The 72,089-nt window shown below is 38.9% G+C and overlaps 2 protein-coding genes across 4 annotated transcripts in view; both read right to left on the reverse strand.

The window, feature by feature from the left end:
• Positions 1–2,722: 2,722 nt before the first annotated feature.
• On the reverse strand, positions 2,723–54,308 carry si:ch1073-396h14.1 (disintegrin and metalloproteinase domain-containing protein 10). 2 transcript variants are annotated; one of them, XM_036587104.1, is made up of 15 exons: positions 54,178–54,308; positions 53,094–53,241; positions 52,866–52,984; positions 49,909–50,064; positions 38,869–38,951; positions 36,335–36,457; positions 33,603–33,695; positions 33,290–33,458; positions 17,202–17,365; positions 12,539–12,710; positions 9,810–9,954; positions 7,714–7,897; positions 7,284–7,383; positions 6,089–6,309; positions 2,723–3,902 (listed from the first exon to the last, which is right to left on the reverse strand). In XM_036587104.1, exons 1-15 carry the CDS (start codon positions 54,251–54,253, stop codon positions 3,789–3,791), a joined length of 2,067 nt encoding a protein of 688 aa, XP_036442997.1. In that variant the 5' UTR covers positions 54,254–54,308; the 3' UTR covers positions 2,723–3,788. The 2 variants fall into 2 exon arrangements, with proteins under 2 accessions (XP_036442997.1, XP_036442998.1); XM_036587105.1 differs by lacking the exons at positions 52,866–52,984; positions 53,094–53,241; positions 54,178–54,308 and adding an exon at positions 49,072–49,132 and having other exon boundaries at positions 49,909–50,061.
• A 7,349-nt stretch (positions 54,309–61,657) lies between these two features.
• safb (scaffold attachment factor B) overlaps positions 61,658–72,089 on the reverse strand; it is a 10,701-nt gene continuing 269 nt past the window's right edge. Inside the window, exons 1-21 of one of the 2 annotated variants that reach the window (XM_036586059.1) lie at positions 72,061–72,089; positions 70,926–71,013; positions 70,759–70,823; positions 70,418–70,636; positions 69,251–69,304; positions 69,061–69,106; positions 67,875–68,322; positions 67,429–67,472; positions 67,148–67,245; positions 66,640–66,789; positions 65,996–66,093; positions 65,825–65,886; positions 65,638–65,717; positions 65,108–65,253; positions 64,238–64,531; positions 63,929–64,063; positions 63,737–63,782; positions 63,343–63,446; positions 62,824–62,879; positions 62,681–62,735; positions 61,658–62,479 (exon numbers count right to left, since the gene is read on the reverse strand). The exon at positions 72,061–72,089 is cut by the window's right edge and continues 269 nt beyond it. In XM_036586059.1, coding sequence (XP_036441952.1) covers positions 62,359–62,479; positions 62,681–62,735; positions 62,824–62,879; positions 63,343–63,446; positions 63,737–63,782; positions 63,929–64,063; positions 64,238–64,531; positions 65,108–65,253; positions 65,638–65,717; positions 65,825–65,886; positions 65,996–66,093; positions 66,640–66,789; positions 67,148–67,245; positions 67,429–67,472; positions 67,875–68,322; positions 69,061–69,106; positions 69,251–69,304; positions 70,418–70,636; positions 70,759–70,823; positions 70,926–71,013; positions 72,061–72,089 — 2,438 coding nt within the window. In that variant the 3' untranslated portion in view covers positions 61,658–62,358. The remainder of the gene's footprint in view (positions 62,480–62,680; positions 62,736–62,823; positions 62,880–63,342; positions 63,447–63,736; positions 63,783–63,928; positions 64,064–64,237; positions 64,532–65,107; positions 65,254–65,637; positions 65,718–65,824; positions 65,887–65,995; positions 66,094–66,639; positions 66,790–67,147; positions 67,246–67,428; positions 67,473–67,874; positions 68,323–69,060; positions 69,107–69,250; positions 69,305–70,417; positions 70,637–70,758; positions 70,824–70,925; positions 71,014–72,060) is intronic. The other variant, XM_036586060.1, reaches the window with a different exon arrangement.

Below are 72,089 nucleotides of genomic sequence, written 5' to 3' on the forward strand. Positions count from 1 at the left end.
GTCCTCTAAGTCTCTCGCCCTCCTTCAGCTTTAGTAGCCTGTTGTTGCTCTAAACTCAGAAGAGTATAAGATTACATGTTGTGAGACCGAAAGAACGACTCCATACAGATAATCCCATTAGAGGATTTGGAGTAGCAGCAGTGATCATAAACCTAATGTGTCCCCACTTCAAAGAAAAAGAACTGACGGGTCTGTATGATCAGCTTCACGCTCCGTTAGCTCAGACAGAGAGGGTATCAGTTTGGGTCAGTACTGTACGCTGGATCTGTGTGATCAGGTCACTTTTTGATGGGTACTGTGGTCATTCTGTCTCAGTTCCAGTCCATAGAACAAACAACGTTTAGCACTTTATGCAGATGGAAAATGACCCTTTTTGTGTGACGTAACTGTGTTGGTTATTATCCAGTACATGTTACGAAGCTGCTGAAACATATTTCGTTGTTTTTTTTTATAAATATGTTGTTTGAAATGAAAGATTAAATTTATTAAATGTTATGTGTATATGTGTATATATGTAAAAAGAAAAGTATAAATAATAAAGAAATCCAATCTTGAACTGTGTATAGCAATAAGTACCGTGAAGTCATTTAACCATTATTATAGACCGGCACAATAAATTCCATAAAACATTACACAGTATTATCAAGCACTGCTGTACAAACACTGAAGCATTAAATGTATGTAAAATCAGTGTCAACATGAAATGAAAAATGAACAGATCCAATAAGAATCTTATGGAATCTTATATTTCAGTTGGAGTTGAATCATTTTTGTAACTCTTGCATGCAAAGAAAAAAACAGTTCTCAGTTGAAAAGTGTGTCTGTGCCAGTGAAACATGAAATGCTGCCCAAACCAACAGCTCAAACCTGTCCAAACCTGCAGCCTCAGGAGGTTATTTACCTGTGAAGTTGACCTATTAAATAATAGCTGTATGTCATGATGACCCTCACAAGGGCAGTATTACAATCTAGAGAGCAAATTCCTGAAACAGATTTTTGCAGCTAATGCAATTTCGTGAGGTTACTTTAGGGGAATTTGTGAGAGATTATCTCCAGTGTTTTCATAATGTGATGAGGCAATTTCTTGACCCTTTTTCCTTTTTTTTCAATTTTTTAGTTTTTTTTTTTCAATTTTTTAGTTTTCATATTGCATCACTCTAATTCTCCATTTACAGTCAACATGCAAGCTAATACAGTCATATATAAAAGTTTGGGCGCCTCAAATAACCTGTTTTGTTGCTTTTCTAAGACAAAATAAGTTAACGTGTCCTCACACACGCTTACAGACACTTCTGCACATTTTAATACACAATTACTGGTTTACTTCCTAAATTTAACAAATTTTACTGGAGGAAAAAGCTAAAATGTGACCTGTGCAAAAGCTGTGGCACATTAAACTCAGCAAGTAAATAGAAAGTGTGCACTAAAAATGACATATTTTTGCCATATTGTTCATTGTAGAGAACTTATTTTCACAAAATGAACAAAACTTCATTTGACGGTGGGTGTTCAAACTTTTGCACACAACTGTATACAGAGATGCACTGAATTAATTTCATTCAAATGTGTACATCTTTTCCACATCAATAAAACATACAACAAAAAAGATGTTTAGATACTAAATCAAAACAATTTTCACTTTACTTACTTTTGGCTATAATTCTGCTGATGTAATGTATTTTATTCATGGTAATTCAATTAAAGTTAAGTTGCATTACTCCCCAAGTGTTTGGATATTTTAAACCGTTAATCATTGGTAAACCTTAATTCTTTAGATTACATCTGAAAAACATTTTTAGCTCAACATCAGACTGATGGCTGACTACTTGTGTGGAGGAAGCCTGGAAATGAATTCCAACCAGACTGCACTTAGAGATCTGTAAAGCACAGAGGTGGAAACATCAAAGTCTGGGGCTGTTTTTCTTACAGTGGTGTTGGTGAGCTTGGGGTCACTGATGGGTTAATGGGATCATGAAGCGTACAAAGGCACTCTGGATGCAAGCCTACAGTCTGCAGTCTGCAAAGAAACTACTCAAACAACAAGGAGCCGTCTTTTGAAAGAAAACTGCCAAAAAGAAAATGACAATCTGAAAAAGGTCTTTTTAAAATAAACACCACTTGGTGATTTACCTGCTCGAACACACCTGGTTCAACTCGTCTGTTAAGTGCCAGGTTTTGTGGGTGTGTTTGAGCAGGAAAACTACCAAACTGTGCTGGACACTGGCCATCCAGGCCTGGAGTTGTTCACCCCTGCTCTAGCGAAATACTGGATTTTTTCAAGGCAGCTGATATTTTTAAATATGGCCATGAAAAGAAACAGTATTATGTAAAAAGGTGTTAAAAGATTTTTTTGTTTGTTTGTTTGTTTTTAATTTATGGTTTGGGCCAAAGATTGAATGGAAAGGAATAAGATTATCTGGCCATAATGGCTATGAAAGCATTTATTATTTGTCTTGTTAAAGACTACGCTCTTAAAAAAGATGGTTCTTTGAGGGTTCTTTAGTAAAGAAAATGGTTCTATATAGAACCATGAACACTCAAAGAAACCTTTGCATGATCATCATGAAAGCGTTCTTCAGATTGATGAAGAATGTGTTGTATATGGTTCTATATAGCACCAAAAAGGGCTCTTTTATTGTAACAATAGAGGGACACTTTTTGGTGCTATACAGAACCCTTTTCAAAAAGGTTCTATATAAAACCATGTACAGCACATTCTCCATCAATCTGAAGAACCATTTCACCATGCAAATAACCCTTTAATCTTGCAAAGGGTTCTTTGAGTGTTCATGGTTCTACATAGAACCACTTTCTTTAGAGAACCCTTGTGAGAGTGTGGCTGTTTATGTATTAAAGTTCAGTAACATAGTTGCATGTTTGTGGACACATCTGTCAACTATTTAACCCCACCCCTTGCATACGCATTGCCACAGTGCCACCAATTACTTGAAATGCCACCCCTCTCCCACCGCCGGCACCCCAACCTTCCACCCACTGTGTCTGTCTGCCCCGTGTCGCCATCCTGCCCCCAGTGTCCTCTTTTTTGACAGCCAAAATGTGGTCAGAGTTAAATTCAGAGCTCCAGCGCTAAACTAAATTAGCAAAATTTGGACTCCAAACATATTTTGGCTGATCAACTACATCTGGGGAAAAAGTGGAAAATTCCTTCAGTACATTTTTGAGTATAGTACAAATGTCCAAATGCTTTCTGGGGCCACTTTTGAGATAAGAAGTTAAACAGCAACAAGTCATTTTGAAATGTTATGTAAAATAAAGATCTTTTCATTTGTTTGTTTGTTTATTTTGTAATGGGATTTCCCAACTGACACCAGCATGTTGCAAGCTCTGTGGAAAGGACATTTAGGAAGAAGTGAAACTTAATGGGCAGCTCAGTTTTTTCCCTTAGAGGTCACTTCCATGCTGCTGGTCATCATCACTGGTTGAGAATAAGCCATGGCATTTCAGTAGGAACGTCAAATGTAATCTGTACACAGCAGCACTGAGTTATTCGGGAAACAGTGAAAAGCTGGACGAAAGACAAGCCTCAAATTAGCCGTGGAGTTCAAACAGCTTACTGAGGACAAATGAGGTGAAGCGCATTGATGGAGGAGTTCAAGTGAACTTAAATGATGTTTAGACAGGTGTGTGTAAATCTCCGAGCTGTTAGTCCACTCAAGCTGAGGATTCTGTACAAACTTGCAAAACGTTGTTTTTTGTGCATCTTTGAGTGAAGACTCAACCATGACATTTGGCGAGGGACGGTGGTATTTGACCTGTCCTGCTCTGAGCTAACCCGCTGATGTCATGTCGTCACTCTCCAGGGTGTGTCCGAACAGACAGACAGTGCCGGCCATCACTGCTGAGATGGTGAGAATGGCCAGCAGAATCACCCACCACTGAGCCTGCCGAAGACAGAAAATACAACACAAATGTATGAAGACTGAATAAAAATGACTTTTCATTGAAGGTGTATAAATGCATTAATAATATTCAAAAAAGTATGCACTCATTTTTAGCCAAGACACAATTCTCTGGCTATTTTCAAACATAAAAATCATGTATTGTTTCATTGTCTATATTCCACGACTGTATGCACAGTTCATTCAATGACAGTTGTGTAATCTGTGTATTTTTTTATTAAGATCACATCAGAATAATCAAATCATTATGAAATTTTTCATTTACACTGTAAATAAAGGCATATGCAAAAGTTTGAACACCCCCAGTCAATAGCATGTTTTGTTGGTTTTCTATGTGAAAATAAGTTAACACATCGAGAACACACTTAAATGTGGCATTTATCTGTCAATTCACAGATTTTACAACAATTTCACAGATATTTGTTAATATTTTGAACATTTGTAGTTAATCTATCTGGGGTTTTGTGAATAAAGTGGGACTGGTTTTGGATAGTGCTATATTTTCACTATTGTTATTAATGCACTAGTGGCACCATGGTAGCTCCACCAGTGGGTTTCTTCACCTGTAGCTGTGTACAGTTCAATACTGACAGCCAACTGAACATTCAGACAACTGAATCTTCAGCTTTAAAAATAAGCATTATTGTAGATATATGAAAGCACACTATGTTTATAATCACAGTTGCTGTGATTTTCATGCTTTACAATTACAGTATTTTATAGTAATAATTAAATCTGCTAGCATTTTACTGTAAATACAGGCTGATTCAAAAAGATTAATCCGATTTCAAAATGATTTATTTCACTTGTAAACTGCAGTAAACTGTAAATGGTTTAAATGAGCATAAAGTTTATTATGTAATTTTACAAGTGCTCAATATGAACCTCCTCCAGCTGTACAGACAACATCAACGCCATAGTCAGATTCATCCCATACTTGATTGAGCATGTCGGGTGTCGCTGCACTCACGGCTCTTTCAGTGCAATTTCAGAGATCATCCAGTGTTGTGGAACGAACGCCGAACGCTCTGAGCTGTTGGAGTTTCACTGCCAACGAAAATCACGTTGCAGAGTTATGACGGATTCACTCTTACTGAAGTGGAGAACGCAAAGAGCTTTCTGCTCAGGGGTCTCATCTCCTCACAGACTGAAAGGAGCCATCTTCTACTAACAGTCAGAAACTCTATTTCCCCTCTTTTTCAATTGGTATGTGATTGGTTCCTAGGCACCTCACGGTTGTAAAAATATGGCGCTTTAATATCGGATGAATCTTTTTGAATCACCCTGTATTAATGTGGTTATTTTTGCAGTGTTAAGAAATGGATTGAATTGATTTGTTGGGAGGTCATAAGTTTAGACCCCCTGTTGACTTTAAAATGTTTGGAAAAACAACTTTTTCAGTTTTCAATCAACAAATTAATTTTTAGAATAGTCTGCAAATTGATTTTAACTTTAAGTTAGAATCAGAAAGTAAGTAATATCCACCCATTCACTTAAGTGACACTTCTTTTCTGCAAACTTAAATTCTTTCTGTATCAGTTTGTTCAAAAATAGGTAAACTTGCTTAAAAATGGAGTTATGGAATAACTGAAATTTGGGACAGTTTTAGATATGACAAAGTTCTTGCGATCAACACCACCCCATCTCCTACCTGTTCCTCAGTCCCCTGTGAGTCCTACCACAGTTCCAAGGGGGGTCTGGCCTTCTAGACCCAGACAGAAGCTGCCTAGGAGTTCTGACAGTTCTCTCCCCTCCCTCAATCAGTCTTCCCTCATACTACCAGCACATGTTGAGGCCACGGTCCAAACTCGCAAACTTTGTAATAAAAAAGTGTACTATTACCACTTACAATGTTCTGGCAAGTGTAACCAAACCAAATAGGGGAGATGACCTAGTGATATAATTGGGGTGTGAAGGAAGTTCGTATTTTGTAACAGTGCCCAGAATCACGTATCACTGACTACTGAAATTTATACAGTCACGGCTGAACTGAAATCCACTCAGTCCTGTTGCGGCTGTTTTCAAACCCCACCTCAGCCAAGACTATAGAGCGAAAGGCACAGCTGTGAGTGCAGCATACAGTTTCATATCTGGTTGCATTCCTCCTGACTGGGCAATTAAACCTGGAACAACACTGTAGGCCGTACTTTCTAAACACAAAAACAAACCTTCATCCAGTCTGCCAAGTCATCAAATTCATCCAAGTGCAGGAAGGAATTTTTCAGCCTGGCGATGGGGCCGTCTGCGTCCAGCAGACGACACGTTTGGAAGTGGTCGCAGTAGCCCTGGTTTTTAGAGCAGGGGCTTCCAGGAACCAGAGCCACCCGCTCTCCTTTAAAGAGCATCGAAAGAACAGAGGAGGTGGTGCTTGCACAGGTATTGGGGTTACCTGATCACAACAAACATCATTATCAATAATAAGATATATAAACAATGTTATTGACATTTTTACTGGCATATGAAAACCTGTAGCTATATTTTTTCAGGTTTTTGTGATAAAAGATTTTATGACAATACATATTACCCCATGCCAAACAAACGTGTCCTCAATATAACGCTAATAAACAGCCATAATTATATTTACGCCCTGTCTGGAGGGCATGGAGGGCTGTGCAAGAGTCAGAGACCACCTTTTTACATTATTTATTTGTTTCCAGTCAAAATGGCCACTAGGATATTTATTTTTCAGTGTCAGAAAGTAGCGATAAACATATGTTTAACAAAAAATTACCACAACAACCAAATATAATATCATATGTCAGTATTTAATGTGTCCACTTTTTGCCTTCATTATAGCTTTCATTCTTTTCAGAAGACTCGCTTTGAGTTTTTCAAAGAAATCTGCAATCCCTTAGAAGTTGGTTCCCTTTTCTGCTTCTCATGATCAAAGTAATCAAACACATTCATATTGTGATATTGAGGTCTGGACACTACAGTGGCCAGTCCATTTTCTGAAAAACAACAGCAGTACCAACTTCTTGACAGCTACACATTCTTTCAGACCCATAGCGCTGTGTCCTCTTCTCACAGTGGAAGGATGGACAGAAACACCTGTGGATGTTTTCAGATCTGAAGCAGCTTGATTTTCTCCTCTCTCTCAAAGATGAAAGCTGTAAGTGCTGTTTATCCGATGGGGACAGTTTTGGTGGTCTACTTTAACTGGAAATTAAATAAATGAAGGGTGGTCTCTGTGTTTTGTACTATACTGTATGTGTCTAATTTAAAACTAATCATGTGGGTAGACTGTAAAACCAAATGTGGTTCAGTTCTGTTTTAGAGAGCATTGGTTTCAATGCCAGTGGTGATACAATAAACAGCTGTTTACAAGACTTGTTTTGCTTGGATCTGTTGTGGTGTGGTTACCCTTCTGCTGGCAGCACATGTGGCATTTTTCCTTCTTGTTCTCTCCTGGACAGTCGCATTGCTCCAGGTCATGTATCACACAGAGTGACTGGGCACATTCCTGCTCCAGAGGAGAAAAATAACAAGTTCAACTTGCAGAAGACTTAGTATTTCACCTTCAATCACCACAACCAGCTTAACTACAGCTCTGCCGTGAGTGCTCTAAATGGTTCCATGCTTTAGCTTTAATCCCCATCCTTATTTCTCAGACTGTATGACCCCCTGAGCAGCCATAGTTTGAAATTCACATTCTCTTAGAGGCCCATTTGTCTCATGTAGACATTATTTATTACTGCTCTTGGCACTACATTTGATTAAAAACAGGACATTTCAGAATATGAAAAACTTTAACAAGAGTTTAGAGATGGTATAGAGATGCTGTTGGACAGACCCCATTGAGGCAAACACGTGTGCCCTGGCTGCAGATTGTCATGTTTGGCTTTGCGGCGGGCTTTGTACAGGAAGCAGAGGACCCCGTGCATGCACTCATCATCCGGCATTCGGAGTCTTTCTCACAGGTCAACCCAGCGTTCTTAAAGACGCAACCAGAGGTGCAGCACAGACCCTGACTAGGACTGAGATATAAAAATAAGAGTCAGCATAAGTCACAAAACACTGACCAAATGTGGCTGAAGAGGTGGACAGCTACAAAGAGAACGTCTGGCTACTTTACCTACAGAGGTACATCCCGTATAAATAAAAACAATGCATAGCTACGCCGTATTAATGCATGGGAACAAAATCCTAATGTGTGGCCATGACTTAGTAAGGTGTGGGAACGAGACAATTAAGTAGTTGCCATGACTTAGTAAGGCATGGCAACAAGATAATTAACTAGGGGCTACAACTTAGTAAGGTGTGGGAATGAAATAAGTGAGTCTTGACCTCAGCTTAATAAGGCATGATCTTGTTCCCATGCCTGACTAAGTTGTGGCCATGACTTAATTATCTCCTTACCTACAGAGGCCCAGCACATCCCATATAAATAAATGTAATGCATGGTCAAGCCATATAAACGCGTGGGCACGAGATCTTAATGTGTGACCATGACTTAGTAAGGAGTGGGAATGAGATAATTAAGTAGTGGCCATGACTTAGTAAGGCATGGGAATGAGACAATTAAGCCTTGACCACAGCTTAATAAGGTATGATTTCATTGCCACATCTTATTAAGTCGAGGCCACGACTTAATTATCTCATTCCCACGCCTTACCTAACAAAATAAGCATGGCCATGCCATATTATCATGTGGGAACAAGACTAATGTGTGGCCATGATTTAGTAAGATCTTAGTAAGGTGTGGGAATGAGATCATTAAGCCTTGATCACAGCTTAATAAGGCATGATCTTGTTCCCATGCCTGACTAAGTTGTGGCCACGACTTAATTATCTCATTCCCACACCTTACCTACAGAGCTCCGCTACATCCCATATAATTAAAAATAATGCATGGCCACGCTGTACTAACGGGAGGAATGAGATCCTAATGTGTGGCCACGACTTAGTAAGACATGGGTACGAGATAATTAAGTAGTGGCCACGATTTAGTAAGGCACAAGAAAGAGATCATTTAGCCGTGACCACAGCTTAATAAGGCAGGTTTTTTATTCACATGCCTTACTAAGTCGGGCCACGATTTAATTATCTCATTCCCACGCTTTACCTACAGAGCTCCGCTACATCCCATGCAAATAAAAATAATCCATGACCACAGAGCTGCTCTTTGCTGGATATTTTTGGGTGGTAGTCAACCTGGCATTATAACTGATGCATGTAAAACAACCACTCACTACTATGTCAGCGTCACTGCTGTGCTGAGAATGGACCACCCAAAGTATATCAACAGCAGTCCTGTGGTCAGAAACTGACCAATGATGGACTACAGTTTGTACACCTACACTAACTGGCCACTTTATTAGGTCCACTTACCTTATAGGTGTACTTTGTATATTTACAGTTAGAGGCTGTAGTGCATCATTTCCTCTGAATAATTTACCCTGTTCATCACAGGTCAAGAACCCCACAGGACCACCACAGAGAAGGTGGTGGATAACAGTACAGCAGTGACACTGACATGGTGGTGGGTGTTGTGGTAGTATGAGTGGATCAGATCGAGTTTCGTCCCAAATAATACCTTCTCTGTGGTGGTCCTGTGGTGTGGGGGTCGGTGTGGGGGTGGGGGGGGGGGGGGGGTGGTTCCTGAACATTGATGAACAGGGTAAATTATGCAGAGACACAGAGGGACTACAGTCTGTAATTGTAGAACCACAAAGTGCACCTAGATGGTGAGTGGACCGGATAAAATTGACAATGAATGTAGATAAAAGGTGGGTATACCTAATGAAGTGGCCTGTGAGGGTACATAGTGGACCTATAAGGTAGGTGGACCTCATAAAGTGGTCAATGAGTGGAAGTAGGAGTTGCTAATTAAAGCAATGATAAATAAAAGCTAAATGTTGTAAACATAATACGGAAACTGGGGCTAACCTGCACTGCACGTTGGGCTTCAGCCGACACTGAGAGCCTACTGGCCCCCTCGAACTGTAGCAGCATGGATCGCTTTCATTATGGCCCACATCACATTCCTCTCCTTTCTCCAAAATCAGGTTTCCACAAATGGGCTGATCACTGACTGACAAGACACAACACGCATAGCATGTTCATGTGGCCTATTCTGGCCTATACTTAGTCAAACAATTGTTTATGAAGATTAAAAAGACTCTTAGAGTCTTTAAAGAAAATTTTAGAGTCTGATAAACAAAGTGAGACATGTACAGGTAAAACAGGAAAAGGCAGAGGTGGCAGAGTACCAATTGCACAGTTACATCAATTTAACCCCTTTTCACAGCAGCCAACAATGCAATTTCTGCCTGTTTCGGAGGCCCTGTGTCCCTCAATATGAACGTGTATGATTAAGAAAACCAGAAGCAAACTGAATTTTGAGACTGTTCGATCTTAACCCTGCATGGCTGTGTTTGTGGAGAGGGTTCTCACTCCTTCCCTTTTATCCCCCATTGCTCACTAGCAGCTCAATACAGAGTCACATTTCACACACTGAGAGCCAACAGTGTCCCAGTTAATCTGATAACAGAGTTATGGGGAGAAATATTTTTATTGATCACATGAATTAAAACGTATCCAAGTTAATTTCCATTCTGTCCGTGGATGGGCGACTAGGGGGCAGGCAGAAAGGGGCTATGTAAAGTTTTGATGGATTTGCACTTGTCCTAGTACTTTAAAATGATTTTACCTATACTTAAGTATACACCAATCAGCTGTAGCATCAAAACCACCTCCTTTTTTCTACACTCATTGTCCATTTTATCAGCTCCGCTTACCATATAGAAGCACTTTGTAGTTCTACAATTACAGACTGTAGTCCATCTGTTTCTTTGCATACATTGTTAACCTAATTTGCCCTGTTCTTCAATGATCAGGACCCCCACAGGACCACCACAGAGCAGGTATTATTTAGGTGGTGGATCATTCTCAGCACTGCAGTGACACTGACGGGGTGGTGCCATGTTAGTGTGTGTTGCACTGGTGCAAGTGGATCAGACACAGCGGTGCTGTTGGAGTTTTAAACACCTCAGTGTCACTGCTGGACTGAGAATGGTCCACCAACCCAAAAATATTAAGCCAGCAGCGTCCTGTGGGCAGCGTCATGTGACCACTGATGAAGGACTAGAGGCTGACCAACACAAACTGTGCAGCAGCAGATGAGCTATCGTCTCTGACTGTACATCTACAAGGTGGACTGACAAGGTAGGAGTATCTAATAGAGTGGACAGTGAGTGGACACTCCAGCAGCACTGCTGTGTCTGATCCACTCATACCAGTGCAACACACACTAACATACCACCACCATGTTAGTGTTACTGCAGTGCTGAGAATGACCCACCACCCAAATAGTACCTGTTCTGTGGTGGTCTTGTGGGGTCCTGACCACTGAAGAACAGGGTGAAAGGGGGCTAACAAAGTATGCAGAGAAACAGATGGACTACAGTCTGTAACTGTAGAACTACAAAGTGCTCCTATGTGGTAAGTGGAGCTGATAAAATGGACAATGAGTGTAGAAACTTTTTTTGTGTTTAGTTTTATTGGGTTCTGTTGGATCAGCTTCTGGGCTGCTTTGCTGTTGTTGACACCTCTCACTTTGGAGTTTATTTGCACTTTAGGCTAAAAAGATCCCAAAATAAGAATAATGGAGCCTCAGAAAACCATGATAGATGCTGAATATACTAAGAAGTACATAATAAGTATAAATAAGACTACTTATAAAAAAGACCTGATACATTTCTACTTATCTAAGCTGTTTTTGCTAAGGCGCCTCTCAATGAGGTGAATCAATAACAGGGCTAAACAGTAGTTATGGGACACTCTTTAAATACAATTTATATTTTGTTTAATTATAACTTTCCAAGATGAATGCATCATTAATTCATTTATATACATTGGAAAAGTTTCAACATCCAGCAATAGTAGCAATATTTACTAACTGGAACTCAAAATGATCCCATTAATTAATTGAAAACTTATAAAGGTAAAAGTATTGAAACTTTCGCGGGACAAACATTAGTGTCTCTTACCTTTATGTAGGTCAGCATTTAGCATTTTATTTAGGCCAGTATTTTGTTGCATATCCCTTCTTTTGGATGACAGTTTAAAGTCTTTTAGACATGGAGGAGCCAGCTTTGCTGGATGTTCTCTTTTGGATGGCCAGAGTGAGGCAGGTTTTGAACACGTCCAGTCTCTTTCCACTATTTTAGTACATTTTTCACTCTTTTGGAATTTTCAGTTTACCTTTAATCCTTTTTGTTAATTCAACTGATAATTCATGTTTTCTTAGTTTTCTAACTTTCAACATGTAAAATTTAGAGTCAAGTGTGTTGGATGGTGCGATACAGATCTTTGGTTTGAACATGTGCATCTGAATTAGTGTCCCAACATTTGTTTTGAAGTAAAATGGGGGGTTAAGTAAATGTTTTCTAGCTTGCTATTACTCAGCTGTAGTGTTGAGTGATAAGTTATAATATAACTGAAATTATGTACTTTTGAATATGGTAAAGGAAATTTTCCACAATACATGAACAAATTAAATAATTCTAAAAACCAAATCATGACAGAAGTGTCCCAAAACTACCCTTGAGCACTTACCATATGTTAGATTACAGCATTCAGTGAAGGGTCTATCACTACAGTTTGACACGTCTTACCCACAAAGCATTTGTCCTTCTTGATCTTCAGCAGGCGGCTGATGTGGCGGAGGCTGCAAGGTGAAAAACGGTCACTGTTCTCCAGGATCTTGTCTGCAGCATGTGGGAACATCAGGAATCTTCCTTTCCCTTTGGTGATTTCCAGGCCCCCACAGTCCGAGCCCTCATCGTGCTGACACGTCAAACAAAACAGAAAGCGGAGATGGATCAGTGAGTTGAGCTTGACTTCAAAGCACAGTGTCAACCTTCAGGGGTTCATGCTGTATTACTGCTCAGATTCCTATATGTTGTATGCTGGTGTAAGAGCATGAGGCTTCTGATAACAGGCCTGATAGTTCCATGCATGAAAAAGGCAGTTGTGCAGTTGTTGTGGGTAACAGAATGTAACATGGTGTCTCCTGAGGTTTTTCAACCTTTAGAAATGAGGGAAAGGCTGCTTGTTATTGACCATAAAAAAGAATGAGATGGATTGTTATTGACCATAAAAGCCAGCATCATGGTTGATTCCCAGAGCAAACGTGGACAAGCCTCCACCTCCAGGGTTTACCTCATGTTTATGGTAGTTGACATGAACTAAATGTTTTGGTGCAGAGCGGCAGATTAAAAATGTCCATTCCAACCAGTCAGAACTGATGCGTGTCGTGTCTCTGATGTTGGCTGAGTCCAGTAAGCAAGCAGATACCTTTCAAGTCACGCATGCCCTGCAGCATGTGATGTCTGTTTTTTCTCCAATTAGCCCAATTATGTCTGCAGTTTGTTCATGCCTGCTAGACAAAAACATCTCAAAGAGCTGACCACTTACTCACCATGCCTCTTTTTGCTCTCCTAAAGTCCCAGATTCTTCATAAGTACAGTTATATGCTAATGTTTTAATACCTCTGGTCAAATTACATGTTTTGTTGCTTTTCTCAGTGAAAATAAGTGAACACATGCTCTGCAGGGAAACCCTGAAAGAGTAACTACATTCCACTATTTTCAGAGAACTCCACCCCTGGCTCAACTTCAAAAAACGCTCAAAAATGGAAGGGAAAATGCTGGGAGGGGCACTGCAGTGATGTACATGTTTGGAGGTGGGGCTGCAAGGGAAACTGGGTGGGCTGAGCTGCTGCGTTTTCATAGCTAACAGCTACCAGAAAAATATGGAGAGTGACAAAAACAAACAGCACTTTTGCAACTGAGAGGTCCAACTGAGAGGTCCTACGAGGTTCACGATTTTTCTCCACTACCATCCCCATCTTCAACAGGGGAAGAAGTTTCTGATCATCCAGTGCGTCTTGAGCCTTACCAGTATTTACCACTGACTCAAGCAGCCAAAGAGTTAACGTAGTGCCAGAAAATGATTAACAGCCAGCCGAAGAGCTGTCCGAACGATTGAACATTCCCTAAAATTGTGACAGCTAGCTTCTGATTATCTGTTCAGCAGGTCCATATTTGATATAACCCGAGTCCTGATTTCTTAGATGTACTGAATACCGAATGAATAAAGTGACTCTCATCCAGGGTTTGTTGGAGTGTCCCTAAATCCTTACACTCTGCAAACTGCTCATGGCACTTATCAGCAGCTATATGGAGACTTGCAAGAATCCTCGCTTAATCAGTCCTTCAGGTTGCCTAATCTTATGTTGAACATTATGAAAAAATGTGCTAATCATAACAACTTTGTGACGTAGTGCTGGGGGTATTTTGCTCAGCTCTCTCTCGGCTCCTATGCTTTCACGTTTATGAGCACAGCACGGGTAGGGTGTCATCAGGGGTGGTAACATTGTTTGACTGATTTGCATAACGTGACGTGTCAACGCACTTTGGTACGAAGACACGTCATCCGCGCCTATAGCAGAACTGACCACGATAAAAATGTTTTTACAGTTTGGAAAGATGTGTTGACATTTCAGGCAAGGCTGGTATATTTTATTATTACAGAGCAGTGCATTTCAGCTGTTAATGAAAAAAAGGTCTTAGGGTGTAGTTACTTTTTTAATATGGTATTTTTATGCACATTTTAGTGCACAATTTCTTTTAACATGTGAAAAATGTGGTATAATTTTTTCACTGGTCACATTTTATGTTTTATATTTTTCTAATGTTAAATTAAGCGAATAAACAGTAACTGTGCATTAAAATGTGCTGTCAGTAGAGGATCTTTTGCAAAAGACTGTAGGTTTATTTCAGTTGTCATGACAAATATGGCATAACCTGACATACAGCATCAAAAATGTGCAGGACAGGGGCAGTCCAGGACCAGCAAGGAGTAAGGAATCCTGAAGTTCTGTTAACTTCACAAAACTGGCTTTTGTAGGTGTCACGTAGCTTTAGATAAAGCATAATTTACCTAAATTATGTTATAATTATAATTTACCTTGTAGGTGCTGCAGAAAATCTTTCCTTGTAGGTGCTGCAGAAAATCTTTTCATTCTGCTTTGTGTGATTACTCACCAGGGAGTGCTCCTCAGTAAAGACTGTATACAGAGGCCTCAGTATCAGACTGAGGGAACTGGGCTATGGACCAACATGTCATTAATCACAGGTGAACTGAACCCTCTGATCCTCTCCACTACCTCCAAACTAAGGCTGAAAACAATGAGTTATGCTGTCCAACTAGTGCCAAAAGTACCGTAATTTATATTCAGACAGAGACAGCAGAACTAGAACGGATCTGCCAAAGAACGCTGAGGAAGAATCTGCTGCTGAGGAAGCATAAGCAGCATGGCTGCCTCCAGCACAGACGCAGTAGAAGGTGGTGGAGGGAAAAGGTCACACCTGTTCATTAATTCAGATCTGCTCGAGAGTGTAGCTGTAAATAAAGACATCTATTGTGTCACTGGCACAAGGCAACTAACACTAGCTCAGGTTGAAACACTCAGATTTTATGTCTTCAGCGTGCACTTTTTAGGGAATCTCATAACAGTACACTCTTTTAATAAAGGGGTGCTTTTCAAGGGTCTTTGAATGAGGGAGTGGTTCTATATAGAACCATAACAAGCTCAGCTATATTCTAATTATGTTACAGCCTACATAAAACAATGATGGACACCCACTTCAGGTTATAAATAAAAAAAATAATGTATTGAGAACATCGGAATTAAGATATCAGTGTTGGTATGGAAAAAATATTAACAATACCCATTCCTAGTCACGAATTAGTGATGATGTTATTTACACTAACTCAGTCCCTCTCTTGTCCAATTGTTAGAGACCTTCCACCATTGATATCTAATTCTGGTCCTGAAGTACCCCATTCAGCATATTTTGGTGTTTAGGTGTTTTGGTGTTTAGGGTTCGGAACTAGAGCTTTAATAAGGCCTAAAATTCTGTTCTTAACACCAACACAACTCAAGAACTTTCTGTCTGAGTCAGACCTGGCCCGACCCGAACCACATAATCAAGTTTTCGGAGCTAACCAAGCCGCTAAAATTTTGTCTGAACCTGACCTGAACCGTAATCAAGTCCAAAACTGACCTGAGCTCCACAAAATTTTCTCACCCAAAATGTTCTCACCCGGAGTGCTGAATAAAACCTCTCATGTTTAATGATTGTGCTTAATGATAGCAACAATACTAGCCATCATTAGATCACAGATAGATGAAATAAAAAACATCATCCTAAACAACAAGTCTGGATAACCTTTCATTAATAATATGTGGTGCTGATAGAATGAGCCTTCAATTCTTTAATCCTAAATCGTCTTTCCGTACATAGAAAATATTACAGATAATAGATGTAACATACAACATACCATATATACCATAAAGACAACATATTCTTGGCCAATCACAATAATGTAAACACTCGTTTGACAGCACTAAACTGTATTTTCCTGAATCAATTAGATTTTTTTACCCATGCATTCATTTTTCCCACAGCGTGGGCCTTGCGGACCTTGGTGCTAAATTCTGTCAACAGCATGAGTGAGTGAATCTAGCACGACAGGAGAGAATAAAATAAGGAGAAAAACTGATGTGAGGGAAATGCAAAGGAAATCTGTGGCAGACTTTGAGATCCCGGACATGAGATTTGAACCCAACCCGAGCCCAACATTTTGAAAACCGACGTCTAAACCCAGGATAAGCAGTTCGACAAATATTTAAAGCTCCTTTAGGAACAACTGTGTACCACGAGGAACTCTAAAATTTTGATCATCTCACCAGAGTCAATTAAAAAGCAATATCTAACATTAACTACTTAGCTAAGTTCACTAATATCACATTTAATTATGTTTAATTAATTGATAAAGCCAAAAATCACAATCACGATTATAATATATATATAATATATAATATAAATAACTGTGCAGTCCCACAGTTGGGACTCTGAAGCACTCTGTTGTTGGCTTATACAACACTATGCTCTCCTCTGGTGTCAGGCCTATATGCATTTTCATAAAAAAGAACCATTTAGGAACCTTTTTTCTTGTTGATGTAATTTTAATGTATGGTTTTTTAATTAGGTCTTTTCAAGAAGAACTAACATAAAATAAAGCTAACATAAAGAAAAACATAAATAATGCTTTCAATAAGAGATGTTCCTAAATGGTTCTTGGCCTGGACATATGGTTCCATGGAAAGCCTTTAATTGCTACCACACGAGCAGGGTTAGTAACCATAGCGTAAGGAACCCTGAAGTTGTGTTTATCTTCTGCTTTGATGGTGAGAAAGCTAAGACTCACAGGAGCACCCAGGCTGTGGCCGAGTTCGTGAGCGAAGGTCAGATGGACGAATTTGGATGGGAGATAGTAGCCGTAGTTCTTCAGAGTGATCAGACCAGTGTTGAGGCTGGACGTACGGCCATCTTTCAGAAGCAGGTTTTTGGAGCAGATCCCTCCCCAGTCATCTGAACAGAGGAGAGAGGGTGAAGGAGAAAGAAGAAATAAAGACGCCTACATAGAAAAGGCAATTATACTCACACTTATTTTGACAGAAACACAAGCCTGTGAACTTGAGATTAAAAATGAAAATCAGAATTGACTTTGTACCTTGTTAGTTTGTGTGTCTGGTCATTTTAAGCAACATTAATCATATCATATCAGTTAAAAGATGAAATTCCCGTTTTCATGTTCTCTAAATCTAAAAAGTGATTTTTGATTATGACACTGTGCAGCAGGAGGTGGGAATAAAATAAAATAACATCATGTTTCACATAATAATATCATGTTTCACCTCCCTCTCCCACCCCAACCATCTTCAAAAGAAAACGCTCAGCTTGGCTCCGAAGTGGTGCAACTAAGTGTTGGCTTTCTCAGCAGGAGATTACGGGTTCAATCTCCAGTGATGCCAAAGTTAACTGTTGCCAGGAAACCAGGAGTTTCTTTCACTGAATGGGTAGGATGGTCTTCCCTCTCCTCACATCACTCAGCATGATGGTAACTAACATTGGTGTCTAATAAGCTGTTAGTGTTCTCCTCCAAGCGTGTTGAGCTGTTTAATGATTTTGCATAAGCAGCATTTTGAAAAGGTGCAGTTGCTTCACATGTCTTGGAGGATACACATGCTAGCCTTCACCCTAGTGTTGCATTTAGCTGGACATTTAGTGAAGCTTACAGGCTACAATAATATTCAGAAAAGGCTTTGAGTTTAAATCTTTACTGAAGGTAAACATCCAAACTGTAATATTCAAAGTAAAGCATATGCTACTTGAATGTCTGTTATGAGCCCCAAATGTCTGTGTTTTGTCTAGGGAGCTGCTATGAAATGCAAATTAACCACCTTTAGCTTGATGCTAACATTGAAATGCTTAGCTGAAATCTTTAGCTGAAAAACAGGTAAAGAAAAATTACAAAATGAATTGCAAGCTTTCTGCACTAAACATTACTGTGTATTGACCTGTTTATGGGCACATTCTCATGATTTGGGGATTAGTTTGTAGTGGACATTAGCATACAAAATTAACACCCATAAAATGACCTTTTCTTCACTGAGGAGTAAATGACCAGGAACATGCACATAAAACAAAGACGGAATTAAGGTGTTGTCAACTCTTTACAGTTGTCTTCTGACAAACGTATGGAATTATATTTAATTAAAATACAAAATAGAGCAAAGTATGTCTCCTCCCTGCTAAAAACAGCACAGACCATCATGGCTGGTCACCAGAAAAACCAGCATATGTTGTGTTTTGGACGTTGGTATGCTGGTCAGCAGCAATGAAAGTTGATATGCTGCGTTGACCAGCTAAATCAGAACCAGATCAGCACTAGACCAGCACAACTCAGCATAGGTCAACTTAGATCAACATATGCTTGCTGGCCTGTGCTGGATTTTTCAGCAGGGCTTTAAGAAATCTGAGAAAAGATGGTGTGGCTGGTTCTGCGAAGCTGCTCTGTTAATAACACTAAGACTGGCGGATGTTTGTCAGTGGGAAAAGTGGGCAAAATCCTAAATAATTCCAGTTTTAAAAAAACAAAAGCTCAGCTAGCTCACAGCCTGGTGGCATACATCCACTTGTACCATCTTTTCACCGCATCCTATTAACTTCAGCGAACAGCTCTGCCGCATCACGTCCCACATGCCGGTTTGCAGTGTGGTGAAATCTGCCTCGCCATGCAGCGAAAAAGTTAGAAGCTAATCTTTATGTGAATGAGTGTAGCAGCTGCACTGCATTTAGCCAACCAGGCAAGAGTAGACTGGCCTTCAGCACAAACAGCAAATACAGCTTTCTCTTTCTCTGAATCTATGAAAGTTCTTCTGTACATAGTAACGAAAAGATCTGGGTTTTATACAGAACTGTTGAGGATTTTGGCACATTTGTTTGGATTAAGTTTACATGGTTAATACAGGAAGGCAAAATGTAAACAATACAGAGCTCTAAAGTTACTTGCTAAAGCAGCTAGTTTGCTAGTAAGACTGACAGAGCTAAATTTCTATCTGGATAACGATGCATTCTGAAAATGATGAAAGCATAAATAGCACAACTCTGTATTTTAGATTCACTGTAAGACTTTCTGCAATAGCAATCAGTGTATTGGAATGTTTAGTAACCCAATTATGTTCCATAACAACAAAAAAACACCACCAACAGCGAGCAGAGAGATTCAGTTTGGATGTTCTACGATATTGTGTTTGACCTGGAAATACGTCATAGTGTGGAAGAAAAATGCATTATAATTTCATATTCATGTTGACTTGTTGAGTCAATTAAAAAAAAATGAGTCAGTTAAAGGGGAACTCCACCGATTTTGCAAAATTACTTAATCATTCAAAGGTTTAGATGTAAACAAAATCATTAAGGGTGGTTTGGTGTGAAATGCGTTATTTTAGAGAAATTTCAAGCCGTTGCAACTCATTTGTGTTATCTGGTTCAAACTGATTTGGCTCTACGACATTTTGGAAACAGACCTCCTTGAAGTCCTTCACATATCCTGCCATCTTACAAAAGAAGTAAGAAAACTGTATAAATAAACTGTAAACAAAAGCTGCTGCTGGTGTTAGCCATGTTGAACAGCTGTAGCTACAGGCTAGTAACAACAAAACGCTGCTGTCGGAACAAAACCTGGTATCTCTAAATGGTAACTTTACAGGACAAGGAAAAACGTTCTTAACATTTAATGGAGAAATATTTTTTTCCAAGTAATTTTGGACTGTTTCTGTTGGTCCGTTCAACATACAATTTTGACACATCAAACAGGACAACTGCCTGTTTCAAGTTATGTCAGAAAATAAAAAAAACAACAGAAATGGAGATGTGAGGTTTTGTCCCGACAGCAAAGAAAACCACGTTAGCTTGTGCACGTTGATCTCAGTTGAGAATGGGGCTTTGAGAGGAGACATGGAAGTGACCCTGGAGTAACAGTTTATACTGAAAGTATGTTTTATGCCAAAACTTAACTATAACAAAACTATCGCAAAACAATGTCTCAGGTATCAAGTAACGCATTCATAACCATTTTGTATGACAACTTAATGGGATGTAACTTTTCGAGCCATTGAATGCTCGGACGTCTGGTTCCTAGTACTGTAGTGGTGAACAATTCTGACTGTAAATTTCTCTAGAAAAGCACATTTCCCACTGAATCACTCTGAATGATTTTGTTTACATCTAAACCATTGAATGATTGAGTAATTTTGCAAAATCAGTTAGCTAACTTCACCTATCACATTTAATTATGTTTAATGAATTGACGAAGCGGGCGACATGGTGGCGCAGTGGGTAGCGCTGTTGCCTCACAGCAAGAATGGCCTGGGTTCGATTCCCGCCCGGGTGACCAGGGTCATTTCTGGGTGGAGTCCTGTGTGGCCTGTTCTCCCCGTGTCTGTGTGGGTTTCCTCCGGGTACTCCGGTTTCCCCCCACAGTCCAAAAACATGCAGTCAGGCTGATTAGACCTGCTGAATTGCCCCTAGGTGTGTGTGACTGTGTATGTCTGTCTGTCTGCCCTGCGATGGACTGGTGACCTGTCCAGGGTGTATCCTGCCTTCCGCCCAATGACAGCTGGGATAGGCTCCAGCGACCCAGAAGGATAAGCGGTTTAGACGATGTACGTATGAATTGACGAAGCCAAAAATCACAGTCATGATTAACATGTGGTTCACTGTGCAGCCCTGGGAGAGGCTGGGGGAAATTTCAATTGCAGAAGGATTTTTTTGACCCTGAAGCACTCGCTTACACAGTGCTATGCTCTCCTCTGGAGGAGTCTGGCCTCTTTCTCTCAGAGGTTCCTGAGACGCTGATCTGCTGACAGGCCTGGAGGACTCAGGGCTCTCTGCCATAATTCAGAGGGAGAGACAGGTCCAGAGGAACTGCTTTCTTCTCTCTTAAGAGCTCCACTCCATTTCAGAGTTTCAGCAGTATATAAAGCCAGCCAGCGACATGCTACTGATCGCAAACAGATGGGCTTCTTCACACAGCACCATGCGATGATGTCATCCCTCCCCAGAGTCTGTTTCTTAGGATTGTGAGGGGGTTTCTCATGTAACTGCTTCCAGAGATCTCCATGACTTGTCTGTCAGAGATGGAGACACAGTTATTGAGGAGCCCTCAGAGTCTGGCTCAGACAGATACAACCAGATTCAGGGCGTCAGGAAGAACGACCGGTCAGGGATGACCCAAACATGATAGAAGAAGTATTGGTTATATTTACACAAAACATAATGTAGTGGAATGCACAGAGTCTTTACACATTCTAAGAAACTGTACGTGAATCCCTGGAACCCCATGTGCAAGCTAAGAAATATTTAGGAGCCTTTTTTTTAAGGGTGTAACATTAATTTGGTTTCTCAAGACAAGTCAACATAAAGAACAAGCATAAACATAAATTAATGGAGCAATTAATAATTGATGTTCCTAAATGGTTCTTGGCTTGGACATATGGTTCCAGGGAAAGCATTTAATTGGTACAGATCCTTTACATTATGTGGAAGGTTCTTCACATCTCATTTACAAAAATGGTTCCTTAAAGAAACGTCCATTGAAAAGGTTCTTCTATGGCACAGCCCCAAAAAGAATCAGTTTAGATTTCATTTGGCACCTTCATTGTTTAAAGTGTATGTATATGTTAAAGTATTAGAAACTCTAACTTTATTAGAAACTCTGAACAACCTTATAAACGGTAGCTAAATGTTGGCAGGTGCAGTTGAGCCATACAGCTGTATGCTAAAGTTTGGGCACACCTGGTCAAATTATGTTTCATTGAGATGGAAATAGGTTAACACATCCTCTATACTATTGGAAATAAAGGTTCTGTGCAGGTACAATTTACATTCATCAAGATACAAACAATGTAAATGTTCCCTCAAAGGTACAACAGTGGTTTTAAGGTCTGATTGTGAGCCTTAAATAAGTTTTTCCAGGTGAAAAGTTCGTTTTTGTACCTTTTCATAACCGAATGTTTTAAAACAGAACAATAAAATAAAAAGCCTGGAGACGAGACGGGGAGTGTGGAATTTTATGTATATATAAAATGTATATAAAATGTGGCCTGAGCAAAAATTACAGCAGATTTCCAATATATGAAACTAAATAAATGGAAATGGTGCTCAAAATGCCATATTTTAGTACAATGTAGAAGATGTGTTGACTTATTTTCACTTAGAAAAACAACAAAACATGTCTTTTTGGCCAGGGAGTGTACAAACGTTTGCATACGGCTCCATAGCAGTAGAATTAGTGTTCTTGCAGAATTCCAGCATGTCCACTAAGCGAAGGATTTTGCTTGAATGACAGGTGGAAAGGTGCATATTAGCCATGGACATGGAAATCTACTGATTTATGGAGGCTACAAGATCAGGAAAGCCCTTGAGGTCATTGTATCCGTTTTACTGTCAATGACCACTTAATTACATTCACTTATGTGTTGTGTAAGAGACTCTGCTGTCTGGATTCAGAAAGATGTAAATATATCAAAATTATATATCAAAATTCAAAACACAGATAAATCACCAGCCTTGTCAGCAATTTATTACAAACCAACAACTCTATAATGCTGTCTGAGAGGATGGGATGGGTGGTATTCATGTTCACCCAACTCCCAATAGTGAGATAACAAACAGTGGACGGTCTCGGGGGTCCTGAGAAACCTTTACAAAAAAAAATATACTTAAAATTAATTTTATTAAGTAAACTTCTTGGAGCTAAATTGGCCCAATTTTTAGTTTATAAAAGTATACTTTAACGTATACCACAAGTACATCCATTAACCCAACTGCGTGTCTTTGGACTGCAGGAGGAAGCCCAAACAGACACGGAGAGAACATGCACACTTCACACAGAAGGACCCTAGTGACCCGGCTGGGGAATCAAACCCAGCCCCTTCTTGCGGTGAGGCGATAGTACTACCTACTGTGCCACTATGCAACCCTTTTACTTTATACACCATTACTTTATACTTACTTACACTTTTCTTGCATACATCTCAATCAAAGGATTAAGGACAAGAATAGACTGAATATACTTTGGTTAGTGATACTCACTAACCAAAGTCTGTCTTCCTAAAAGCAACGCAGTGTTAAAACTTGTCATTATTTTATGAAAGGGTTCAGAGTAATCCCTGCTTTTCCATCTGTCTCAAGCTGAAGGAGAGCCTTATTTCCCACCAGATCTGCTTGAGAGTGTCATATATAGCAGACATCATTAGAATTCACCACTTCAACTTCAAAATATGCAGCATCAAAAAAATGGCCAGTTATGGTAAACTGAGCATATTATCCCACTGATAAGATCAAAACATTTCTCTTGAGTTATTTACAAAAGTTCAAGTGCTTGGAAAAACTGTCAGAAAATATGGCAAATGTATTAAAAATGATATTAATGCATGTCTTATAGATCAATAAACATTTCCTTATAGTCACTTATGGTCTGGCTGATAACTTTAATAATGAGGTTCTGTCTGATTTATTGGTTCTGATACTTCTAAGCTAATGCAGGAGGGGGGAATCCTCATCAGGGCTGGATAAGTTTGACTTTAGGACTTGTGAGGAATGTGAGTTTGCAAAGGTCAACTGATTTAAAAAAAATGCTGTTTTCTCATTGTAATATAGTGCATTTTGTTATGCAGCATCTGCTGGGGTCTTTGCAAGATACACTAAAATATAGTAATATTTATTTGCTGAGTTTAACATATTAGAAAAAAAATAAAGCATAACATATAAAATGTGCCAAAACATTTGCACAGGCCATTTTATATGTTATGTCATATTTTCATATGTTAAATTCAGCAAATAAACAGTAATTGTGCATTAAAATGTGCAGAAGTGTGTTCTCTGTAGAGAATGTGTTCACTTATTTTCACTCAGATAATCAAAAAAATGTCATTTGACCAGGGGTGCCAAAACATTTGCATGCAACTGTACATTAACATTTACATGTGCAGTTGTTAAAAACGTCTAAACCCCCACTGGTGATCCCCCCCTTACCCATGGGACTGTCCTGCAATCATGTGATTTTGTAACAGTTGCCTGATCAGACGGCTGGGCAGCGTGTGAATGCGCTACTGTGCTAATGCTTTTTCCTGGAAAGACCATTGTTGCCGAATCTATTCCTTTAGTCCCGTGAGAGTGACCCTCGCTCGCGCCCACTCCACTGAGCCAGAACGCACATGAATGGGAAGAATGATCTCTTTCCTTTACACAATCACGACCTCCGCACATTCACAGAAAAAGCTGTTCACAGAAATCAGAGCTAAACTGCTGTGACAGGATGGAAGCAATAGGAGCACGAATGGGCAGTGCTAGTCTGGACCTACACTACTGTTTGCTCTATCCATTCTAAAGCTCCAATTGAAATAAAGTGATAGTCCGGCAAAAAATCTAAGTGGTACACTTTTTTTTTTCATTGCCCTAAAATGGCTAATGTAGCTAACAAGTAATGGAAGCTTACACGTTCTTCAGTTAGCATTGTGCAAACTGCATAAATCATCACACACTTAGACTCAAACTGTATGGAGTTGTTCAGTAATCTCTAATAGACTTGCTAATGTGTTTTCTGACACTGTATGACATGCTGCTATCTATAAACATGGACAAATATATGGACAAAAGCAAACTTCACAATGTAGGCCTGTTGTCAGGGATGTTAGCCACATGAACCCGGTGGGTTCACTGTAATGAAAATAGCTGCATCAACTGTGACAGTTGATGCATTAATTTTAAACTTGCATGTACAGAAGTTTGCATATGTGCACAGTACATCTGACTAAACTTGCATAAAGGTTGTCTTTGTAGCAGTGCGGCTAAATATGCTGTGTTTAGGCTGGAGAGGAAGAATTTAATCTGTTGAAGGAACTAGCTAGCTGACAATTAACTTCACATTTACATTCTGATAGTCTGAGACTGCATTACTTCCACAGTTATCTATCCAGCTGGGCTGTACAACAAATTCAGTGGCACAAAGGAAGGGAGAACATTTATAAAATGTTCATTCAAAAGATAAGAGAAATCTTTTAGCCACAGTCGGCTAAATCAGTACATGAGCGAATGCTACCCTGCTAGAGAAACCAGCATAGACCAGCATGCCTGGTCACCAGCCAAACCAGTTTATGTTGTGTTCTGGATGCTGCTATGCTGGTCAACCAGCACGACCATGCTAAACCAGTCTCAAACTAGCATTAGACTTCAGTAGGGCAGAGCTAAAAGTTTGACATTAGATGAGAGGTACATGAGAGGCAGTCTCCATTTTCCACTCAAGGTAAATTATTTTCTACTCAATGAATGATGTGGATACATGTCGGGATGTTAAGGTAACACTGAGAGCAGAGAAATATCATTTCTAACTTCAGCGATCATGGTTAGCCGCACTAAGCTACTATTCTCAGCCATGTCTATGACATGTTAAGGCACTCACGTTTTGTAATAACATTAGCAGAGGAAAGTAATATACAGTGGTAAGACACAACACTCGGTGAGAAAGCATTAAGCTAACAGTAACTAGCTTCTTCCTCTCATTGGCCGTTTTGTCTTGTACTCCTACTAAACGCTGACCTAAATACCAGGTTGCTAGGCTAAATGCAGTGACGTAACTATAGTATCATGAGATAAATGTTTGTATGGTGTCAAGTTCTTTCAGCATCAGCTTCTAACATTTACAGTTCTACATGTGAGAAGTTGACTCTGAGAGAATCTCACATCAGCTTTTGACATTGTCACCTATTTTTGTTTCGTATAGGACAGGGGTCCGAACATGCATCTCCGGAGCCACATGCAGCTCTTTTACTGCCCTGATGGGGCTTCACAGCAGAATTACATTCAGAAAAACATTCTTGCCTAGCTAGCAGCTAACGAAGAAAAGCCAAAGAGAAAGATTTAAGACCAACATCGATAATTTGGAGATGAATGCACTTATTTGCATTTATAAGCACTCAGCTGGTTTCCTCATACGTTTAATCAGCAACGAGAAACTGTCAAACACTAAAAGATCGTGAAGCTGAAGTCAGCTTCTCATTCGCCAGCTTCTCGTTCGAATTCTTCCTTTCCACCTAAATTACTCAGCAGTTAAATTCTGGCGCCTCAGACACCATTTAAGGTGCAATGAGAAAATTCGAACAAGAAGCTGGCACATGAGAAGCTGATTTCAAACGTTTAGAGACTTTTTACAAAAGCCGTTCTACTTTTGCGGAAAAGTTTCCTGTCGGAGATGCGAGAAAAAGGACTATATCTGAGCTAAACCTTAAAGCAGAGCAAAGTAAGTCTGCATTCTCATTTATACTATATTTTTTAGTCTACACTGGGACATTGACAACATACTGAGACATACTTACAGCCAAGATGGTAAAACGTTACTTCAATTAAGGTTGGCAGCAGTAACATAATTACAGTAATAATCATCTTCAGCATGCAGAACCGGAGCTTTCTGTGTTTTCTATCACTGTCTGAAATATGCAGGTTTCCTTTTCTTGTTGCACAAACATTTTTTTGAGTTAGTGCTTGAGTTAATTTAGATCAGTAAGTGCCTACTGATTTGTGTAATCAGAGTAATGATAAAGCATGACTGATATGCGATTTATATTCCTATTCATGTGTTTACTTGTTCAAAGTGGTGCTTTGTAACACAAACTTAATAAAAGTCTCTGGATTTTGTGATAGATCACAATCTTGCAAATCATATCAAATAAATCGTATTATTATTGTATGTAACAGAAAAGATTAAATAAAACAGCAGCCACTTTTTGAGTCGGTCTAAGGCAAGTGTATGATATATTTGCACAGTGCTAATTGTAGAAGGTGTAAGTTCCCATTACTTGTTAGCTACATTTGCCTTGTAGCGCCAATGCAAAACTAAAGAAGCAAACTTCGAAAACCAAACATGTTTTGGATGATTGACCACATTTAAGTGAAAATTGCATAAATTCTGTTGCTTCAGCTTTACAAAGTCACGCGGTCAAGAGAACAGCCCACGGCCTGTTTGAGGGCTTTAGGTAGTTTACTTTCCCCACACTTAAGTCACCTCTCTTTGCTCAGCTATATCCAGCTCTTTTTCCACTGGGCTTGGACAGAGCCAATTTTGGCACACGCCACTTTTAATAGGGGCCACCAACCCAAAACACCATTCAGCTGTGATCAGCAGCAGCGAAGAGCTATAGGTGTCGTATTGTTGATGGCTTTGCTGAAGCGTAATGACAATGTATTAACAGCACGGTCGCATAAATAAAGTCTGTGGCATGCCAATGGTGTCAGGCTGAGAATATGACATGTGGTACTACACAGCTGTTTTTCTTTCAATCATACTACATAATGCTGTTTTTGTGCCAAGGAAACAATACCAAAATAGTCTGAATACAATCAAGTGAACTAGGAATTAGGCCTAAGGGACTTTTCAAGGGTATAGCCACAGCGTGAGGGCAGAAATAACAAACAATGCAGCCTTCCGGCATTTTCTTCAAAGGGCATGCTGGGATCAAACCCATGGGACTCCAGTTGTATGAGTCACCAACATGCTTTATGATGTAAACTGTACATTACATATTGACATAAACAATGAATTTGGCACCCGCTGGCAGATGCAATGCAAACTAGGCAGGCTTAGCATTGCAATTTAGGCTCGTACCCCAGCCGTGCTATGTGGTGTCCATGTTGGGGCATCCTTAAACATGCAACTGGCCTTATTATAAGGGAATGATGGCAGCTGGTAGAAATATAGCACAGTCTATTCCTAATGAGGGCAAAACAACATATATTTATTTTTCATGTACATCACTGGTGTGGGCTAGGTTTTATAACCACTTACCCAAAAATTAGCATATTATCTTCAATTAAATTAAACAAAAAGTACACATTTTGAAAAAGAGTTGTGAAAATTCCATTGTGTAAGGGGCTCTACTACAAAAACATCCGCTTACTCACAAAGAGCTTGTTTTTCTCAGCGTGCCAGTCAACTAGTTAGCGTGAATGCCAAGAATTCCCACCAAGCCCCCTAGCCTAATTTGCTGTGCCTTTGAGAGTAAGGCATAAACAAACCAAGCTGCCTCTAACAAAGCTCGATGAGTGAGGGGCTATTGTTAAGGTGAATAGCTATTATGCACATAGGGGCAGTTTGTGTTTACAGTCCAGTAGCAGGTCCAGATTAGTCTAGATTATCCAACCATGACACAACATCTTAGCATTTCGCTAAAGTCTTTCACAAGCTCTGGTTTGTTTATGATTCTTAAGGCTGTGATCACATGTTTGGTCATTCAACCAGTTTGGAAAGTCACTGCAAAGTCACTGGAAGTAAAGGAGCTCATTAACCCTTTAGACCCCATATGTGGGAAAACATTTGAGTTAAAGAGCTTGAAATATTTGTCCGGACCCAACGAGACCAGATTGTTCATGTCCAGTTTGTCGAGTTTGGATGTTGTGTCTCAAAAATGTGTGTCTCATGTTGGTTTCAAATTTCAAATTTGAGTACAGTTTAGTGCAGCCAAAATGACGTTTGGTATTTGGCCAAAAAATATGTATGGAGCATTCTACCAAATTCATTTAAACTGTGCAATGGTCCAACAGTAAAACAACTATTAAAAACAATTATTTAGACCTTAGATATTTACAGGGATTTTGTTATGATCTATTTAAACCCAAGGCATTGAAATAGTAATAGGCTAAATGCATCGTTGCTGTTAGAACAAAACCTTGTATCTCCATAATTTGAAAATGCCTGCGGCTCTTTACATTGTGTGTAAACGTCATGATAAATGGAGCAAAAGAAACGGCCCAAAATTACTTGAAAAGAAGTCTGGTTCTATTGATTTACATTAAAAGTAGAGTATGTTTTTCCGCCTCCTGTAAAGTTACTATTTTGGAGATACAAGGTTTTGTTCTGACAGCAGCGATATACAAAATCATCATTTATAGGCTACTTTCTATTGATAGGTGGCTGTCCCAAACTCTAACTGCTAAATTTAAATTTTTGTTTGCTTGTTTTTTATTTTTTATTTTTCTTTTTAAGATATTTTAGATCTCTTTAGGTGAAGCTGAAAGACCTATATTTATCATGACTTTAAAAAAAAAACTTTAAAAATATGCTGTCCCATGTTTTCATGTCACTACTGAAACACAGAATTTTAGTCTCTATGTGGAGCCTTATTTTAGCCACACCCCTGCATTTCAGAGCAGGAAGTGAGACGGCGTCACCACATGGTGAGCAGTTAGATCCCATTATTTTGAAGTAAATGTTTCCCAAAGTTTAAAAGTGACAAAATGGAACGTTCAGTCATTTGTTTTAATAAAATAGACGTAATTAAGGTTTAGGGTCACTCAAAGCAAAAGGATTTTATTCTAAAGTACCAGTCAGTTAAAGGTCTGAATTGGGCTTTGAACCAATTCAGTAGAATGATCAAAATATATGTTAAATATTACCTGTGTATTATGTCCTATGTAAAAAAAATAGAGTTTTAGGATTAAACGAGATGGCTAACATCACTATATCAGCACAGCATGAGAACAGCACAGTATGGAGGATTATCCAGGCTAAAACCTTTGGTGTGTTGTTTGAAAGCTCTGCTTGTTTAATACAATTGTTAAAGCAGAATTTAAGCTTAATTTTGGACAGATGATGATTTTATTATATAGTTATTTTAATTTTATTGGTGTTATCATTAGAAATATCAAGTTTTATTCAACACGGGTGACGATGGGCTGTTTCAAGTCCATTTCGAACAGAATTTTTTAGAGCTTGGGTCAGTTTTGGACACAAAACTTGAAGATCAGGTCGGTTCGGATTGGGATTTATATTGCAGTACTGTGTGTCCGGCTCTGATAGAAAATTCTTGTGCTGTATTCAAGTTTGGAACAAAATTACAGGCACAATTAAAGCTTTTTTCAGTTCCTCGCTCCCATAACTACACAGCACACATATTAGTTTCATAGTAGTCACTGCACAGCATTCAGTCTTAAGAGTAACATCTCAAAAATGAATGAATGTTGATTTAAATTCACTGCTGCTCAAAACTTTTTCAAATATGTTTTTTTTTTTTTCACTTTATATTTGAAAACCTAAACAGTCCTTAACATCGTGTGAACATTTCATGTCAACTGGACCAAAAGGAAATGTCCAAAATGACTTGGAATAAAACTGCATTACATTAACACACATTAAAGTTGAAAATGTTTTTTTTCCTTTTTCTCTAAAGTTGCCATTTTGGAGATACAAACTTTTGCTACAACAATGATAATATTTGTGTGTTTTTGACTGAAATGAAGTCTCCACATGTGAGTCTTTTACCACGGTGACTAATCCAAAGTGAGGAATGCGGTCATTCCTTATTCCTGGCGGCTAAGACGGTGGGGGGGCTGGGTAAAGGATCAGGCTTCATGCCTCTCTCATCACATGTCACTATGTTTGAGGGCTCACACCCCTCTTCTCAGCCAATCGCAGCAGACTCAGCTGACAATGTGGTCACCACACCGAGCACCAAAACAAGACCACCACAACACAGCCAGCTTTGTGACCAGCAGTGTGAGATATCAGTTAAGACACTGTAACAAAAGAAAAAGAGCAGTAGGCCAAATCTGTGGTATTGAAGGCTTTAGGGGTGGGCAATATAACGATATGATCATGAGAAATATTTTATATTTATCACGGTAAAAAATATTGCAATAAATTACATTACATTAAGCTTTTCTGAGCATATTGTTGACATCTTAAAGAAGAGTACATTTCACTGAAGAGAGATTTAAAGAAATTTTTGTTGTCAAGAGGTTGTGAGTTTGAATCCCAGTAGTGCTGCAGGTCTTAAGAGCATAACTCGTCCAGTAACTTATAGAATAAAAGATTATTCCTCATTACTCATAGTTAGACTGCATTTTTAAACTGTCCTCTACTGTTTCGCTGGTGCGTTTTTCTGTGCAAACTTATCAAACGCCAGAAAAATGAAATCTCACAACACATATCATGAAAATATTCAAATATCATGACATTTCTACCATACTGACCACCCCCACATTGAGTACAATGCAACAGACAGACTGGAGAATGTGTAGATGTCACAATATACGGAAGAACTGATTTAAAAGGATGAATGGAGGTATAAAGAAAGGAATGGAAAGGCTTTTCTGACTCACAAAGGCTTGACCTCTTAATGGTCAGGTGGTAAAAGGAAAAAGAGATGAAGTCAGGTCCTGGCACGCTGTTAATGAGGAATGCAGCTGTCATTGTTATGGTCAGAGGAATGTTAATTATTAGGTCACACTGGAGAGCGAGGACCAGCAAAGGGCTGCAAAACAAAACCACCCGCAATAAAGTAGTGGACCTCAATGAAAACTCATGAGGGGCGTTGTGAGCAGACCCACACCCGCTAATGATCCAATCACCATGCATCTACACAGACTGAACTCCAACAGGCTTTGTATGCATCATGTTCTTTGCATGAATACTAGTTATGTAAGTTCAGGAGATCTGTTTCTCAGAATTTCACATCACCAGCTACCTTTTTTCCAAGTAAGCGCCTCACAAAACATCTCACCTCAACAGTCTCCACCAGCTCGGAGATGGAACTTTTGGAGCAGGACTGATGTTTTCAGCGTGGGCTGATTCAATATGATGTCTCGTTCAGGATACCCACTGACAAAGGGCACATTCCAGAAACATTACAGCGCTGAACGCTTTTGACGAGCAGCAAAGGTGGCGACACTTAAACAAAAATTTATAGTATGTGTTTCCCACAATTAGTGCCAGTTCACCTAAGGCCCAGCAGGATATGGTCTAAATTTAGATGGAAAAACCTCAAAAATAAACTCCTGTTTATTTCACGCAACCATGCAAAACTGCAAGTTTTCCAAATTGTGAGGAAATCCGAATCCATGCGTAATAGATCCCCCAAAACGAGAAATATACAGATTTTCTGGAGCATTGCAGAGGTTAATCAGAAATTCAGTGTTTTTCCAGCTGTTTTACTCATTTCTTTATATTGTGTTTATCAGTCAAATATACCTCATACCCAGAACATCATTACACTATAAAGGCGTCATATATTTTTTAATATTTTAATGAGACACAACTCTTCTTGTCAAGGAAAAGTCTGAAAGACTTTTTCAGAAAACATGGGGCCTCCAAAATGCAATTTTGCTACACTGTGAGAAATAAAGGTTCTGTTCAGGTACATTTTACATTCATCAAGTTACAAACAATGTAAATGTGCCCTAAAAGGTACAACAGTGGTTTTAAGGTCCAGCTGTGAACCTTAAATAAGTTTTTCCAGGTGAAAAGTTCATATTTGTACCTTTTCATAACCGAATGTTTTAAACCAGAACAATAAAATAAAAGCCTGGAGGCGAGACGGGGTGTGTGGAGTTAATACAGTTTAGAAAATATAATTTCAATGGATTATGGTACAATTATGTTCCCTGACTAAAGGTACTGAGATGTACCCTTGAGGAACCCACCACAGTGACAAGAGGGGGACTGCCCCAGTGACACTTTCACACCTTTATTTCTGAGAGTGTAAAAGTACTTTGTGGTTCCTATCTATGGCCATCAGGCCTTATAACGACTCATCTTACTGCCAAGCAGCACTGACTCCTTATAGGCTGAATGTACTGAGCTGCATTACACTGGCACTTTGTCACAACTGCATCTATTTCTATGTAAAAAAAAAAAGTCCAAAATTACTTCCCATTAAAGTTGTTTCACTAATATACATTACAGCTAAAGTCAACATGAATGGAAAACCATGACTGTATCTATCAGGATTTGACTGGATTGAGACAAGCAGGCATTCAGAAACAAGCAGAACAGTAGTCAACTGTGGAGAACTCAATCATAGAGGACTATTCACCTCCTGCAACACTCTGTTTTTAAAACATAAGGATCACAGAGATGTGGTAGATAGTTAATATCACTGTAACACTTCTTGGTCTTACCTGCCTTTCCCTCCCAAGCCAGTCCCAGAACTCCATTAAAGTCACGGTCAGTCAGTAGGTAGGACAGGCAGTAGTTGCCCCAGTTTGTCTCTGAATAAAGACTCAGCAGCTTCTCAGGGCCAATGTAAGTCTCCTGCAGGGGGTCACTCGGGTCTTCTTCTGGGGCAAACTGAAAAAGAACAAAATGAGGACTTTGTTGTTGTTACTCATGGACCATTTGGTCAGTGGTGGTTTTTACAGGGAAAACAACAGCAGATTGTGTTTGTTTTTGTAAATTGTTGTCTGAAAGGCAAAACAAAATAAGTGATCTTACACTCATCGATTTCACCTTGAAGTTGATCAAATCAATCCCATCAAAGTCTGCCTTGTCGTAAATGTTGTTTACTGCTTTCATATAAGAGGCAACCTGTGAAAATACGGTAGAGTTTGTCATATTTAGATAGATGAGTGAGTTTACACTACAAACAATAACATATATTAATAATTGTGCAATATGCATGGGTGTATAAACAAGTGGCAGTGCAATATGCAATATTTATGGATGTATAAACATATAACTAAATAATAAATTAAATACATTTTAATAAGAGATACAAACATTTTGAATCTAGTGAATCTACAGTGTTGCCAACAGCATGCAGTGCACATAAAGTAGTTAGGTCTAGGCCTAGAACAACTAATAATACGTTAAAAATCAAATACTTCTTTATTCCTTTTTCCCATAAACACATTAAAAACCTCAAAGAACAAACCCCAGTAAGAACGTTGTGGATCTTTAAGTTCAGGATCATCTATGCATGCTTACTTCATCTAATAAACTCATATTATTAATGGAGAATAATCTGCTAGAGGATTTAATTCTTACAAAACTGCAAAAGATACAATGCCATGTACAGCACGGCAGCCTGGCATGGAACGTCCAGCATGCACTAGTGTAGTGAAAATGGGGAATAGGTCATAAAGATATTAAACAGGAGATGAGAGTAGAGGAGCTTTTGAGCTCATAAGGATCATAAGGTGACCTTCTAACATTTCAACAATAAACCTCAGGAAGAGTGGACTTTATAAAGAAGCCATTCTTTTGAAATAAATGTCCAAATGCCACTTAAATATGTATCTCCAAATAATGTGGCATAACACTTGGTTTTGATTGAACTGGAAAATAAAAAGCATCTAAATACTAACTGGGGTTGCTGTAAAGTGTCCCAGTCCTCCTGTCCTTTGGGATTCTTGTCAGGGTTACAGAGTTTGATGGATATTCCAGGTTCATTTCACTGTCAAAAGAACATGTCCCAATACTCCCCAAAGGAAAGCCAACCTCTCGGGAATCAAGTTTCCAGACAGAACCTCTGACTAGGATGACTTCCAAAATAGTGGGCAGCAATCAGGCCACCAATAGCAGACAAATTATCAGTGCTGGCCTGGACATTGCAGGCATGTTAGCACATAGTGATGAGAGATGGCAGCAGTTGCAAGCACCACCGGAGCACGCTACCACGCCACATGGGGTGATTTTTCGTCATGGCGCGAACCCTGGGCACCTGTTCTGTTCCCTGTTCCATAAACACTACTCCCATTACTAATACACAGGTGACCAGCTGGAAGACCTTCACACCACATAAGGTCTTTATTTGTGGATGGTGGATGGACTGATTATGCTTAACACTTTAAATGGCCAGAAGCCAGGCTTCCATACATCACTCCAATACACGGTCAGAAAAAAAGTACTATGCAGGAACATTATTTGTTCATCAAGGCACAATGTAAATGTAAATAATCAAAGGTACAACAGTGATTTCTAAGGTCCAGCTGTTTTTTTTACAGCCTCCATTCTCATCGGGAGACTCACTTTCAGTTTTTCAAACAAATATTTTTCCACACCTCCAAAGTTCAGTCTTAGAAGATGGTTGCATTTTCTGCTTCTCATGATCCAAATAATCCCAAACACATTCAGTGATGCTGGGGTCTGGACTCTGGGGTGGTCAGTCCATTGTTCAGCTTCTTTGTTTGATGTGTCCGTCTCCTTTTCTCAGTGAGGTTCTTCTTGAACAGCTACACATCCTTTCAGACCCACAGCGCTGAGTCGTCTTCTCACAGTGGAAGGATGGACAGAAACACCTGTGGATGTTTTCAGATCTGAAGCAGTTTGATTTTCTCCTCTCTCTCAGAGATGAAAGCTTGAAGTGGTGTTTATCTGATGGGGACAGTTTTGGTGTCTACCAAGTCACGCACATTTGTTAGGAGTCCCATTTTCTCTGTAGCGTTTAACCATTTTTTGAAACTCCTGTTTTCTTTTGACTTTCCTCTTCTTTATGCAAGTGGATTACCTTCTATCTAATCTCCTCAAAGATATCTCATGAACGTAGTGACTTTTGGAAAGGTAAATGAAATCAAATAAAATTATGAAAACATTATATTAACAGAACAAGGCCAGAAGTAGTGAGCACAAGTAGTACTGTTGTATTTGATAGTGTGCAGTTGAAATAGACATATGGGGATAAACAAAGTGCCCTACTGTATTGTAATGTACAGTAGAGTGACTGAATGGAGTCAATCAATGAATTGAAAGATGTGGTTGGAATCGTGTAAATAATACATGGAAACGGATATAAAAACCGGAAACCTTTCCCAAATAGGGGTTCGGTAACTTCATAGACTGTGAAGGGAACCACCGGGACAGAAAGTGACATTCCGGGAGACCGTGGGACGCTTGGGGTCTTATCTCCAGCAAACAAACGTTGCATAATGTCCTATTTTGTGTGAGGTAGTTTTGAGAGAACTGCGCGTTCCCAGCATCACAAGGTAAGGTAAATGATTTGGCACAGGCTTTACCTCCTCCACCCAAAAGACCCTCCAAACTGACCTCAACTGACCAGCGCTTCTATATGGTCAAAATGAATTTTGCTGTAGTACAAACTAAATCACAAGATATATATTTCGCAATAACTGGAAAAGGTATTAAGGTTGCCGCTCTGAGGTCACATTTTCAATCTTTCAAGGTTGTTTTGGGGTTGAATGAACTTTGCATATTGATTTCTGGACCACCTGGGCAACAACAGCCTCCACGCTGCCAAACCGCTGGTAAAACAAATGATCAGCATGCAGATGTAGGAGGCAGCTGGTTTTGGACTGGTCCACTGTCCTCTTTGACCTGGACACTGGTTCTTCCTGTTGGTCAAATAACATGATAAACAGAGCTTGAGGGGTTAAAGAAAAACAAGGCAGGGGGTGCACATCTGTTTAGACAATACTGAGAAACAACCACCAATTGTGAAATGATGTGTTACCACAAATATGTGCTTAAAAATATAACAGGTTTTCCGATGAGACTTTCCAATTGTCCAGAACTAATTACCACATGGCAAAAACCCAGACCAAGCCCACAAACAATAGGCCTAGAAGATCGGAGAGATAGCAGACCCCAACCCTTTCAGCCAACAGCTGCTGCTAGAGTCATTACTCAATACAGGACAGCAAAATAAGCAGCTATCTTCTTTACACTTCACTAACATATACATCTACATCACTGAACATATACTTAAAGGACACATAGCCTTGTTCTTGTCTTTCAATCTTCTGATTTTCTGATTATTTAATGGTTCACGGTTTTATGTACCAAAATAGTCATAATTCATTTTGACATGACCATTTTCTAACCTTTCTTCATCCCTTAGATTTAAACAGGTTTTTTACTGTGACTTTAAGACAGATATATCGCTGTTGTCGGAACAACACCTTGTATCTCCATTTTTGTAGTTTTTCAGTTTTTCACATAATTTGAAAATGCATGTTGCCCTTTACATTGTGTGATGAATGGACCAAAAGAAATGGCCAAAATTTACTTGGAAAAAAGTCTGGTTCCACTGATTTACATTAAAAGTATAATGTTTTTTCCTTCTCCTGTAAAGTTAGAATTTTTGAGATAAGAGGTTTTGTTTTGATAGCAGCAATATGTAAATTTCTTTTGTGTCCTGTATCATGCTTCGTTGGAAAAGCAGTCTAGGCCGAAACACTCCTTATAACTTCAACTTGAAAGGTTCTGTGTTGGTTCTTGTGAGATCACAAAAATAAGAAAATCAACACAGTCTGTCTTTGTACCTTCAGTTCCCTATGTAGACGTCATGGATTGGGGAGGGAATGGTACGTTTTGAAAGTTTAACAACGTTTACATACTACATCAAACTTGTATTTCAAAGAAGCCAAGAAAATTTACTTAATACTTTAAAATGTACTTAATTTACTTTAATATTTTATTCCTCCCAGGTCTTCCATTGTGTATGTGCCAAGAAACCCTCTTCTTATATTCTGTTTAATAATTTCTTGTTCATAGTTCATTGAAAGAGATGGACAGTTTGTGCTGAAAGTGCAGATTCTACACTTTCAATCTTTGTCAAATCTGTGTTTGTAAGAAAAAGAGATGAAATTTTATTCTAATCTGAATTTTTATGAAAAGTTAGTGTTGTTTATACGGTCTTGTTTTACAGAAAAAAAAAACGTTTTTTACATATTTACCATGTTCTTGATATTTATTGCCTTGAAACAAAAGGAAAAAAGCCAGACATTCAGACTGAACAAGTCGATGTAGAACAGGGGAGTCAAACTCAACCACTAAAAGGGCCAAATTAAAAAACCTTTACAGATCTGTGGGCCAGAGAACGTGTGTTTTTATTTGATTGTCAATAACATTTTGCTATAACATTTTGCTGTAACCTGAGCTATAAATAGCCTCCAGTACACAACATTATGCACATTATAATAGGCTACAGTACATTATGCACATTATGCTGCAGTGCATGCTGGGGATTGTAGTGCAGCACGTAGTGAAATGGGCTAAAATTAATAAAAAAAGAAATGAATTTCATCGGCCAGATAGGATTATGCTACAGGCCTGATCTGGCCCCTGGGCCTTGTGTTTGACCCATGGGATATAGAATGTAAAGCAAATGTAAATAGAATTCACTATGTAACTAACTATGTAATTGACTATGTAGTCAACACTAGGGGCGTAATGATTCGCAAAATTTGATTCGATACAATACAGTGATGTCTCATTTCAATAGATTTTTTAATACAGCAAAAACTAGGAGTGGCTAAAAATGTGACTTACATTAATATGGTAATGTTTCCAGCTTCTTAAAGCACAATGTATGTATTGTATTTTATTAAACAAAAGCTGTGCTTTGTAGTGACCTAATCTAATGCTCTAGCCACAAGCCTACACATAAGATAGATAACATGCTACTTGCAAAACAATGATACAATACGCTACGATACAATTTGATATGATATGATACAATGTTTTGTTACATCCCTCGAAATTACACAGAAATAACTGTGTAATGTAAATTAAATGTACAACTCTTCTAGACTCTAAACTGATTCTGATCTCTTCTCGACTGAAGTCATTTCCTGATTTCGGAATGATTTTCTGATGCGGTCAGATTAACCCCGTATTTATAGTTGAGAGTACACCCAGGAAGGGAGTGGAGTCACAGGACTGAAACAGAGAGACTGGACTGGTCTGGACACAGACTCAGCCAGGACAAGTATGAGGAAGTGGAGGTGATGTCATGTCTGACCTGTCTGAGGCTTTGGATGAGGCTCTGGAGCCGGGCCGAACCGCAGAAACCAGCACGGCGGACGTCTCCCAGGAGAGACTCATCTGCACACAAACATATACAAAGTACACAAGCGTCATTTCCACTGGCACCACTTTTTAAAACCAGCTACTTGTTGCCACCACTTTCAAGTTAGCAAGAGGATGCAGGACAGATCGCTAAATAGAGCAGGCCTACTCTTCCTGCCCAGCTGCTGTAAAGAAACTGTTGTAAGAAACATACAAGTTCTTGACAAACGCGACACCGTACATTATAAGGTGCCTGACCTACATATAGGCATAACAGAGTGACCACAAGGAAACACAGTCTGCAACTTCACTCTCTTTAAGACTGGTTCAGTCCAGCAGAGCAAAAAGAAACACAGCCAAGGTTGTGTTAAAGTGTTCTCCTTGACCTCTGGTTCATTTCAATGTTAAAATCTTTCGCAAATGCTTTCTCAACTGGATACCAGCAGCCCTGAGGGACGCTGGCATAAGTCTTTAGACTGTGGAAGAAGGGTTTCAGAACTGGGCAGACGCTAAAGGTTTCCATGCTCCAGACTGGCCTTAAAACCTCAAAGAACATAACTTTTTATGTCTTTTTATGAACTGTACTTTAAGCTTTAAAGTTGAACTGAAAACAGAGCAAAAATATCTTAGAAAGTGAAGAAAAAGAAAATACAGCCAAATCTTTCATCTTGCTCTAGTTATGTTTATATTTTAGAGCTGTATGATATCATATAGCTAAATGAAAGTTTCTTTGTGGTACAAGTTATGAATTATTATTGTTTTGTGGTTTTTTTTGCATGCATAAATAAATAAATAAAATCTAACTTAATAAAAAGTGAGTCTTCATATAATTTTCAAATAAGCGTTCATTTGAAATCTCACTGCTTTGCATCCAGTGCAGCCCACTAGCTTGTTGTTTATGGCTTACTTCCAAACTCCATTTCTGCCTGTTTTGGAGCTCCCTCAGTAGAGCTATGCATTTTTGTTCTTCAATAAAGTTGATGAAATATATTTTGATGGAAATGTGCAAGATTTACAAACTTAGAAGAGAACTGTATTTTCGTGGTTTTCGTTGTTCATTTGATTTGAGCATCAAATCAACATTTATAAAAGTGTTTTTATTGTGTTTAAAAGCTATTTTTTATAGTGTCAGTTGTACAAGAATGTTTGATATGAAGAAAGTTGCCGTTATACTGAGCGTGTTTACATGCAGTCAATAATCCGATTATATCATAATCTGATTTCTGCAGTTATCCGATTATTCAAATGGGCATGTAAACAGCACACCCCGATTTCTTAGATTGGATTAAGGTCTTGAAATACGATTAAAAAATCCGATAAAGTGAGCTGGATTTTAGTTCAGTAGATTTCTCAGTGCATGTGAACTCTTACTCTGATGTCTTTCATATTTCTCAGTCTGCGCATGTGTGAAACAGACCACGGTACCAGAAATAAACGAGCAGCGTTGCCGGGAAATGGAAGCAAAACACTTTTGGAGCGACGCTGAAACCGACTACATGCTTGATGAAATGAAGGATTTAAATATTCTTCATCTTCTAGATAATAAATGTTAATGTTAAAGGTAAAGTGGCGCAATGCATGACATTTAAGTTTTACGTTGCATTTACATTACGTCTTCTGTGAGTTTATTGGCTGATTGCAAAGCAGAAATCTTATTACTGTCTGACTCACGTAGACAAAGAGTTTCCCCATTAGCTGATTACACAAGTGCATGTAAACGTGTTGATCAGATTACTGACGAAATCAGATTTTCTGCAGTTATCAGATTATTAAGTGCATGTTAATGCACTCACTGTCTGCTTTATCTTGGCACAACCGTCTTTGTGGAGAGGTTTTCACAGCAGGGAGTTCTCACCCCTCCCCTTTCACCCCACATTGCTCACTAGCAGCTCAACACAGTCACAACATTTCACACACAGAGAACCAACAGTGTCCTAGTTAAACATATAACGTTACAAAGTTGCAAAGAAAATCATTTTATATGATTTTATTAAACAAAAATATCAGAGCTAATTTCCATTCCAGTAGCAGAACCACAAGGAGGTTGGAAGAACATAGGCTTCATTAATGAGCATGTGCAACCCCACTTCTCGCTGCACTCCACGTACGGATTTGTTGAATTCTATCATCAGCCAATAATTTAACCCCTTTACGTTTTATTACACACCTCTATAACCCAAGAATAGCTCAGCCAGTTTGCATTGAAGTCCCTGTAGTTACTGAATAATAAGCCTTAGTATGTAGTAAGCCTGGGATTTTAAGAGGTTAATTTAATTAAGGACTGATTAGATAAACTAGGTGTTGGATGGTAACTGTAAATACTGGACTCCCTAAAGGAGAGTTTTGGAAATAGTTAAGCTATCAAATTCACATCAGATCACAATGTGTTGTTTATTGGTATTTCTGGTATTTCTAATGTTTCTAAACAAATAAATGCTTTCTGCCAGATAAGTGACTTTACATTTTATATCCTTTTGCACATTGCTTATCATAACATGCAGATTAGTTCCAGTTAAACACACACCAGCTCAATACTAACACTCAAGGCCATGTCATAAAAGAGCTTAGCAGTGGACCAAGCATGAAAGATCGTGTGTAGGAGTGTTGGTCTCTCCATGTAAGACTTAAAAGAGTTAATAGAGTTCAATGATCCTTTCAATAATACTTTGAAATAGCAATATTTTTCCTGCCATACCAAAACCTCTAACTCTACACAGTAATGGAAATATTTAATGATGAATGGACCCATAGAAATGGTCCAAAACTGCACAACCCAACATGGGGTAAAATGTAACATGGATATTTTATGGAGTTAAACAGGTTCAAGAAGAACATTCCTTTGGTCATGTCCTCGTATTCCTCCTTCAGCGTTATCTGTGAATTTCATAGTAATCAGACAGAGATTTCTCCGGTTTTACTGAACATACAGCGCCCTATAGTACTGTTTTGAAGCATGTAATTAACTCACAGTGAGAGCTAGTCAAGCTAAAGTACAGCTTCCACACGGTGGGTTGGGTAGGTTTAAAAACTAAATAGAAAGGAAAAGGTTTTTAGGGACTTATTAAAATATACATATATGTAAAGGTTAAAATTCCTGAACAAAAACCCGTCAATAGGCCCAAAGTTTCATTACACACTTCTATGACCTAAGAATAGCTCAATTAGTTTGCATTGAGGTCCCTGTAGTTACTGAATAATAAGCCCTTGTATCAAATAAACCTGGATTGTTAAGGAGTTAATAAAGGGTCTATGTCTTAATGCTGCAAAATTAAAATGTTCTCAGGCAAACTATATCTAGTGTCATTATAAAAGACATAGGTTAGAAAGATTTAACACAAGTAGCAACCATGGTGAAGGTGAAGGAGCTCCCTCAGGTTCTCCGGGACAACATTATTAAACAGCACTTGAATGGAAAAAGCTACAGAGCCATAGCAAAGACTTTAAACATCCCAATTGGTTCACACACATTACCTAGGCCGCTTATCCTCCTGGGTCACTGGGGGGGTGCTGGAGCCTATTTCAGTGCTCACTGGACACATACATTCACATCTAGAGGCGACTTAGCATCTCTGAAACACCTGGCTGCATGTCTTTGGACTGTGGTAGGAAACCCATGCAGAGACAGGGAGAACACGCAAACTCCACCCAGAAAGGACTCACCCAGCCAGGGAATCGAACCCAGGTCCTTCTTGCTATGAGGTGACAGTGCTACCCACTGTGCCTGCAATTGGTTCAATAATATGCAACATAATATGGACAGTTCATGAGAGTTCATAGACAAGTGTGTCATGCAAGATTTCTCTCACAATAATAAGAAGGAAGGTAAGAAAGATGCCAGCAGTCTCTGGGAAAAAGTTGCAGGTTGACCTGAAAGCAGCAGGAAACAATAAGCAACAAACTGCACCACAATCATCTCTGTTCTACCCCACGCAAAAGATGCACAGAGATGCACATCAAAAATTTAGACAAAAACCTTTGGAACAATGTAAGTCAGGCCAAAAAAAAGTCTTAGAGAAAGAAGTGTTGCATGTATCACCAAGAACACCCACAGTGAAGTACAAAGGGTAGGGCATCATGATATGGAGCTGCTTTTCTGGGAACGGTACTGGGTCATTACACGTTACTGAAGGAAACATGAATGGAGTAATGCATCAAGAGATATTAAAGGAGAATTTAATCCCATCAGCCAAGAAATGGGAGAAGATGGATGCTTCAACATGACAACCCCAAACATGCAGCCAAAGGAACTCAAGACTGGTTTCTAAAAAAGGGTGCAGGTGCTTGCATGTCCTGGCCAATCTCCTGATTTGAATCCCATTGAAAAATAAGGAGGATCCTCGTAAACTTGGGGAATTAGAGACGATTTGCCAAGAGGAGCGGAACAAAATCCTGCACAAAGCTGGCATTAATTCTTACTATAGACATCTTAAAGCTGTTAATGTCAACTATGGTAAAATCAAAACTGTCTGAACACTTGTTTCACGTTGTATTTTCACTAATTATATTTATTTTGATGAATGTATGTTCATGCATTTAGGTTGAAAAGCTTGTCTGGTTCAAACAACATAGAACCATATTATAATTGATTGTGCTTTGCATTAATTTATACTTAGTGGCTCCTACAACTAGATCCTTTAACAACTTGTTACAATTAACCCCACACTCTCTAAAAAATACGACTCTTCAAGGGTTCTTTAGTAAAGACAATGGCCCTATACAGAACTATGAACATGCAAAGAACCCTTTAATCAAGAAAATGACTAACATAGAATGTGGCTCTATACAGAATCTTTTTGAAAAGCATTCTATATAGCACCAAAAATGTTCTTCTACTGTTTCAAAAAGGTTCTACATAGAACCACATACAACACATTCTGCGTCAACCTGAAGAACAACTTCACATGCAAAGAACAATTTAATCATGAAAATGGTTCTTTGAGTGTGAATGGTTCTATATAGAAGCACTGTCTTTACTAAAGAACCCTTGAAGAACCATCTTTTTTAAGAGATGCGTAGTCTGCATAAAATATTACTAATCTTGCTCCTGTACTATCAAATATGTGTTTGTGTTACAACAGTAAGAGCATACAAAGTTTTCAGAGCTGAGCACATTCCTACGTGCTGTAGGTTGGGTTACATAAAACCTTCCTAATGCACTGCAGCAGTCAGATGGTTCTCCTCTATAGCAATGTGGTTAAAGATAAATGGCACGAAAGGCCTCAAGTTGGCAGAAGTGCAATGTCATGATGTTCCTTTTGCAGCAGACAGTTTATAGAGACGGGCAGTTTGACTGGATCACACCATCCTGGCGTACGGCAGCGAGCCAATAGGAACCCCACCATCGTAACTGATAGGCGTAACAGTTTACTCACAATAATCTGAGCAAGCCGGCCTCATGAAGCTTGTCCTGGACCTGTGACAGAGCGTGCGAGGAGGACGAGGGTTAAAATCGGCCATTGACCCATTCACAAAATTACTTCCAGACTGGGGATTAAAGCCGCATGCCTACGCGTATGCTTTTCTTTCAAGTACTCATGCATGTGGAGACCAAGGCAAATAATCAAAGTTTGGCTTGACTAATCTCTAAACAGTCTGCACAGGCCAGCAGCGGAAATTAAAACCAATCATGTACTTCTTTCCTTTAAAAAAACTAACGGTTAGTAAGAAATACCCTAAAATTCAAAGCATTTGAGTGCATTGTTTTGGCGAAACGTTGCACCTAAACACATCAAAGCTGTTAGGATCTCATTTGAATAACTGAAAATTGAGAAATCTGATTTGATATTAGGTCCAGCTCCATCGAACACACACATTTTACTGGCCCTTCATTCACCCATGGCGCATTATGTAGTTAAATGTAATACCACACAAGCTTAGCTGAGAGTTCATGAGCAGTTAGGAAAGATGGACGTCAGCTTTCAAAACAGTACAGCTGCTTCCCAAGAGGAGCAGAAAAAAGAACTGAAATACAGTCCTGTGATGCAACAAGAAAAAGAAATATACATTATGTGTCCAAATGTATCCAGCATTATTTCTGGAATGAAGGGTATTAACCCTCTATTGTACGATGTTGCCTCAGGGCAACAAACTTATTTTCCTCACTTTACAATAACATTATACATATTTAAAGACAATGGTATGGGAAGGGAAGAGTCAATAAAAAGCATGTACTTGGTCATACTATCTTTCAGTGGGCACATTTAAATCTCATTTTTGACATTCAGTATCATTTTTTTGCTGTTATGAGAATTTGCAGAAATGTTTGTTGCCTAGAAGCAACAGTGGAATGGATTTAGCCAGTCACAAGCCAGGTCTCACCACTTCAGGGAACACAGCTCTATATATCATATTCTATATGTCTTCCCATTGTTGCACTATGTTGCCTCAAGGCAACGTACTCCAAAAGGACCCCTGCACACATTATTTTTATTTTCTAGATGTTGGAACATTGCTGTGAGCGTGTGATTGTAGCCACAGGAGAATTAAGGTCAGGTACTGATGTTGGATGATTAGTTCTGGCACTCCGACTCATCCTTAAGTTCTTCAATGGAGATCCATCACTCCAGAGAACGCAGTTCCACTGCTGCACAGATGATGCTGAGGGGCTTTATACCCCTCTAGCTGTCACTGACCATGGTGGCTCATGTGCAGCTGCTCCAGAGCATCTCATTCTATTGGTCAGTGCTTTTCTATAGAGATTATACAAGCAGTGGCTCTGCAATAGGTGACCCCTTAAGTATCAGAATTCACTAATTAGAAACGCTGTCTGGATAGTTTTGGACATGTAGTGTAAGAAACAATAAGTAAGGTATTTCATGAAAGAATGCAAGAAATTATGAATAAATGGAAGAGGAAACTATTCATTACAATAGACGACCAGAGGCACTAACTAATTAGAGAGCAGTTTCTTGGTGCGTGAAGCAACTTAGACAAGCATGCACAACAGAAGAAAGCCTGACTCATGGTTGTAAATTCTTATCATTACTGCAGTTGTTTAGTCAGCTAGAAGAGGCCAAGCTGTATTTGAACAACGCTCCCATTTCACATAAAATTGGTGTACAGACTTTGGTGGTGCTCAGCAGTTAGTGACCCTTCAGAGAAGTTCAAATGAGTTCTGTGTAAAAGAAACAATTTTTAGTTTGATTTTGTGTAATATAATCATCATGCATTTAAACTCTGCAAGTATTGTAGCAAATTTCTATTTTTTTGTTAAGTTTGGTTTGAAACAAAAAAAATTCTTGAAACTGCCAACAGAAAATTCAGGACAATTTTTCCCCTCATGATATCTTAGTAGATACTGCCATTGGTTAGGCCTTCAGAAGCTGAACAGAAGGACTAACGAGTCTGACTATCATAATTAGGAAGTGTCAGAAGAATTAACAAATCGTGTTTTGAATTCCAATGCTCGAGACCAATTTTGTGAGGAAAAAGTCATTCTAGGCTGTCTGGAAGTTCTAGATATGTCACTGACTGAGTCACTGTGAAACTGCTACAAGGTAAAATATATTGTAATATCTGTTACAAGCTTCAGATAAAACAATGAATGTCTTTTACAAACTTGAAGTGGCTGTGTTTAATCTTTGAAGAATATTCATGTGCATTGGTGTTAGTGCTAAGAATCCCATAGGAGTGCTAGCTGGGACTGATGTTCTGGCTTTAATGGTCATGGTTTACCACTTATTGGGAGCCTCTAGAACAGTTGGCTTGTGAGGACATTTGATTTAGCCCACTAGAAAGTTACCCTAACCCCACCCCTCACCCAATGAGAGGAGTAACATCTTTTTCATATTATATATATCTTAATAAATTCTTGTTTTCCTTTAAAATTGCATTTTTGTAAGAACATATAGTGTGAATTGCACATTGACCCTTTAAGACAAAAAGTCTGAGCACCCCTGTGTTCTCTCCCATTTGCGCCATTGTAGAATGCTCTCCTCTGTTTACACTTTTCTAGAATGCTCTTCCCATTCATATTAATCTAGAGCATTTATATGGTCTAGAAAGGTATAGACAGTATGTATGGTCTAGAACAGTTTCTCCCACTGGCACTGTTCTAGAACGTTCTCCTCCATTCAAATTGTTCTAGAATGTTCTCTCAATTCATACTGGTCTAGAGCATTTTCTGGACCAGCACGAAATGTTCTAGAACATTTTTTTAATTGCTCCAGAATGTTCTCCTCCAAACACATTTTTCTAGAATGTTCTTCCCATTCATATTAATCTACAGCATTTCTAGACCATTTCATGGTCTAGAAAAGTATAGACAGTATGTAAGATCTAACCAGTTTCTCCCACTGGCATTGCTCTAGAATGTTCTCCTCCAATCACACTTTTCTAGAATGTTCTTCCCACTCGCATTAATCTACAGCATTTCTAGACCATGAAATGGTCTAGAAAAGTATAGACAGTATGTAAGATCTAGAACAGTTTCTCCCACTGGCACTGTTCTAGAACGTTATCCTCCATTCAAATTGTGCTAGAATGTTGTCTCAATTCATATTGGCTTAGAACAGTTTCTAGATGAGCATAAGTGTTCTCTAACATTTTCTTCCATTGCTCTAGAATGTTGTCCTCCAATCACAGTGCTCTAGAATGTTAGCTTGTTAGCTCTTAACAATGTAAATCCAACTGCCAACATCAGAAAGTGAGTGTTTGTTGGGGAATGTTGGCTCGGTGTGCACTGGGCTTTAGACTGTCATGATTATTGTTTGCTTTTCTTGGCTACTTTGAGCATTAAGCCTAGATGGAATCAGCAGGATCACTTTCAAACATATAAAGCAATGCAGAATGCTGTAAACATTTATAATGCGATTAAGCTTGTTATCATACAACACACACTGAGACAACTGTGAACTGTGTGTGGCAAGTAGCGGGCAGCAGAAATATTTTTAGAATTTGCGTCCATCCTTGTTGAGAATTTGGCGCAGGCCATGAATGTGCTGATTGGACGTTTCCATGAGGCAGTCGAGTGTGAAACCTAATCGAATCCCAGCAGCAGCCGCGCCATCGAGCTCTGTTACTTCCAGACGGAACGGAACCCAGCCTGTTTTCTACCCAGGGATTTTTTTCTCCCACATGTGAGTGAAGGATACATTCAAACAAGCAGGCAATTCAGTTCAAGGACATCAGTAGATAGCAGCATCATGTGTTTTCAATATCCTCATTCACTGTGCATGACAAAGAACGGTGCTAGTTATGAGGCTAAGAGAGCTAGACTGGTAAATTTAACCCCTTAAAATCCCAGCCTTATTACATACTAAGGCTTATTATTCAGTAACTACAGGGACTTCAATGCAAACTGGTTGAGCTATTCTTAGGTTGTGTAAAGGGTTAAGGCTTTTAAGGTGAGAGTAAATTTGAATTTATTTTTTTATTTATTTTTGATACAGGTTTTTGTGAAACAGGTTTAACAGTGAAACTTTTAAACTTGTTTAAGACTTGTTGATGCAACATGCTTTTAAACTCTTTAGTTATTTTATGTATATACAGCAATTCTCTCACAGAAATGATATCAGTCCCCTTTGTAGCATCTTAAAACAATGTGCAACAAAAAGTCTGTGCGAAAGCTAAGAAGCTAACAAGATTTGATGACCAGAAGCAGCTAATATGGGCTTAATCAGGAGCTCTAGGTAATGTACACTCTTAAAAGGATGGTTCTTCAAGGGTTCTTTAGTAAAAACAATCATTCTTTTCATGGTAAAATGGTTCTTCAGATTGACAGCGAATGTGTTGAAAATGGTAAATGGGAACTTTTTTTAAATGGTCCCATATAGCACCAGAATGGTTCTTCTATAGTTATGATGTCAAGCTTGTAACAATAGAAGAACCATTTTGGTGCGATATACAACCATTTTCAAAAAAAAAATCTATACAGAACCATATACAACACATCCTTATTCAATCTGAAGAACCGTTTCACCATGCGACAATTTAAGCATGCAAATGGTTCTTTAAGTGCTCATGGTTTTATGTAAAACCACTGTCTTTACTAAAGAACCCTTGAAGAACCCTTGTAAAAGTGTATGAATAAGTAACATGGGTTCTGTAAGCATGGGAAATGCCCCAGGGTAACTTTCACGGCCGCATGGTGGTGTGACTGCGATCACATGACCGTCTGTGGGTGCACACATACACACTCACACACGTATACACTCACCTCTCAGCAACTGTTTACCTTCAGCTATACAATCATACAGAGTCCACAGGGTCGAGGGTCGCTGATATAAACACAGACACGCGAGCATCAAAACATACACAGATGCATTTGTTTTTATACAATGTCAGGACATGGTGTTATATGTCCCATGAGTGCAGTGTTACATATATGCAAGTACCTATATTATAATGGTATACAAGTACCTGCATCTAATAATAATATGTTACGTATATATTATCAAATTCCAATCAAAACATAAAAAGGTATACAAAAGTTTGAATACCTCCAGTCAAATTGCACGTTTTGTTAATTTTCTAAGTGAAAATAAGTTAACACACATTTTCCTGCAAATTTTTATGCAGTTTCTATTTATTTGCTGAGTTTAACATTGGAAAAACATTAAACCTAAGAGATAAAATGTGCCATAACTTTCGCACAGGCAGCATTTTGCATATCATTTTTTTCCAATATGCTAAATTCAGCAAATAAACAGTAATTGTGCATTAAAATGTGTAGAAGTGTGTTGCCTATACAAGATGTTTTTCTCTTTTCACTGGTCAGCAGACACTTTGTACACTTTACTTTATGTTTCATGAATTCCTTATTTTATAAAACAATGAAAATGTATTCACAAAAATTCCCTCTAGGCTATGAAGACATCTGACCCGCTTGCTCTGAACAGATCTCAACTTATTTATTGCTTGAGCAGGAATTTCTCTGATTCTCTCAGTGAGACTGTTTGTAATGTTGGCATAACATTCCAGCAGGACCATGTGTGTATAAAAACCCCTGTTTCTCCAGTGTTTAAGAATGAAGAAATAAATACTCATCGCTCACCAACATCGTCCTCATGATAGATGATGGAGTGGTGATCAGACTGTTTGTTGGTGTATTTGTGCATGGACTCCACATAGAAGGTGCCATTGGAGGTTTGGATGGAGCCTTCAAACTGGCCATCGAGGATGGAACCCTGGCATGAAGAGCCGCTCTCATCTAAGAGTTGGAGCAGAACAGAGTTTTGCTCATATTGGAAACATAAATCAAATCAGTTTCAAATAAATAATGATTAGTAACTATAACTGACAGACAAGACTTGATTATGAAATGTTATGGTAATATGCAACTATGAATCGCCATTCAATTAAGAAATGTTATGGCAATATTAAATTGTGAAAGCTGTGTGTGTGTGTGTGTGTGTGTGTGTGAGTGTGTGTTTGTGTGTGTGTGTGTGTGTGTTCAATTAACATGACTAGGAAAGCCAATTTTGCTAGATCGCCATCAGCCGCATGGCATTTGTTACATGTGTCTACAATGCAGAATAACAGAATTTGTTGTTCTTGTTGTTATTATTATTATTATTATCATTATTTTCTACAACTACTACTAATAAATATAAATAGACAGAATGTTTGAGAAAAAATCTAATCACCTTTCTTAAAACTGTCGAATTACAGGGCACTCTTATTGTGAAAACGGTGGCATTCTTGCCTAAAATAAAGCAGCAAGTCACTGAGGCCATGCTACTGCGATTTTATCACAGAGAAGGGTGTTCTTAGGTGCGATGTGAAGCTGACAACGTAAAACATGATAAAATACACAATTTAAAAAAAATATATTAATAATAATCAACAAAAACAATATTCAATTATTATGACAATTATTATTATTTGAAAAGATCTACAAACATACGTGCACTCAGGCTAATCCAGTACAGACTCATCTTAATATCACTGCTGACCCCCTGATCAGATGATTTCGGCTCTCAGAATATCCTAATTATTATTTTAATGCTGGTAACATTTTTCTAAGGACATTTTCTCAGGATATTCGTCAGCTTTTTGTTTGACTTTTCCCGTTCCACCTTAAATGGTGCAGCAGCCGCGTTCTGAACTGCTGCGCCATTTAAGGTGGAACGGGGAAATTCGAACAAGCAGCCGGCGGAAAAGCAGCTGACCTCAGCTTCATGGAGGGTTGAAAGGCATGATGTGACGAGGTTTCTCTATTTCCGCTTAACAGCTGATTAACATTAACTTATTTTTGCTGTTTCACAGAACCGACAGGTCAGTATTTTGTCTCGTTTGCTAATGTTTGTGATAGCTAGTCACAGCTGCTGCGCTGTTTAAGGTGGAACGGGAACATTCAAACAAGAAGCTGCGAAAAAAGAAGCTACATTCAGCCTCGTAGTTTTAACACGGGTAGTACTTTTGATAAGGAGTTTTAGCCCAAAATATATCAAAATATACCACCTAGAGGTTTTATTTACGGGTATACCTGTAATTATGCGCTACGGTAGAACATTTCGATAAGATAGCAAAGCTCTTCGGAGCACCAGAGCTGGTTTATGAACAATTATGAACAGATATGAACAATTATGAATTATGAACAACTCTCTACAAGGTCTCTGAGAGCACCACCACAGCCCGCCTTAGTTTCGTGTAGCTTAGTGACATCAAATTGATGCGCAGTAGCTTTAGCTCGCATGTAACAATATTAGTATTAAGGCTCTTTAACGACCTGGTAATTTGGAGGATCCAGCAATATTCGGGAGAAGAATGTTCACAGGACAAAGCGTATCGGGTTCTGAACATTTATATTTAACACAGGGGGCGATAGAGACGATTTTCTGAAAGCCCTATTCATTCTGGCCATAGAGAAATGGAGCTCAGACCCGGAGTTCCTAATATGGGCATAACGAGGACTACAGAATGACGCACGACTAGTCATCTATAGCTGTGCATATATGGTGTACTTTACAATGGCTTCCAACGCATCTCAGCCAATCAGATTTTAGGACCAAAAAACTCTTTCCTAGTAGGAAGTTATCCACTATGCTATCTCCATCCCATTTCATGAATTGTAAAATAAATTTACCATCTTGTGGATTTGTTTAATAATTTGATTGATTTCTTATGTTTACTTGCTGTTTTTACTGCTGTTTCATGAATTAATCCATGAAACATATTTAGCTAGTTCTGTATTAAGTTCTAAAATTTGCACAGTAGCAGATTTTAGGACTGTTAGCTATTAGCATGATAACAGACTCTGTCAGATGCTACCATCATTTCTAACGAAGTAGTAACCCAGAACTACAAGGTAATACAGTCAACTTTTACATTTTCTCTTTAGAGTAGAAAAATATGAGCAAAACCCACTCGTTATCTAGTTGCTAGCATACATGCTAATAATACTAGCATTATGGCTAGCTAATGTTACATTGACAAACTATCTACAAAAAGATACTTCTAAAAATAACAGTCAACACATGAAAATACTATTCCAGCTTATATTCAGGGGCGCTAGTGGTCATGTACTTGTGCATGATGACTTTATCCTCACCAGAAAGAGTGAAATATTGCTAAATAACATAGTAAGGTAAGAATTTGCAAGTCAGAAACAACTCGGCTCAAATGGATGTACAGTACCTGTTGGAGGAAGAGCTTTTGTTGTTTTTGTAAGACCTCATTTAATTCGATGTAGCGCTATCTGCTGTTTTTTCTCGAGTGACATTTGTCCATGCACAATTTAACAAAGGATGTCAGTCAGTCAGTCAGTGACTCAGTAAGGGTAAGCTGTTGTAGGATGGCCCTACAATATTCAGTTATGAAATGTTATGGCATTACTCAGCTACTAAACAATGCTCAAATATGATATAAGATGATATGAAGTTGCAGTATTTTATCATTATAAATGAGCATCAAAGCAGAATTATGTCTGTTGATTTTATAACTTCATTACTTTAAAACTTTATTAGAAGTTATCATTCATTGTGAATAGAGTGGGAATTTTAGCGTTACCTTCCAGCGCTCCTGAGTAAATGTGAGAGAGATCTCCTGTCCATGACTCATTTCCAGAGTGGACCTTGAAATCATCTGTAAATCCACCAAAGTCTTGCTTCAGTCGTAAATGGAAAGCCCTATGATAAAGCAGCACTGTACTTTTAAACATTTATACATTAACATTCGTCAACAGTAGTTTATCTTATGGACACACTTCATTGTCTGAAGGGGGTGATGGAAAAGCACCTGTGAAAAGCTTCAAAGTCCAACTGCAGCACCTGTTTTTGGGGCTGGAGATGCCGTTTCACTCTCTGATGCTGCTGTAGTATGGCATTTTTGTCATAAGAGAGGCGCTCATAGTACTTTATGAACTTCCGGATGTCCTCCAGATCCTCTAGAATAGTTGGGAAAAAATTATTTGTTTTGAGCAGCTGACAATGTGTTGAAACTCTGGAAACGCTGAATAAAAATTCGTCACAGCATCTGTCTAAATATAGCTTGTTTGGGCTGTTCCAGCTTCTTGGTTCCAGTATATATTGTTACATATTGCAATATACAGCCGTATGCAAAAGTCTGGGCACCTCTGGTCAAATTTAACGCACAGTTACTTTTTGCAAAGTCAAATTTTAAATGTTATGTTTAATTTTTTTCCCAATATGATAAACAAATAAATAGTAAATTATGCAGAAAATTGCTCAACATTTAAATTTAAGATGCACCAATTTCTAACACAGGCATTCACATAGCTTGTATAATCTTCATATAACAGCATTGACCAAAAGAATGGGGCATTTTGGAGCAGCTGCACATAAGCCTAAGGTTACCATGGCCATTACCAAGTGTGTGTAGAGGGCAGTGGGCTGTGGAACAGCATTTCATTCACTGGAGAGATGGAACTTCATCCAGTACCTTTGGGATGAGTTAGAATGCCAGAGCTAATCATCCAACATCAGTACTCGACCTCAGTAATGCTCTCATTGAATGCTAAATGTAATTAATTCCTCACAGCAATGTTCCAACATCTACTGTAAAGCCTTCCCAAAATAGTAGAGACTGTAACTGTAGCAATACAGCAGTACAAATACACTAGAAACACTGGATTTATTGTGTAGTCCTCCTATATACAGAGAACAATGCATAAACTAGAGTAGGCCAAATACAAGTTATCCTGGGCATGTTCAGGCAGGTCATTTTACGCTAGCTGCTCCAGTTTCAGTCGAGGCCAAAGGACGACCTCCAAGTTCTCCTCCTAAACACCCTGTCCCACAGCCAACAGACCCTAAAACCAAAATCGTATGTGGAATGTGTGGAAGAAGATCAATGATCTTACCTGCACAGTGTCCCTTTACAATCAGATAAGCTATCATCAGGCAAATCATCAGAGCTTCCAGAGCCTTGGCTGCCATGTTGACTGTCTTACTTGTGAATGCTATAGAAAGGAATGCATCTATCTTCCCAAGCCTCCTGAACCACACACAGGCATATTCAGACATGCTGATGTGCTGCAGGAGATGGTGGGATGGTCTTATTTTAGGGTTCTGGAATAACAAATTATGACTTTTCATCATTATTGCTCTTTATATAAGCAAATATATCCAACCATCAAACATTTGGAGCCTTCAAAAGTTAATTCAGGACCTCAAATGTCATTATTTCTGTCCTTGCAACTACGATGGAATTTCCATTCATCTGCTATGTGCTGAAAAAGCTGATGTACTGAATTGACTTGATTGAAATGTTTACATAATTTACACATGAATAAATTATATTACATCAAGATGGTTATTGCCAAAAGTAAGCAAGTTGAAAGGCAAAACTGTGTTGATATGACAAAATCATGTGGACACTTATTGAGTTCAGGTGTTTCAGCCATACCCATTCCAAACAGGTGTATAAAATCAAGCACATCGCCATGCTATCACCATATATAAACATTAGTAGTAGAGCTTGTTGACTTCAAATGTGACAGTGGCGTAGGATGCCACAAGTCAGTTTGTGAAATTTAGCCATGAAGCAGCAGACCACACAAACTCACAGAGTGGGGCTGCTGCACGCCTCACGTAAAATGGCCTATTCTCTGTTGCGTCTCTCTCTACAGAGTTCCAAAATGCCTATAAAAGCAATGCCAGCACGAGAACTGTGCATCTGGAAATGGGTTTCCATGGCTGAGCAGCTGCAAACAAGACTGAGAACCAGAGCCAGGCCTTCTCGTCCAACATCAGTGCCTGACCTCACAAATGCTCTTTTGACTAAATGGGCACAGTGGAAAATTTGAGGAAGACCTTCCCCGAAGAGTGGAGGTTGTTATAGCTACAAAGGGGGGCAACTCCATACTAATGCCCATGGCTTTGGAATGAGATGTCCAACAAACTCATATAGGTGTGATGGTCACATGTCCACATATTTTTGGCAATAAAGTGTATTTTATTCATGTGGAAATGATGTAGCTCCCCTACATCACTATTTTTTCTCCTGAACAAATCTAATCTTAACACGTTTACTGAATAGCTATGATGAAATTTCATCCAACTACATTCCTGTGATTTATTCCAACGTCAGCTGATCTAATTTTTGGTCATAGTAATCTATGCATTTATATCAAGATGTACAAGAAAATAAGTTTATATATATATATATATATATATATATATATATATATATATATATATATATATAAATAATATTCTATTATGGACAGGGTGTGGAGTGCAGTACATCTGGTTAAGTATTTTGTCTGGACCTTTGGGGCAGGACGTCCCTCCAGACAAAATGCCATATTATTAGAAACTTGCTAGCTGGGGGAGGGCTGTCTAGCATTAGCAGCTAGGCTGTGGGAGGGCTATCTAGCATTAGTGTTAAATTGCTAATTGCTTTGTTGCTTTAATAGTTGCGAGTTTGCTGTTTAAAATGTTATTCCTATAATTGATGCCACATCACTACTAATCTAACTACTACTAATAATGCCTTTAATAATTATGACTACATTTTGTGCCGTCCTTTAATTAAAGAAAAATTACTTTTTTTTTTCAAATAAAATGTATAATGTAGTATGTAAACACAGTTACAAGTTCCAAAAAATACTGTACACTTCCCAGTCCATATATGGACACTAGGCGCCAAAACAGCCCGTTTTGAATTCGCTGCTTTCTGACGTCATTAAGACACGTGCGTTTACATATACTTTTTACCGAGCCTACATTGAGCCTACAGCAGGTTAGCCCCACTGCTTATTATTAGTAGTGCTTCAGGCAGGACTGCTTTTTGAAAGAGGCACAATAAAAAGCAGCCAATCAAAACAGAGCTCAATTACATAGATCTGTCTTAAAAGGACAGTAACACAGTAAAAACAGGCTGTTTAATTCTAAAGCCCGTTTTTTAGAGCATAACCTTAGGAATGAGTGTATCGTAACCATGGAAATGGTGTAGATAAGCATGGAAAAGGGTGTAACATAACCATAGGAATAGGTGTAAAATGAAGTTTGGAATGAGATGTCCAACAAGCTCATATAGGTGTGATGGTCAGATGTCCACATATTTTTGGCAATGAAGTGTATTTTATGTGGAAAATGAAGAAGAATTAAGTTTTTTGGTACACAAACATTATAAGTGGCCTTTTCAGGAAAAAAGGCAAGAAAAGTGTAGGTTATGGGCTCTTTAATAACATTTCTTTTAAATGCAAAAACTAGCATAGTCCATGTTGGGGGGACATTTTCTTTTTTGTGCTATAAAAACAATATTGGCCTCTTTATTTCCACCTAAGTGTTTGTAGGTTTATGCATCATCATCCTGTATATGCTAAACTCAAGCACAGCTTATGGTTTATCTTTACAGTGAATGAACATTGTTCTCAGAGAGGGCTTCTTCCTCTACGTTCCCCTCTATCACATCAACATGGTCATTACCAAAAGTAAAAGTAAATGATAAAAGTATATATATATGTGCCATATATGTGTTTTCTGTCAAAGCTCTACAGGCCCATGTTTCCTTGCAGTAAACCTCTAAAGAACTTGACTAGGAGTAAGAGATAGACTGCAGGTGAAAGATGATTTCCCAAGAGCTGGCTGGCAATTGAGTTCATTTACCGTCCGGATGTGCTCCAAATGCTGCTTTCCATCTGTTTCCACATTGTTCCAGATGTGAACATGTGCCAAAGTAAACAAGTGGACATCAACTGTTTTGTTGTTGTTATTCAATATATGCATATGTTACAGTAATTCTCTTGAGGAAATGATATCAGCCCAGGCTGTACTGTAGTGTTTTAAAACAATGAATAACAAGAATAGGAGAGAACTTCATACAGTTAATGATAATTAAAGCACCTTTCATACACTAAAATGCAGATCGAAGTGCAATTTGTTTTGACGGATGCATAGAAAAGCACAGGCAAAAGTTAGATGAAGACCCTTGAACCTCACTGTCATAACAACATACAGCCAGCGTATTGAGAATGATTTAAAACATATTTTGGCATAAGAATGTAAACTCAATCTTGGCTCCGCCTAGTTTGCTCTGATTGGCCCATGTCGAACAGCCTGATCAGTGAATATGACATCATGAATACGGCCCACCCTCTACACTTCAGCAGAGGTTACTTTAGGGCATGTTGGTGGGCTGTAATGTCCAACAGCCCTTTTGGAGTGACATCCACTGTGTCATCTGTTCCCAGGCTGCAGGGTCAAATGGAGTCAACATGAAGGCCTTCATAGCTGAAATTGCTTCTCGCTCTTAAAGGAATAATTTGGCGAGAAATCAGATTTGCACAATGTTCTCCATGTTCCAAATGTAGTGGATCAGCCAAGACATGTTTGGTGATGAAGGATTATTCTTTAGTTTTGTACTGAAGGTACAAGGCTAATAGCTAACAAGAAGTGGAAGCGTATAATAACCTACTACTGGTGTTGACCCCCATTTCAGTTCTTTTTGTTAACTTGCCATCAACCACTTCAACTGACCATGTTATACAAGGCCTCTTACAGCAGATAGAAGTGAATTGCACTAGATCGCACTCAACCTCAGCAGGTTAGCCTCAGTGAGCTAATCAACTAGCCATGCAAACTTTGCAATGCAAAACTTTTTTTAAGAATTTTGAGCGTAACGTACATAATGTGTGAGTAATTGCTTATCTGGATATAGAACCATGGTGTTGCGCCTTTCTTTTCGTTTTTGTTAGGCGTATAGCCTTTAGCATGCTAACAAACCAGCTAGCAGACCGATGAAGTGGTATTATCAGTCGTGTATAACAGATGGAGTAGTTTGTAATTTAGAGCATTCTACAAATTGAATATTAGCATTTTAAAGCACACTGTTAAAATGATGGTTCTTCAAGGGTTTTTTAGCAAAGACAAATTAAATAGAACCGTGAACACTCAAATTACAATTTGCACGCTAAAGCGTTCTTTGTATTATGAAATTATTCTTTAGTTTGATGGAGTGTGTTGTGTACAGTTCTAAAAATAATTTTTTGGAAAAAAGCTTGACATTGTACCAAAAAAGAACGCTTTTTTGTGCTATATAGAACCGTACACAACATTCTCCATCAATCTGAAGAACCAATTCACAATGCAAAGAAACATTTAAGCATGCAAATGGTTCTTTCAGTGCTCATGGTTCTATATAGAACTATTGTCTTCACTAAAGAACCCTTGAAGAACCATTGAAGAGTGTAGTTTATTGCTAAAGCTTATAAACAGCTTTGTCATTATTATTTTGCCATTATTTCTGGGTTTGAAAAGGGAAATGCATCATGTCGCAATCATTTCTGAGCAAGTTCTGGGGGTAATTTTGATGTTGAGTGAGAAAAATAACACACTAATGGAGACTTGTTGACACTGACGATAACCACACAGTTTTGATCAGTGAGAATCAATGGGCAGTGAAAATCAATGGGCAATTTCTCAGAGGCCAAATTTAACAAATTTTAAAAAGTGTCAAGTGGGACTTATGTTTGAATTCCTAAATTTTTTCAAACCGTCTGCCTTATACACGGTGATTCAAAACGATTCATCCAATTTCAAAGCCCCATATTTTTACAACCATGAGGCGCCAAGGAACCAATCACAATCCAATTGGAAGAGGGGGTCATAGAGTTTCTGACTGTCAGTGGAAGATGGCTCCCTTCAATCTGTGAGGAGATAAGACCCCTGAGCAGAAAGCGTTCCGCATTCTCCACTTCAATAAGAGTGAATCCGTCATAACTGTGCAACGTGATTTTCGTCACCCTGTAAATTGGTTAAGGTGTAAACAGTCACTCAGAGTGGTTTGATGTGAAATGCTCTGTTCTACAGTAAATTATAGAATTAGGATTGTTCACAATGGTGCCTCTAAAAGCTCCCTCACAGAAAGTTATTACACAGAAGAGTTATGAACACACTGCCTGATGACTGAGACATTGTTTCACCATAGTTGTTTGCAGTAAGCTTTTGACTTAAAATGTACTTTTTAAAAAGTCATTCACGGCAAAGAGGGACATGCAAGACATTGTAAAGCAAAATAACGTACTTACAGACTGCTCACTTTTTACTCATTTGTGTTTATTGTGACCCCTGGTTCATCTCACCAACACTGTAAAGAAATCTTGAGTTGGTAAGTTTCTCTACAAGTGAGGTTACCTAATAATTCATCATGGTCTGAGGTCAGTATGACTTAAGTATGAAGTTAGCACAGTGGTAACTGGTGGCTGTAACTTCCTATTTCTATTAACTAAATGAACTAATAAGTTCCAATATAAAAGCAAAGCAAATTTCAGACATCAAACATGTCTTGAGTGGTCAACTACACAATAAAAAAGATGGGTTATTTAGTAAAGGGAATGGTTCTGTTTAGAACTGAGTTCTATGTACAACCATTACATGCTTAAATGGTTCTTTGTATGGTGTTGTTCTTCAGATTGATGAGAATGTTATATATTTTTGAAAATGGTTCTATATAGCATGAAAAGGGTTCTTCTATTGTTAAACGCTTGACATTGTAACAGTAGAACCCTTTTTGGTGCTATATAGAACCATTTTCCAAAATATACAACACATTCTGAAAAACCATCACCATGAAAAGGACCCTTTAAGCATGAAATGGTTGTACATAGAACTCATGGTTCTATATTGAACCATTCCCTTTACTAAAGAACCCTTGAAGAATCATCTTTTTTTAAGAGTACGTGTGGGGCACGGGGGAAACCGTACATCACCGAACTGTAACACTGCAACTGTAACCAAATGCCTTTTTGTCTATTTCTCTTAATCTCCTAAACGCTTACTCAACTGCCCTGAACTTTCCAAAGGAGAACTGCGGCTCCTCAAGAGAGCCATTTTTCATTCTTATCAGAATCTCCTGTCAGATTGCTGCATGAGTGACCCAAGTGACAAATTGTTCAGACTGCATTAAAATGCCAGTTCAGCAGAGGAAAGGCAACCAGAAGTATCGTCACCTATTCTGCTTCAGCAGTAATGAAAGTTCTGCTTTAAGAAAATGTAAAACTGTACCGGTTTAAAATGAGCAAACATCTGTGTAATATTTTTGTTGGCGAGCTGTTTGGTCCTCCTTCAACATGAGTCAAATTCTTTCAACAGTTTTCTGCAAGCTTGCAGATTGAATCTGGGCCTTGAGCTGTGAGGCTAAGTTATCAGGGTTTGCACAACTCTTATTGTACACGGTAAGCAGCCCTAGAGAAAATGAGTCACTGTACAGCAGCTCAAAAAAGAAGGTATCATGACATCTCTACAGGGACAGAATCCCTCGCATGGGCCCAATGATTAGCACATTTAGGGTGTTCAGTAGCTTAGGGATACAGTAATGCACCTTGTAATATTGTCTACAACATAATTAACATTAACATGTATGTTAGATCTGACAGATCTTTGTTGATCTTTGAGTAATGTGGTTATGGCATCTTCACCTGAACCAAAAATGGCTGGTCAGCAGAGGCAACAGCTAACATTTTGGCCCCCACACTGCCCCCCGATGGTACAGAAAAAAACTGCTGCACACAGGAATGAATTACCTAATCATTTATGAAGTACTACTTGTGCATAACTAAGATCCATTTAGTGTTCATTACTAAAAATTATGCGCCAAAATCATACTTTACTGCAAAACTGTTTTGATATACTGTATTGAGCCCTGCTAGCCACATCCTGTATAAATAAAAATAATGCATGACCACGACTTGATAAGGCATGGGAACAAGATAATAAAGCCGTGGCCATGACTTAGCAGGCATAGGAACCAGATCCCAATGCATGGCCACGACTTAGATCATGTCTTATTAATTCCCACACCTTCTCTCATTCCCATGCCTTACAAAGTCATGGCCACCATAATACTGTGATCATTTACTATTATTTGAATCAATCACAAATATGACAGTGCATCTGGCTGTGGAGGTCATGCAAGGTCTTTTCTATTTGCCATGCAAAATGTGCGTCAGTCCAGAGGACACTGAATAAAAACATTTCAGCACAAGGTCAGGCAGTAAGCACTCTAGAACCTAACCAAGACTGCAATGTCATACCAACTGTTAGCAAGTAATCCCTAAGCATTTTTAGTCAAACCATGAAGCATTTTAAGCACTCCTGAAATTCTTTAGGACACATCGTCAGCCAAGAGAACTACATACAAGCCTGCACCATTTCCTCTTTAGCGCTTAAACAGAAATACAGCATTTTAATTTATGGATTTAAACATGTACCCCATGTACATAATATATATAATGTATGCCTTTTGTGTTATATTCCTGCAGTACAATGTACAGAAATAGGACGAAAGCCTCATCAGCAAATACATCTGCTTATTTAAAAGTTAAAACCAATTAACACTTTCTTTTAAGAAACAACTTTATTCAGAGCCTTTGTCCACTCAACCAAACATGTACTGAAAAAGAAAAGAAATGGAGAGCATGCACACCGGTGACTTTAAGACTTCATCCAAAACAGTTACAATGAAAAAGTATCAGTATGTTACAGCAGGGACTGCAGTTGCTCTCCTAAACAGGACAGAAGAGACATGAAACTTGTCTACTGCAGCGCAACAGCACCATCCACTGGGCAAACACCACAAATGAATTCCACTACAAGGTGTAGGGTCAACTGGACAGGAAACTGTAGTTAGACCAACATGATCAGAAGAATGAATTATATCAGCATTATAACTACTGTGATACAACAAAAACCTCTGCAATTTATCCAGTGAAACTTGCCTTATGAACAGCACTGGGAGTGATGGCACGCATTTCAAGTTTCAGCTGAGACCATTCCTGAGTATGTACTGAGGAAACTAATCCACTAGACAACAAATGATCATAAAATGTTTTGGAATGGATGGAGAAGGGGAAAACAAAAAAACAATAAAACCATAGATGCTGCACTCTGTAATAGATCTTTTCGTCTGTTGCATGGCCAAAAAAAAAAAAAAAATCTTTAAAAAGTCAAACAAATTTACAAAGCTTTAGAAGCTATATACAAGCTGTGAGCTCACAAATAGGTACAAAACAAAAGAAAGAAAACGAGGATAGGAGGGGTTAGTAGCGCCGGCCAAAGGCTCCGCCTCCCTGCATCCCACCACCCTGCATCATCTGGTTCTGTCGGTTTAAGGCTCCAGAGAGGGACTGGGACGTTCCGGTCTGCATATATCCACCCCGACTGAGGACCAGCAAGAAAAAGCATTAGCATTTACATTCTTAACATTAACCAGAAGTATCACAGGGATTTTCAACAATGAAATAATAACCTAAACAAAACTACAAGTATTAGTTTTCATTTCCCTTTTAGCCAATTCAGCATTATTAAAACATTCCTTTCAAATGAAATTCAAAAGGCTGACAACCATCAAATGTTTCTTACTTTGCCATTCCTCCTCGGGCCATGTGACTCTGGCCTGGAATGCCCCGGTCTGCACCTGAAACAGCCAGGATAGCACAGGTCAACATTTGCTCATTCTGCCCTGCCTACAGGAGAGCATATGTAACGTGTTGAGCTGGACATACCTTGCCAGGGCCGGTCCCCTTCCATCTTGCGTCCAGGCTCCCATTCTCTGTTATCCCTGCACCAGAAAGAAAGTTGTATCGATAGCATTCTTTTACAGTGGTCTGTCAAACAGACAGAGCCAACTATTGACTAGAAATAGTCAGTATCAGTACAGACCAGCACTCCACTTTTACTCGCAAATATAATGCTCAAAAGAAATGTAGCATGTACAAAATTAGAATCTATGATGTCAATGCATTACTACAATATTGGTGGGGTAAATACAGCCCATCCCAGTCTCACAATGAGCTTGTTAATTAATAGCAAACTAGATAGATAGATAGACAGATAGATACACAGGTAGATAAATAAGGTGAGGAGACCCCCCAAAAAAAAAAACAATAGGCAACAATTTGTCAACTCACTTTGAAAAGAAAGAGCAAACAGGAAAGCACTTCTGATTTTAAATTTTCAAAACTGGTTAATTTCTTATATCAAAGTATTTACCAAATTTCAGCAAAGTTAGGACGCAAGTTTACCTGCCAGGCACCGGCCTTGTGGGGTTCATGGGTCGCTTATCGTAGCCACCTGCACCCCAGTTATCCCTAGAGTCCCTCCCGTGTCTTTCCCGATCCGGGAAATGCTGGAAAATAAGAGACATTAAGAAAACGTGTCAATATCTACCAAACAAAATATAGTGAGTATTAAACTCTTATAGGTAGCACCTTTATTATAAACGTAAATGTTTTCATCATATATTTTATGCCTTTACAATAACTTATGTTACTGCCATTCCAAACATTAGCCCTATTTAAAAAATAAATAAATAAATAAATAAATAAAAATTGTGTTCATCACTGTGCCACCTATTGTGCATTTTGTTTATCTTCAACATGCAATAAACTAATATATTTAAAAGTAAAATATCTCTACCTGGCCTTCTCTGTCTCCAGGCATACCTCCTCTGGCACCATCCCTCCTGAAGAGTCAAAAGCATCAAGATCAACCACATGTCACTGATGAGTAATAATAGCTGCATTAACTATGCATTTACAGCTTCTCGTTATCTCCCAATTCCTAGAGGAATCACACAAATAAAAGACAAATTTGTCAAACATGAATTACCTGTCCATCATCATGTCATCCTGGTATCGGTTGCGGTCTCTGTGGTCAAAGTCTTGGTAGCGCTCCTGTCGTCCAAAGTCTGAGCGTCCGTAACGGTCATCCATGGGCATCCTCTTAACCTGCCAGTCGTCTTTCCTGTAATCAGCATAAACCAAGATGTGCAACAGTTTACACAACAAAACACTGATCAGCAGTTCTTCTAATGACGAAGCGAAAACAAATCAGACATTTTTAAAGATAAAGTAACACAAATTGATCTTTGGCCCTATAATGGACTCTCTCTAAAACTAATTCTAAATAACACTCTACCTGGCCTCCATATCATAGGGCCTCTTAATTGGGCGACGCTCTTGTTCATAGCGAAGTTGTTCCTGCTGTCTGCGCAGCTCTTCGCGCTCTCGATGAATTCTCTCCTGCTCACGCCGCCGCTCGTATTCCACTCGCATGCGCTCACGCTCCAAGAACTCTCGCTCCATACGGTCAGCCTCCAGCCGCTGCTTCTCCACCTCGAGCCAGTTGCGCTTGCGCATCAGCCTCTCACGTTCCTCGCGCTCGCGGAACAGACGAATACGCTCACGCTCGCTGCGACTGTCGCGATCACTGCTGGGGAAAAATGTAATGTATAGGTTTAAACTGCTGACAGACCCCATTCAAACAGCTAGTGTAGTGACCTCTCCATTCAGCCATCTGCTCATCTGCTGTTGATTATGCCTCAAACATAGCAGACATTTAATTTGTCACAGGAAAACCAGCATTAAAGCATCTTATGTTGAGACTTTTGCCTGGTTCTAGTAATGACATCCTTCTATTTCCAACAAATACATTTAATCAAATGCAAAGCCTTCTGTTTAAACTTTTTAAAAAGCACAAAGAACTATACTAAATAGCTTTGGGAACTCATTTTTCTCTAGTGGTCCACAGAGTTACTACATTAAATCACTGAGTTGTTAAAGCCATTCAGAGTGGTTTGCTGTGTAGACCTCGGAGAGATGCCCAGTGTAACACAGAACTGAACAATTCCAGACCTGGAAAGCAACACAGCCGAACAATTCCAAATTTCTAGTCCACCCATTATAACACCTCAGCTAATTAACAAGCTCTAAAAATTGAGCTGTGCAGTTCTGTGGCCTTAAATGACTTTGAGCTTCTGTGTATATCTATGTGTACGTAGACGGCTACCCAGAATGCCGACGTCTCTCTGCCTCACGGATTTCTCGTTCACGCTGCCTCTGTCTCTCACGCTCCCGCTGTTCTTTGATCTGGTCAAACGACAGGATGTCCTTCCTCTCTTTGCTGGAAGACTTGCGGTCCCGACTCTTCGTGCTCTACAGAACCAAATAATGAGGTTAAATGATTTAAGCAACACAAACAAAGTACTTTCCCCTAATAAAAGGATATTAAAACTGCCCCTACATGTCTATAGAAGTTTAGTTCCGCACCCAACTGAAACACCACTGGCTCTAATATGTAGATGCTCCTAAATGCATTAAATTATAGCAGGAATGACATATTACAGGGCAGCAGACATTCTGGATGAGTGTTGGGCATCCCCACGTCACAGAGCATGCCTAGTGCAAGTTTTCTGATCTCCTATAATTCATTCTACAGTTAAATGAGCCAGATATATTAGAGCAGGGACTAAAATGTAGATCTAACATGCCTCTGAAACACTACCACGCATTAACAGAATTGATAGAGGAGTCACTTACCCGCTCCTTGCTCTTAGTCTTGACACTGATGACTGGCTCCCCTTTCGATTTGTCCATCACAACAGTCCTCTCTCCACGGGCTACAGCATAAAAACAACCCATTAAACACTTAGATACTAATCAGACTGGCGAGGCATCATTGATTAAGTGTAGATTAACAAGACAGCACAGCTGAATGATTACTCACCTTTGTCATCAGAGCCTTCAGCCTTTTCATCTTTTTCATCCTTTTCATCCTTGCCATCAGATCTGCAGAAGATGAGAAACTGTGATGAGGTTCTGGGCTTTTTAAATAGCCAACATAACACTGACTGTCCTCCATGTCAAAGCTTTTAAACTTTACACTTGAGCTGCTTACTTTTCAGTCTTGGACTCGGATGAGTGTCTCCTGTCACTGCTGGACTTTTTGGCATCACTTCTGTCTGCAGGCTTTTTACCCGCTGGCTCATTCTTGGCCTAAAAGAAGTAACCAGTGTCACTACAGATATTCAACACCAACACATTATTTCTGTCTCACTAGCCAACCTTTCCATCACCTTTCTGTGGAATTTGCAAGCAATAAATTGAAATTGTGTTGGGAAAAAAATGATTTTTTTGCTGCCCAGCAGCTCATTTTTTTGGCTTTACATAGTGACAATTTCCCACTATACACTGTTGGTTTAAAAATTAAAAGTACTTGACAAATTTTCATTTCTAATTTCACTAATGTAGCAACTTGTATACCTTTGATTTTCCTGACCAACATAACCTGTTGCTAATTAAATTTTGTTTATTTAATTTTTTTTTGCCTAAAGAAGAAACGTTTCCAATGTAGGTTTTCAATAAACACTTTTCACTAAAGTTAGACAGAAAAAAGGTGTAGTAGACATTCAAAATATTACAGCCAAGTTCCCTTTCAGTAGCCAACATCGACAAACTTTTTCAAGCATTACAATGTTTTGCGCACAAAGTCCTTTGGACGGAATTGTAGCTACTGTAGGAACAGATAATGTGTCCACTTGCCCTTTCTACAGAGATCATTCGCCCATGGAGCTCAGTTCGGTGCAGATGGTTGATGCACTTCGTAGCCTCCTCTGTAGAACACATTGTAACGAAGCCATAGCATCGAGCCCCCGGGCTGCGGGCGTTTGTCACCACCTTTGCACCAACAACCTGCGAACAGACACATAAAACATAAAAATCAATACTACAAACATACTTCAGAAAAACAAAACTGTGGAGATGCAATGTCAAAAGCATGTGCGCACCTTTTATCTTGGAAATATGACATGACAAACAAAATAGAGATGCGTCAATATGGGAGCAAATCTACCTGAATTAGCATTACAGAGAAATGTAACCTTTATTTTTAGATTTGCATAAGTTTGTATTGGTATAAATACCTTAAATCAAATAAACAAGATACATACAATTCGGATACCATGGCGCATCCTTAAAACAGAACACCTTTACATTAATAAAGCATATTAGCATGTGTTTCCTTGCAAGTGTTTCCCCACGGCACACAAACCTTGCCATATTTGCTGAACAGATTCTTCAGATCAGTCGCTCTGGTGGTTGAAGAGAGTCCACTAACCCAAAGGTTTCTTCCACTAGCTGCAGCACTACCTGTTCAGATGAAAAATACTTTTTGTATCCTTGTAGTCAATATGGAGTCAAAGTCCCTCCATTTTATTGTTTACAAAATTCTAATGTCAAGATTCTCATATATTGTAAGCAAAGGTAATTTTTTGTCTACTTTCTTGTTTAGTGTTAATACAGTTTTTTAAATATAAAAAGCACTAAACTTACCTTTGTCATCTTTTGACTCACTTTTACCTGATTTTTCATCACCGCTAAAGGAAAAGGAAAAAGAAAAAAAGAGAAAAAATTTAGAGTGTTTCAAAAACTCAGACCGGGAGACACTGGAACTTCCTAAAAAAATACCCACCTGGGGAGGCTGCAGCCTCAGGCAGAGAACAAACTACATTTAAAATGTTGATTCTACGACTTGAGAAGCCATCTGAAAACAAATTTCTATACACATGCCGCTAAGGCATTTTAGATGACAATCAATCGCTTAAAAGTACTTAAAACGAGGGGGAAAGGGAAATGGGAATGAAAAAAGGAAAAGAAAAAAAATGAGGGACGAAATGCGCAGTCCATTACACATCCCAAGAGCACCCAAACTTGTTAACAAAGGAGCCAATGTAACAGATTGTAACAGCCATTGTTCTAGTAGACAGAAAACAACAAACCTCTTTTTCTGATCATCACCCTCTACAGAGGACTCTTTCACTTCTGAAGAATCTGCAGCGCTCTCTTCAGTCTTCTTGTCTTCCTCAGACCCCTCCGCCTTCGACGCAGTTTCCGAATCGGCTGCGTTTGCGATTTCGTGCAAGCCCGTTTCGTTTGCGTTAGCGGCCTGAGCAGATGCGCTCTCGGCATCCGTCGAATTGTCCTGAGCACCTTGTTGGTCCTTGCACGTTGGTTCGACATCGCTTTGCTTTGACGTGTCAATGTCTGCTTCACAAGCCGATGACTCTCCTTCCATATTGCTGGCATCCTCAGCTTTACTGAGGTTGGACACATTGACTTCGTCTTTGTGAGAATCCCAGACTGAAGCTTTCTTCTCTTCACTCGACTCCTCAGTTGGCTCTTCTTTATGCAGCTCTGATATACAAGACCCGGCTACTTTGTCACTTTCTACGAATGTAACAGGAATAGAATGGCACAGAGTTTAATTACTTCTGAGACATTGCATTGGTTATCGTGGAACTGGACTAGGACGTGACCCACTGCTTCACATAAGACAAGTATTACCCTATAAAGAGACTGGAAAAACCAAAGAAAGCAAGCAACCTGCTCTTTATTTTTGGACTAAAGTTGAACCTTTGTCAGTTCACCTGATGCCAAGCTGAGACAATGTGAAGAAAGCCACAAGACCAGCACACAGATCCATAGTGTCCATCGTTGATTGATTTTGCAGTTCAAGCGTCCATGAAACAGAAGAGAGCTTTTGTGCTGTTTTTAAACGTATCTTTTTTTTTCTTTGAATCAAGCAAGTCCATTAGTGAATCTCCAAAAAACAAACATGAGTCCTAAAAGTGACTGTGATCCATTTCTTCATCTTCTTTCCTGAAGTCTTCTTTAGGCAACCTAGAAACATCTGCAAGAACTGCCTAGATTTCACTAGAATCTAACTTAACCACTTATTACTGGCTCTGTGCATAAGCTTTTAGAGCAAAAACCTGACTTCAGATATACTGCTCTGTACTAATTGTACTCTCAGAAGGATTTGGATGGCATTACTTACACACAAGGCCAGTAACATCTCTGGGTTTCCAGTCTCTTTGTTAACTCTAAGAAGTACTTTTAACTACTAATCGAGCTTAAAAATCAGCCCTGCAATCAATAGTGTTTTCAAACTTCTCCATACAGTACCTATTTCCCTTTTTGTCTCTTCATGATCCTCTTCTTGTTCATGATCCTACAAAACAAAGCAAGAAAAAACTTGGAGTTCTGTTATCTACAGCAAAAAACAAACATCCAGCAGTCAAACCAGTTAGATTACATAACACGACTCAAATATGCATTCAAAGAAAATACGTAAAGCGGCTTCATCTTTCAATACCTGAGAATCCAGTCTCTGTTTTCTTTCTGAGCTCGAATCTTTAGTTTCCATTTCCTAAAAAGTCAATGTAAATAGCAATTAGATTATATGCTCAATTAAGGACAATGGCAAAGCCTTAAACAGGGGTTCATAACCTAGGGGTCAAATCTTGGTTCCAGGGGGGTCGCAAGAGTGTTGCTGCGTTATCAAACAGAAAAAATTGCATACAAGCTCTGTTGAATGGCTCCACATAAAGGCCATGGACGACAAGCTAATGTCCATTATGAGTTTCTATCAGGTGAGCTCGTTACTGAGAGAGAATCTTGACTGACCGCTAAAGTTGAAGCATTTTTTTCAGTGCCAGGCTATAGATTTGTGGTTCATGGCAAAGTGCTAGCTATGTAGCCCCAGTACGTGAGAAGGGGGGAGGGGAGGGCGGTTGGCAAAAGGGGGTCACGAAATATTTTTAACCCCAAAAAAAAGGGTCGTACTGTGCAAAAGGTTAAGAACTCTTGCCTGATTTTTTTTAAACCAGATCTAGTCAATCAGCAAAGACATGTTTGGTTTCCAAACTATGTTTATTTAGATTAGCATTGGAGTTACACCACTAACAGTGCAAAGAAACAAAAAACTCACCCAAATCCTTTCTGTAAAAACATCCTTATACTCCTTTCAACCCATTTAAACTGCTTTCAGGCCTTGTCAACAGGCCTGACCAGGCACTGTACTGACTGGTCAATGTGATTTAAAGCTTAGTATGACTTACTGTGAACTACAAAAACAGACAAAACTTCAGCGAGTGGCTGAATGATGCTGATATCCAGTTTAGACAAAAGATGTTCTGCTGAATTCTGACTCAACTTCATGTAAGCAGCTAGAAATCACTGTTTTTTGTTTCTTAACCTTTGTTCATTTTTACAGCTCACAGTAAGTTTCATGCATCCTAAACCACATCAAGAAGTCTGCATGACCTTAATAAAGATCTGGATGCTGTTTCAGTGAGTTGAGAGAAGGCTGAGACTTCTCACGTTTGTTAGCTACGTTAGCATTGCAGCTCCAGCGCCAAGCTAATGAGGGACGTTTCTGACAACAAACATGTCTTGGTTGATCAGCTCCATCTGGATTACGTAGAAAATTGTGCAAATGTGAACCCACCCTTTAAACAAGAGAGGGATTATAAATACTGACCTCCTCTGTCTCAGGTCTTCCTGGTGACTCGAGAGCTGAAGCATCTGCAATTTCATCATTTTCATTCCCTGCTTCATTTGACATCATGTCTAGAAGTTCATTCTCATCATAGTCATCACCATCAGCTGCCACACCATTGTCAATCTCGGCTTCATCCAGAATGTTCATGTCCATGATATCCATTTCCTGTAGATTCTCTGCATGTGCATCAGGATCATCCTGGAGGAAAACGAAAATTATACTAGGTCACATTCTGCTGCTACCAAAACAGCATGAAATTGTAACTTTCGTTACTGCTGCTCTGTTCATTTTTAATAGAGAATTTGATCACTACAAACCACCTGGCCGTCAACAGAATCCTCTTCGATTGTGCAATCCTCCGATTCATCATTGTCTTGTCTCTTCCCTACAAAAAAAAAGTATCACAGTTAAATAGCAGCTTTGCAATGCGTAAATACCTTCAGCAGAACGCAACCCATTTTTATTTCAGTGTTACATTCACATTTACCTTTAGGTGCTCTTCTAGGTGTTTTTTTAGGAGTTATTTCAAGTTGAACCACTATTTCATCAGGATTGCCTCCTTCCTCTTCAATGGCCTGAAAAGGAAAATGATCACAGAAAAATTTTAAAATGTAAAACTGGTTGGAAGGTCTTAATGACAGTTGGCTGTAAACTTTTCTAAGCACCTCTCCTATAAAATATATGTTCAAAATTTGCAAAAAAAAAAATGGTGGATGGAAAACCCACTACAGAGCTGGGCAATACAACAATATTTATAGTTATCATGATAAATTACAACATCATGTGTCACAATATGCATTTCTGACTACACAGTGAATATTGTGAGCACTTCCAAACTGCGTGTTTGATTAAAAAGAGCATAATTAATACTGCTCAATTGGATTTGGTGCAGCACTATATGCGAAATTTTCAATAAAAATAACAGTGATAGACAGCGTTTTTTTAAAAGTGGCACTACTTTATCTGTTCCAATTTATCAGATGTCATAGAAAACAAATATCGTGACACTGTGTATCGTACAAAAAAAAGCAAAAGTATCGTAAAATTACATTATTTACATATCGACATATATTATATCATAGCACCCCTAGTTAATATATAAACCAACATCAGAGTTTTAGCCACACCAGAATATGAGAATATTCTTTCAGTGTTCTGATAGTTTTACCACACAGAAGTAAGCTATTTTTTTGGATTACAGTAACTAAATATCCAGAGGTGCTAAAACAAAACGTAAACAGAAAACATGCAGGCCTGCTCAACAGCAATGGCGCAGCCATGTATTAGCCAGCCAAGCTAACTAAATGCTAACTTACTTCCTAGAAGGAAATCTAGCGAGGGGACTGGGTTTGTACTCTGAGGCCAAATGCAAAGCGGAACGAGCAAAATATGACCTATATTTTAAAGGCAAATCGGGCAACATTGCGTCGATGAAGTTTTGCCGGCTCAAAACAGAGAACGGCCAGCTAAAACGCGCAAAACTGCAGTTTAGCCTCAGCTTAGCCACCAGCTCTCCTGCAAAACCGCTAACGTTAAACGCTGTTCAGGCTGCACACACACTGGTGCTCGAATAAACAGCGTTATTTAATGTCATATATCGGCCTGCAGCTCGTCAGCTGTACCTTCTTGAGGCGCTCGGACAGCAGGCTCT

Source organism: Colossoma macropomum, unplaced genomic scaffold, assembly GCF_904425465.1.
Source record: "Colossoma macropomum unplaced genomic scaffold, Colossoma_macropomum, whole genome shotgun sequence".
Taxonomy (NCBI): domain Eukaryota; kingdom Metazoa; phylum Chordata; class Actinopteri; order Characiformes; family Serrasalmidae; genus Colossoma; species Colossoma macropomum.

What these genes read in the sequence shown, in the direction of transcription:
- si:ch1073-396h14.1 (XM_036587104.1), bottom strand. Translation starts at nt 54,253, where the DNA reads ATGGCAGCCAAGGCTCTGGAAGCTCTGATGATTTGCCTGATGATAGCT. An exon ending in GACTTTGAAGCTTTTCACAG is followed by an intron (nt 52,985 to 53,093) that starts GTGCTTTTCCAT and finishes GCTTTATCATAG; the next exon opens with GGCTTTCCATTTACGACTGA. An exon ending in ACTTGGCAGACTGGATGAAG is followed by an intron (nt 3,903 to 6,088) that starts GTTTGTTTTTGT and finishes TGTCTTCGGCAG; the next exon opens with GCTCAGTGGTGGGTGATTCT.